At 46.8% G+C, this 60,948-nt stretch overlaps 2 protein-coding genes across 7 annotated transcripts in view; one reads left to right on the top strand and one right to left on the bottom strand.

The window, feature by feature from the left end:
* The window catches only part of SERHL2 (serine hydrolase like 2), a 12,045-nt gene extending 6,561 nt beyond the window's left edge, over positions 1–5,484 (bottom strand). For 2 of the 6 annotated variants that reach the window (XM_034774920.1, XM_034774894.1), the window contains exons 1-6: positions 5,343–5,480; positions 3,446–3,549; positions 3,080–3,141; positions 2,230–2,379; positions 2,023–2,136; positions 518–559 (exon numbers count right to left, since the gene is read on the bottom strand). In XM_034774920.1, coding sequence (XP_034630811.1) covers positions 518–559; positions 2,023–2,136; positions 2,230–2,379; positions 3,080–3,141; positions 3,446–3,477 — 400 coding nt within the window. In that variant the 5' untranslated portion in view covers positions 3,478–3,549; positions 5,343–5,480. Of the gene's footprint in view, positions 1–517; positions 560–2,022; positions 2,137–2,229; positions 2,380–3,079; positions 3,142–3,445; positions 3,550–5,342 lie in introns of all 6 variants that reach the window. The other 4 variants (XM_034774906.1, XM_034774900.1, XM_034774914.1 and 1 more) reach the window with 4 other exon arrangements.
* A 20,990-nt stretch (positions 5,485–26,474) lies between these two features.
* Positions 26,475–56,040, top strand: LOC117879662 (suppressor of cytokine signaling 1-like). The gene is made up of 3 exons (XM_034774938.1): positions 26,475–26,763; positions 46,733–46,857; positions 49,564–56,040. Exon 3 carries the CDS (start codon positions 49,630–49,632, stop codon positions 50,140–50,142), a length of 513 nt encoding a protein of 170 aa, XP_034630829.1. The 5' UTR covers positions 26,475–26,763; positions 46,733–46,857; positions 49,564–49,629; the 3' UTR covers positions 50,143–56,040.
* Positions 56,041–60,948: the final 4,908 nt, after the last annotated feature.

Here is a 60,948-nt window from a genome sequence, read left to right on the forward strand (position 1 = left end):
AGCGAGAAGGAGGGAGGACAGGGAGCCATTCCTTTCCTGCAGCATGTCTCAATTCCCCCATGGACTTCATACCCACCCCATTTCCCATCTCATCTGACAAAGTAATGAACATCTAAAGAGTTCGTGATATGTAAAGTGTCATCCTTAGGATTTAAAGTTAATGTCCTGACGAGATCAGTAAGAGGGTTCTGGGAGGTTACATCTTACAGAGCCATTGTTTCAGGCTCTCTGCCAACTCAGGAAGATAGCACTGCGTTGATTGAAACCCACTTTGCATTTGGACTGTTTTTCTTGTACTCAAGAGGCCGAGACATTTAGTTCTTTTTAAAGGAGTGCTTAGATGATTGTGTGTAATTCGAATGGGGTGTGGGCCACATAATTGCATCAAGTGGGTGGGGTACTTGGCAGTTTAAGAGAACATACTGCAGTCTATTCTCTCCCAAAAGAAAATGATGCAAGTTAATCATTCACCAATGTTTGCTGGCGTCAAACTGCCATTGGGACAAGTGTCACTTACCCAAACTGTGGCCCATTAGAGTAAATCGACTCCACTTCAAGGCTAAAAAGCAACAGATAAAACACTGGATTAAATACACAGCAGTGATGTGTTGCCACTCATCCCTTCCCTACACACAGGGACCTAAAGAGCCTTCACTGATGTTTTGCTTCCTAGTCAGGAAATAGGATGGATTAGTAGGCCAGATTTACAGGGACCAACCTCCTCCTGCCTCAGCTTCTCACTGCCTGTGAGCTGGTACCAGGCAGTTCCCTCTGGCTCATAGATCTCACCTGCCACAGCTGTTCCCATTCAGGGCAAGTCCTTGGGCCCATCAGTCAGACAAAGGAGCCTGGCTGCATTCTGCACTGTAGGAAAGACGAGCCTCTGAATGCTCTGCTGTGGAGCATTCATAGGGAACGACAGGCATTCATAGGGAATTCATAGGGCAGACGGAGACATGGTCCTGGGGAAGGACTGTTATTACTCTTAGTGAAAACGCGTGGCATAATGCAGCATGCCAGGCTCCTAAATCACATGATGCATTTTCATAACAGCCCTTTAGGTTTGTGGAAATCAGCCTGGAAGTTACAGCCCCGTTCATCCTGCTCCTATAAATGTGCCCTGGCATCTTCAAGACAGGGTTTGCACTGCAGCACTTCAAAAGAAAGGGGAGTGTGTTCCTTCGGCTCTGGGGAGATGGATGGTGGTACTGAGCAGCAGACAGCTGCTTTTCCAGTTTCACTACCAGGCAGGAAATCAGACCAGGTGGTGTGGAGGATTTGCAGAGTCCTGGTCACGTCTGCTTTTGTTTATGGCTGACCCTGTTGTCAAACACAAAAACTAACTCCATGCACCCACTGGCGAGTCACAGAGAAAGGTTTGACAGGAAGAATTTAGAGACTCTTCTAACACTGGTCTGAGTGGGGGAGCAGAGCGCAGACCGTTGAAGTCTGGGGGCTGGTTGGTAAGAAGGAGCGAGCCTGGCAGCACACAGATCCATTGGACACATCAGCAGGTCAGTAACTGCTGCTCTTACGGGGTTTTATTTCTATCACATGGTTTCATGTTTCTCGCTCTGGAAAAAGTGTCAGAAACTGGGCTCTTCATCCAGGCTGTGGGTGCAGAGCGCTGTTCCTGGGTGCTGGTGGAGCTGCAGCTTTGGAGAAGGGACCTCTTGTGCTTGCACCTGGGTTCCTGAGGGGTCTGGCTCCTGCTGTGGTCAAGGCTCAGCTCCTGACTGGGGTCCCATGGTGCCTGGAGCCCAGGTAAGCAGCATTATCCCCCCTCTGCACCTAGCGCACTTTCTGGATGAAGGGCTCTTTGAAGGGGCTCAGTCTGGCTAAAGCCAAAGTCAAGGAGGAGTCTGGCCTAGAGGGCTATCCAGAGGATGGATCACGGTGAGGCCAGGAGGAAGCAGAGGATAACTGGTCATGGGGAAGGCAGGGGTGTGAGAGGAGTCCTGTCTGGCTGTGGAGTCAGGAACACAAAGCTCCCTGCCTTGCGAGTCCTCCCAGCCTACTCACCTGCTGTCACCCTGCGGATCTCACTCACGTAGTCCAGGAAGTGGTAAGGAAAGCCCGCGGGCCGGTGGGATGACAGGCCGTGGCCCCCAAAATCCATTGCCATGTAATAGTAATCTGAAAGAGAGGCAGGGGCGACAGTAAGTCACAGAGCAGCCTCTCTCCCCGCAGCAGCAAACCAGAGGCTCTACCATAACAGATCTGCCCCACCTTTAGGGAGCAATGGGATGAGTCTGTTGAAGGTGTTGGCATTGTCCAGCCAGCCATGCAAGCAGAGCACAGGACGGCCTTGCGGGGATCCCCAGGCCTTGGCTGCAATGTGGCCCCAAGGAACTGGGAACTTTAACTCCGAGACCATGCCTGAAATACAACATACATCAGCAAATTACCTCACCCGAACACTGCAGCCTCATTGCTCAGTTTGGGTGCTGTGAGAGTCATCACATAGTGCTCAGAACAGGTAGAGGGCTACACAGGTGCCAGCTGTGAGTCACCTAGCAAACTCCAGCCTGTGCTTATGTAGTAACTGTTTGCCACCCCCAACCCTGGGCCTGACCCACCTCCTCCTGGCCTCTCACTAGTCCTTGCCCATGTACAGCCTTGCAATCACGTCCCTCCTCTTCCTCCCACATCCCATCTCCCCCAGTTTCACCAGCTGTCTAGTGAGTCATGAGCTGGACCCAGGATCTTACCCCCTTTAATCACAGAGGTTATTTGTTGAGATGTTTTGGGGTTTCTTTCTGGTAAGTTCTGACCCCCAGAGACCTTTCCTTTGGGATTTCCCCACCCCTAGGTCACTAGCAGCTGCCCTCTCTGGTAGCTAGCACCATCAGCACGACTGACTGCACCTTCCAGGACAACATGCCAGTGATGCTCCTTAACTGCCAGGAAGGGGAGGGCTTTCACAATAAAGCAACAGAAGGAATTCCCCTCGCTCAATCCTCTCCTGGCTCCGCAGCACCTGCTAACCCAGCTGGCCACAGGCACAGAAGATCCAGAGTGGGACTCAAACCTGGATCTCAGCAGCAGATTCCCCTTGGTTAACAACACAGACACCAACCTGCCACTGGCAGAGAAGACCATTTCAGCAGCGAGGGCATCTCGTTTTCTATCTCCTGGAGCCTTAGAAGAAAAGCGGAACACAGTCTACTAGAAACAGTAAGCAAGGGGAGGCAGACCCTGACCTTTCTCCTTCAGCACTATAGTCACTCTGTAACTTGATGCCAGATTGCCAGAGTCTGGTCCACCTCTCTCATGGACCTTGTCACAGAAGACACTCCTCCTCTCACACAGTGTTTATTAGCATCTCCAAGGAAACAGCTCCCTATTCATCATCCACCAGGGGCTCCTCTACCATAGATCCTCCCTCCCCCCACATGGCAAAATTATCACACCCCTGGGCACAATGGAGGATGCTTGGCAATACCTGTATAGCTTGGCATGCCGATGAAGTCTCATCTAATTGAATTCAATCAGCTGCTTCTGCAGAATGGCAGGAGATGCTGCAGATCATGAGAGATGTCAGAGCTGCTGCATGAAAAAATCCCACAAATAGAATAACAGGGAGTAGCGCCTGTAAGGATCGAGGGGTATTGACAGAGCCAAGGCTGGTATTGGCCAGTCAAAGATAGGATATGGGACCAGATTACCTGACTCAGCATGGTAATCTCCATTAATTTCAGAGGTTCTATTACCTCTGCTCTCAGGATCCCACAATCATTGTTGCTCCCCCCATTGCTGCCACCTCATCCTGGCTCTATGCATGGGCTGGGAAGACAGAGGCTTTCTGCTCTTTCCACCCATTCAAGAGCATATCGGAGCAGAGGTTGCTCTTGCATGAGGAGCCCAGGACTTTTAGGCTTAGCTCAGGCCCCACACAAAAAAGTTATATTGGCATAGCTACACTGGTCAGGGGGTATGGAAAAACCGCAGCCCGACCAACATAGCTATATCGACAACACCCCCAGGACAGACGCAGCTACGCTGACAGAGGATGGCCTCTGTCAATGGAGCGAATGTCATCCAGGGAGGTGGTGTTCCTACAGTGATGGAAAAACTCTTTCTGTCGGTGTAGGCTGCGTCTGCGCTAGTAGGCTATGCCGACGTAGTTACATTGGCATAGTCTCCATAGTTTAGACATATCTTCAGTCTGAGAAGTCAGAGAATGGTTCAGCCCCACTTACCAGCAAAAAAAAAGTTCTATAATATTCTTGCGAGGAGAAGGAAAGCTTACTGATATAGGGTTACCGACACACTGTACCAGCAAAGCGCTTCTAGTGTGGGAGTAGCTATACTGGCAAGGCTGTTACCGGTATAATAAAATTACCCCTATGAGCAAAACGAGCTATACTGGGAAAGGCACAGCTTTGCTGGCATAGCTGCACCTACCCTAGGGATTTCGCCCAACCCAGCTATGTCAGATCACAACTCTTCACACCCCTGACTAACAGCTGTGCTGACAGAAGTCCCTAGTGTAGAACTGCCCCTAGAGTAAGACACTTAAGGCCGGAACTTTTGCTGGTATAAAGCAAATATGCCAGTTTACCCTCACTGTGGACATGGCCCTTAAGTTTCAAGAAGCCAGGCAGCTTGAGACAAGGGACACAGACTCTCTGCACTAGGGTGTTGGTCCAATTCCAGCCCCTGGTTGGATGTGTCCTTGACCAGGCTGTACTAGAAACTTTTGCCAGTCTAGCAATGTCAGTTAGAGGTGGGATTTTTTTCACAACATTTCTATTCCCCCAAAAGCCAGAATCAGTGATAGTGGCAGAAAGTGACTTTACCGGAGAGCTGATTTCATTAGTGCCATACACTCTCCTGGCAAAAGAACTCTCATCAATACTAAGCTAGGGCTGTGGGAGGAGGGTTTGCTGGCATAGCTATAGTAGCGGCAAACCTTTTCTAATGCAGATTAGGCCAAAGTCATCCTAACTTGCTTCACAAAAGCTCTTTGGTAGGTCTGGTCTGATTCCCAGCAGGACGAGTCCAAATACCAAAACTCAGCATCCTGCCCACCTGGCCCCTGCCTTTGCAGCCTCAGCAAACAGGCCAAGGACTGAGAGCACCAAGGAGAATGAACTGACCCCTTAGCTGTGGTCCCCCTGGGCTGAGGCACAGTGGGAAACACCATTGCTACCTACCCAGCCCGTACTTATCCCAGAAACTACAAGCCAGGATTTCGCTCTGACACCCTCCCCAGCACTAGCCTCACTCAGTCAGTACAAAGGGGAGATTTCTAAAAGGAGGAAGCTAGGTAAGAACCACACCAAGGGGAAAGGAGATCAAAAGGCAGGAGGGCACCTGTGCAGCGGCTGTTCACATACCTCCAGGAGTCCACACGGCTGCGTCTAGCCACAAGCAGCTGCACAGACTCAGCCCTGAGTCGGCTCAACGCAGAGAGCAGGAGGGGAGGACTCGGACAGCCACTTCCTAGTAGCTGCAGCCGGAACTACAGAGAAGGTCCTCCCCCTGTGGCTGCAACGCTTAAAGGGACCTAATACTGCCCCTTCTCCAGCTCTCCTCTGTAGCCTCATTCCTGTACACAACTTAAGGATGGTGGTGGGGTGGTGCCCTTTTAAAACTGTTATCCAGCAGTAGTGATGATAACCGTACCTTACACTTCTGTAGCACTGTCCGTGCTGAAGGGAGCCTGCTTATCTGTGCACTGCCTAGAAAGGGAGTGTTTCTTCCACTGCTGAAATGCAGGCACTGCTGCTCTGGTGTATTCAGCTGCTCTTTAACAGCACGCAGCAAAGACTAGGCCAGTGATTCCCAATCGTGTTCCACCGCTTATGCAGGGAAAGCCCCTGGCGGGCTGAGCCGGTTTGTTTACCTGCCGCATCCGCAGGTTCGGCCGATCGTGGCTCCCACTGGCCGTGGTTCGCTGCTCCAGGCCAACGGGAGCTGCTGGAAGCAGCGCGGGCCAAGGGATGTGCTGGCTGCCGCTTCCAGCAGCTCCCATTAGCCTGGAGCAGCGAACCACGGCCACTGGGAGCCGCGATCGGCCGAACCTGCAGACGCGGCAGGTAAACAAACCGGCCCGCAAGGGGCTTTCCCTGCACAAGTGTCAGAACAAGTTTGGAAACCACTGCACTAGGCAACAGTGTAAAATAGGACATGAAGAAGAATGCTGTAGCCAGTGTCAGCTTCAGGGGAGACAATCATCACCCAAACAAGAATTTAACCCCGGGCACCAGTAATAAGACCCCCTTGCATTTGCAAAAGTAATATGATCCCTTTTATTCAGTGTTGTTGCAGCTGTGTCAGCTCCATGATATTAGAGAGACACGGGGGTGAGGTAATATCTTTTATTAGACCAACTTTTGTTGATGAATAAGAGCTCTGTGTAAGCTTGGAAGCTTGTCCCTCTCACCAACAGAAGTTAGTCCAGTAAAGGATATTACCTCATCCACCTTTTCTCTGTAATTATCCCTCTTGTGAATACACGGGCTTAGTATCTTTGCTTCCTGTGCTGTGCAAAAGGCAGCACCACTGTATGTGTATGGGTGTGTTCTGATTTTAAACTCTTTCCAGGAGAGTTCCCCTCCCCATCTCCAAGGAGCAGCAACCGCTGGTGACTATAAGCACAATTACAGCCAAAGGACTGCCTAGCCTGCAGCACCCCCTCCTGGACACAGATGAGACCTGCAGCTTCACCACTCAGAAATTTCTGCACTTTGACAGCAGGAGACTGTGGGATGGTCTACGCTACACGGTTAGGTTGACATAAGCTTCCTTAGGGTGACCAGGCCCTAGGGCGACCAGATGTCCCGATTTTATAGGGACAGTCCCGATATTTGGGGCTTTTTTTTATATGGGCTCCTATTCTCCCCCTCCCGTCCCCTCCTGTCCCGATTTTCCACATTTGCTATCTGGTCACCCTACCAGGCCTTGGTCTACACTACGAGTTTAGGTCGAATTTAGCAGCGTTAGATCAATTTAACCCTGCACCTATCCACACGACGAAGCCATTTTTGTCGACTTAAAGGACTCTTAAAATGGATTTCTGTAATCCTTCCCTGACAAGGGGATTAGCGCTGAAATCGACATCGCCGGGTCAAATTTGGGGTAATGTGGACGCAATTCGATGGTATTGGCCTCCAGGAGCTATTTCAGAGTGCTCCACTGTGACCGCTCTAGACAGCACTTCCAACTCAGATGCACTAGCCAGGTACACAGCAAAAGCCCTGGGAACTTTTGAATTTCATTTCCTATTTGGCCAGCGTGGCGAGTTCATCAGCACAGGTGATCATGCAGTCCCAGAATCGCAAAAGAGCTCCAGGATGGACTGAACGTGAGATACTGGATCTGATCGCTGTCTGGGGAGACGAATCCTTGCTATCCGAACTCCGTTCCAAAAGTCAAAATGCCAAAATATTTGAAAAAATCTCCAAGGGCATGATGGACAGAGGCTACAACAGGGACCCGCAGCAGTGTCGCGTGAAAATTAAGGAGTTCAGGCAAGCCTACCAAAAAAACAAAGAGGCAAAGCCCCAGACATGCCCTACCACTACCCCACCCCTGTCCGTGGACACCTGCAAGGGGGGAGTCTCATGCAACAGGGATGAGGATATTGGGGACGAGGAAGATAAGAAAGTGGAGGAGGATGAGGATAGTGCACAGCACGCAAGCGGAGAAACCATTCTCCCCGACAGCCAGGAACTGTTTATCACCCTGGAGCCAATACCCTTCTAACCCTCCCAAGGCAGGTTCACGGACCATGAAGCCAGTGAAGGTACCTCTGGTGAGTGTACCTTTGTAAATATAATACATGGTTTAAAAGCAAGAGTGTTTAATGATTAATTTGCCCTGAAGACTTGGGATGCATTCGCAGCCAGTACAGCCCCTCCTTTTAAATGGCTAACCCAACGGGTGCTTGGTATGGGAAAGGAGGCGCTGCTGTTTGAAACCATTACCACATGTTATGAAGGTTGAAGAAGCTGAAAGACTGTGGCTTACCATGGCTGCCTGCAAGCCGAATTCTGTTGCCCGGCCCTGCGTGTATGATCTCCCACACCAAACTGCCAGGCCCTCAATATAAGAGGCAAAATGCGACCTTGTACCGAAAGCACAAGTGCTATGTAATGTTAACAGCTTGGTTCACCGTGAAAGAGTCTACCTATTGTTCTCTAAAATGTGTCTTTTAAAATACTACTCTTCCTTTTTTTCCTCCCACAGCTGCAAATGTTTCAATGCTCCCCTTATCATCTCCGTCCCAGAGGCTAGCGCAGATGAGAAGGCAAAAAAAAACCACACTCACAATGAAATGTTCTCTGAGCTCATGCAGTCTCCCACACTGAAAGAGCTCAGCAGAATGCAGAGTCCAGGAAAGCAGAAAATGAATGTGAGGGCAGGAGGGACGAGCGAGATAAGAGGTGGCGGGAGCAAGATGAGAGGTGGAGGGAGCAAGATGAGAGGTGGCGGCAGCGTGATGAGAGGAGGCAGGATGTAATGCTGAGGCTACTGGGTGGATCAAACTGATATGCTCCGGCATCTGGTGGAGCTGCAGGAAAGGCAGCAGGAGCACAGACCATTGCTGCTGCCCCTGTGTAACCGCCCGCCCTCCTCCCCAAGTTCCATAGCCTCCTCACCCAGATGCCCAAGAACGGGGGGCGGGGGCGCTCCGGGCACCCAACCACTCCAGCCCAGAGGACTGCCCAAGCAATGGAAGGATGGCATTCAATAAGTTTTGAAGTGCAGTGTGGCCTTGTCCTTCCCTCCTCCCCTCATCCACCACCCCACCTGGTGCTTCCCTCCTCCACCACCCCTCCCGGGCTACCTTGGCAGTTATCCCCCTATTTGTGTGATGAATTAATAAAGAATGTATGATTTTGAAACAATAATGACTTTATTGCCTCTGCAAGCGGTGATCGAAGCGGGGAGGGCGGTTGGCTTACAGGGAAGTAGAGTGAAGCAAGGGTGCGGTTTTCATCAAGGAGAAACAAACAGAACTTTCACACCATAGCCTGGCCAGTCATGAAACTGGTTTTCAAAGCTTCTCTGATGCGCAGCGCGCCCTGGTGTGTCTTCTAACCACCCTGGTGTCTGGCTGCGCGTAATCAGCGACCAGGCGATTTGCCTCGACCTCCCACCCTGCCATAAATGTCTCCCCCTTACTCTCACAGATATTGTGGAGCGCACAGCAAGCGGCAATAACAATTGGAATATTGGTTTCACCGAGGTCTAACCGAGTCAGTAAACTGCGCCAGCTTTTAAATGTCCAAATGCACATTCTACCAGCATTCCGCACTTGCTCAGCCTATAGTTGCTCCTTACTACTGTCCAGGCTGCCTGTGTATGGCTTCATGAGCCATGGCATTAAGGAGTAGGCTGGGTCCCCAAGGATAACTATAGGCATTTCAACATCCCCAACGGTTATTTTCTGGTCTGGGAAGTAAGTCCCTTCCTGCAGCTGTTCAAACAGACCAAAGTTCCTGAAGATGCGAGCGTCATGTACCTTTCCCGGCCATCCCACGTTGATGTCGGTGAAACGTCCTGTGTGATCCACCAGTGCTTGTAGCACTATTGAAAAGTACCCCTTGCGGTTTATGTACTGGCTGCCAAGGTGGTCCGGTGCCAAGATAGAGATATGCGTTCCGTTTATCGCGCCACCACAGTTAGGGAATCCCATTGCAGCAAAGCCATCCACTCTGACCTGCACATTTCCCAGAGTCACTACTACCCTTGATAGCAGCAGCTCAGTGATTGCGTTGGCTACTTGGATCACGCAGCCCCCACAGTAGATTTGCCCACTCCAAATTGATTCCCAACTGACTGGTAGCTGTCTGGCGTTGCAAGCTTCCACAGGGCTATCACCACTCGCTTCTCAACTGTGACAGCTGCTCTCATCTTGGTATTCTTGCGCTTCAGGGCAGGGGAAAGCAAGTCACAAAGTTCCATGAAAGTGCCCTTACGCATGCGAAAGTTTCACAACCACTGGGAATCATCCCAGACCTGCAACACTATGCGGTCCCACCAGTCTGTGCTTGTTTCCTGGGCCCAGAATCGGCGTTCCATGGCATGAACCTGCCCCATTACCACCATGATGTCCAAATTGCCGGGGCCTGTGCTTTGAGAGAAGTCTGTGTCCATGTCCTCATCACTCTCATCACCGCGCTGGCGTCGCCTCCTCATCTGCTTTTGCAGGTTCGGGTTCTGCACATACTGTAGGATAATGCGCGAGGTGTTTACAATGCTCACAACAGCAGCAGTGAGCTGAGTGGGCTCCATGTTTGCCGTGGCATGGCGTCTGCAGGAGAGCAGAGTTGCAGCGGAAGCGGTGGATGACGACGGATGCCACGAGAATAGATATTTATACCGAACAATGAGAGGACTTGCGAGATGGATTCATGGCACCAGGAGAGCAGGAGAGCAGAGTTGCAGAGGAAGCGGTGGTTGGATGATGACCGTTAGCAGTCCTACTGCACCGTCTGTTGAAAGCAGTATGGCGTCTGCACGGAAAAAAGGCGCGAAACGATTGTCTGCGGTTGTTTTCATGGACGGAGGGGCAACTGACGACATGTACCCAAAACCACCTGTGACAATGTTTTTGCCCCATCAGGCATTGGGAGCTCAATCCAGAATTCCAATGGGCAGCAGAGACTGCAGAAACTGTGGTATAACTACCCACAGTGTAACGCTCCGAAAGTCGATGCTAGCCACGGTACTGTGGACGCACTCCGCCAACTTAATGCGCTTAGTGGGGACACACACAGTCGACTGTATAAAATCGCTTCCTAAAAATCGACTTCTATAAATTCGACCTAACTTCATAGTGTAGACATACCCCAGGTGTCCGGTTTTCAACCGGAACACCTGGTCAAAAAGGGACCCTGGCAGCTCCGGTCAGCACCGCCAACTGTGCCCTTAAAAGTCCGGTCGGTGGTGCTGTGGAACTAAGGCAGGCTAGTCCCTACCTGTCCTGGATCCGCACTGCGCCCCAGAAGTGGCCAGCAGGTCCGGCTCCTAGGCAGCGGGGGAGGGGGCATGGGGCTCCGCATGCTGCCCCCACCACTGGCTCTGCACTCCCAGTGGCTGGGAACTGCGGCCAATGGGAACTGCGGGGGCAGTGCCCATGGGTAAGAGCAGTGTGCAGAGCCACCTGCCACGCCTCCCCCTAGGAGCCAGACCTGCTGGCCACTTCCAGGGCGCAGCACAGAGCCAGGACATGCAGGGGGCCTGCCTTAGCCCTGCCGCACCGCTGACTGGGAGCTGCCCGAGGTAAGCCCATGCCCCAACCCTCTTCCATAGCCCTGAACCTCCCCTAACCCAGAGCCTCCTCCTGCACCCCAAGCCCCTCATCCCTGGCCCCACCTCAGAGCCTGCACCCCCAGATGGAGCCCTCACCCTGCTGCACCCCAACCTCCTGCCCCAGCTTACACCCCCTCTCACACCGTGAACCCCTCTGCCCCACCCTCCAGCCTGGAGCCCCATCCTGCAGCCCAAACCCCTCATCCCCAGCCCCTCCCCACAGCCTGCACCCCCAGATGGAGCCCTCACCCCCTGCACTCCAACCCCTTGCCACAGCCCAGAGCCCCCTCCCGCACCCTCAACCCCTCATTTATGGCCCTACCCTGAGTCCTCACCCCCAGCCAGAGCCCTCACCCCCTCCCGCACCTCAACCCCCTGCCCCAGCCCAGTGAAAGTGAGTGAGGGTGTGGGAGAGCAAACAACTGAGGGAGGGGGAATGTTGTGAGTGGGGGGCAGGTCTTCGTGGAAGGGATGTGGCTATGGTGTTTGGTTTTGAATTAAGATGGCATTCTGCTTGTTTGCTAACCTTTGTTATAAAGGAATAATAAACCCCGTGAGACTGGGCCTGGCAGTGCATGCTTGGAGTTGGGCAGTGGTGGCCGCCTGTGACCCATGGTACTAGAAGTGGGATCCCAGCCCACGCCTAGACTAAGGGGAAAGATGGAGGAGGTGATCTTTCTGTTAGTGGCAGGGCAGCAGCAGCAGCTGACCCAGGCCCTGCTGATGCAGTTGAAGGAGAATCAACAGAAACAGCAGGGGGCCCACTGGCAAGAAGTCCACTCCAAACAGCAGGTGTGGATACAGAAGCGGTTGGGCCATGTCACACCTGGTAATGCAGTTGGTGATGGGACTGGGGGCCAGTTGGCTCTGGGCCTGGCAAAGCTCAGACCAGAGAATGACCCCAGGGCTTTCCTGGTGGTAAAGGCAGCAGACTGAGAGGATTCGACTTGGGGTTGGGTGGCCGGCGTAGCACCGCTCCTGACAGGCAAGGCATAGGTAGCTTACCAGGCAGTGAGCGACGAGCAGGCGGGCTCCTACCCAGTGGTGAAGGTAGCCATCTTAGACCGTTTAGGGCCGACTCCGAGGGCTTATAGCCACAGGATCCAGATAGAACCGTTCCTGCAAGGGGCACGACCGCGGGTAGTAGCCCAAAAACCACAGGACCTCACGACGTGGGGGCTCTGCCCAGAGACCAGTTCAATGGAGAAAGTTCTGGATCAGATTGTCCTGGAACAGTTCCTAAAGATTCTAACCGGGGGGTGCAGAGCTGGGTGGGGCACTTCCAGCCGGCCTTGGGGAGGAAGCCATGGAGCGAGCTGAAGCCTTCTTTGAGGCCGAAGAAGACGAGCGGCCAGGGCAGTATGGTAAACCAAGGGGAGTTCACCAGGGGTGACCCAGGGAAGTCCTGAAGGGGGAAAGACCCCGAGTGTCCTAAACATGGGGGTGGGGGGTGCACAGCACCTACAAAGGATCCAGGGAGCTCTGCGGTCTACTGGAAATACTAGTGGGAGCAGATCATGGGGCCCTGTGGTTTGCTCCAGGTGTGGTCAGTCTGGGCATATTAATCAAAAATTGCCCGATTATGGAATGTTACTACCTCAACTGTTACTACAGTGGGCCCAAGCAGTGGGCATCTGCTCCAAGAATCAGAGGGCTCTGCTTTGTGTAGTAGCAGTTAGGGTGAGAGGAACGGTAGTTAAGGGACTCATAGACTCAGGTTGCAGGTGTACTCTGGTTCAGGAAGACCAGGGGAGGTTGAATAGTCTGCACTGACACCTCCCAGTACATATCTCTGTATTTATATTGAGACCCGCATCTATCCGACTGCAGAAGTTGAGCCGGAGGTGTGGGGTTGGAAAGCTCGACTGCATGTTGTGGTGGACAAGGGCCTGCCTTGGCCCACAGTTCTGGGGAGACTGAGTGGGTTTCTCAGCCCTCGTGCAAGATGGGCTAGGACACCAGCCCTGGACCAGGAGGTAGGGGGTCTGGGGCAGACTAGGAATGGAATTAATGGGGCTGGGAGATTGAGTAAGGATGACAAAGAGGGAGCAAGAGGTAGAATGTGATTTTTTTTTTCCCCTGACCAGCCCAGGAAGTGCCAGCAGGAGTTGGACAATGTAAGCCATAAATTTGATGGTCAAAATCCCTTTCCTAATCCTATCTGGCCAAATGATGGGGTTGCCTGATATACAGAATTTCAAGTTATCCCTAGATAGAGGCTTTGATATGTAGAAGGGGGGTGGTCTTTAAATTTAGTAGTCATTGTACCACAAATATTTTTGGCTGTCACAATAACTGGAAATTGTTCTTTAGGGAATCTGTAGTAATCTGAGTGCAGCGTTTGGGAGAGGGGTAAAGGAGCAACCAATTCTGCTTCCAGCTGGATTCAATCCATGGCTCCAGCATGAGGGAACAAGCCACTGTGCCGCTTGGTTAAAAATTATAGCCTGGTGGTAAAGTTTGAAGTTGGGAACTTTTAACCCACCTGTATTGACAGAGAGCTGTAATTTTTGTAAGGATGTTCTGGGCTTGTTACCAGCACCCCACAAGAAAGACCTGAACATGTTGTTGATTTCAGTAAAATAAAAGGGAGGAATATGGATGGGAAGGGAATTTAGAATACAAAAGATCATGGGAAGGGCATTCATTTTGTTTTTCCCCGAAGGGAGAGGGGTAGTGCCTTCCATCTGTTTAAATCATTTTCTGATTAATGGGGCTAAGTTAACCTTGACTAAGTTCTTAATTTCCTTAAGGAACAAGATGCCAAGATATCTGAGATTTGTCTGTTACCATCTAAATATCCCTATAGGAAAGCCATTTCCAACTAGATCCAATGAGATCTTCATTGCTTCTGACGTATCACAATTTATCTTGTAGCCAGAGAATTTACCAAAGTTATCCATTGTTGGGAGGATATTCAGAATAGATTGATCTGGATTTTTATTAAATAGGAGGATGTCATCTGCATGTAGAAGGATTTTTGTCTCCTGACTCCCTGATTTGATCCCTTGAATATCTTTGTGTTCTCTAATTAGTAGTGCAAGTGGTTCTAATGCTAGATTGAACAGGAATGGGGAGAGGGCATTCCTATCTAGTTCTACAAAACAGATCAAAGATGGGAGATATTGTACTATTTGTTAGGATAGGGGAGGTGGGATTGGATGTTAACACCTGAGTCCATGAAATAAAGGATTTCCTCAACCCAAATTTATCCAGGGTAAGAAACAGATATTGTTAGATAAGGCTTTCTTTGCATTGAGTGAAATTATTGCATGGAAATTTCTAGAATGTTGGTGGAATGCCATAACATTAAACAACTGACGTGTTATCTGAACCATGCCTTTCTTTTAATAAATGACACTTGACTGGCAGGGCCGGTGGTACCATTTAGGCCAACTAGGCGGTTGCCTAGGGCGCCAAGATTTGGGGGCGCCAAAAAGCAGTGCCCCCATTTTTTTTTTTTTTTAACAGCGGCCACTGCGCTGGGAGGGAGAGGGAGTCGGAGTCTGAGCTGCCGCTGGCAGCCCAGGTGTTTCCCTGGTCAGCGCGCCGCCGGCAGCCCAGGGGAACCCCTGGGTCAGCACGCCGCCGGCAGCCCAGGGGAACCCCTGGGTCCGTGCGCCGCCGGCAGCCCAGGAGTTCCCCGGGTCAGTGTGCCGCCAGCAGCCCAGGAGTTCCCCGGGTCAGCGTGCCGCCGGCAGCCCAGGGGTTCCCTGGGTCAGCGCGCCGCTGGCAGCCCAGGGGAACCCCTGGGTCAGAGCTGCCGCACAGATCCCCAGGCCTGGGTGTGGGGAGCTGCCGCGGAGGGGGTGCCTCGGGGGGGGAGGGGGAGCTGCCACAGGGGGGGCGCCTCAGGGCGGGGGGGGGAGCTGCCACAGGGGAGGGGGGCACCTCAGGGTGGAGCAGGGGTGGGGAGCTGCCGCAGGGCTGGGTGGGCGCAAGGTGGAAGTTTCGCCTAGGGCGCGAAACTTCCTTGCACCGGCCCTGTTGACTGGGGTGAACCGCATAACTTGTTACCTTTTCAAGCCTCTGAGCCAATATTTTTGAAAATGTTTTTATATCAGTATTGACTAAAGAGATCAGTCTGTAGCTATTACCCAGTTTAAGTAGCACAGTAATTTAAGGCTTCCCTCATAATTGGAGGTAACATCCATTTCTTTAAGGCATCTTTGTAAATGTAGAACAGCTTAGGGACCAGAATTTCTTTGAGACTTTGATTGAAGTCTATCAATAGGCCATCAGGGCTCAGGGTCTTGCCTGGACTCATTTTCTCCATGGCCTTGATTATTCCCTCTGATTGCAAGGGAAAGGCCAGACTGGCCTGCTGTTCTTCTGAGATTTGTGGGAGGTTAAGAGTTTTAACAAAATTTTTCAGTTCTTCTGGGTAAGGTGGTAAATCATTATTGTAAAGAGCCTGGTACAATTTCAAAAACTGATCATTGATCTCTTTGTGGGTTAGTAATAACCTGCCCTTGTTCTGATTTGATTGATACTATTCGGAACCTTTGACCTCTCACTTTTAATCTGTGTGCGAGAATTTTCCCTGCTCTCTCCCCCGAGTCCCGGTATGTTTGAGTATAAAAAGAGCAAATTTGGCTTGTGCTGAAGTCAATCTATTTACTTCATGTTGAAGATTGAGTGTGATGGTAGGCTTATTGCTATATACTTATGGTGTACAATGCCTATGCAACTCGCATGGAAAACTGATCTGTACTGTATTCCACTTAAAACTTGTGAATATTTTTTGAAGCCTGCATGCAATTCCTTTGTCTGCCACTTAAGAAACTCGAGTGCCTGTCCACATATTTTGTTTCCCTCTATCAACCAGCTATTTTAGCATAAACCAAAATGTAGAAACAGTTTTCAGAAATTTTGCTGTAGAACAGAAGCAGTTAGGGAAGAGTGGAATTACCTGGTTTTATATAGTCTTTAACATGTAAGAACATTTTGGTGACACTATTTTCCTTTAGTATATTTTGTTAATTAATTTGGGTTAAGATACATTAATAAATATAAAATGCATGTTGTGAATTTTTTGGTGGTTTTCTTCTGTGATTCTTCTGGGAGAATTATTAGGGCTGCATGATTCTCTTTGTGTAAAGCACTTTGGGTCTAATTCAGTCTGGAACTTAAACCAAAAAAATAAGGCCCCAATTTTGCATTCTAATCAAGCTCCACTCAGCACAGAAATGAAGGTGGAGGCAAAGGTGTCTTTATGCCAGCTTTGTGCCTCCTTTGTTTTGTGGTTGTCTGGGAGCCTGCCTGGCCCCAATATAAATAATAATAATAAAAACCTCAGGGTGTCACACTGTGCCCTCCCCAAATATCTGTCACTACCTCCAGTAACAACAACTAAGCATATTAGTCTGACATTTCTGCTAAAACGATCAGAAGTGAAATAGTTAACAATATTGACATTTAAATAGTTATCACTAGGTTTTAAAATTAACAGCTTGTTTATGGAGCTGGAGCAGTTAACATTTCTGAGCTAGTGTTTCAGGCTGTTTGCAAACTCAGACATATATCACTAGATCATCTTAGTTTCATTTTTTTGCAATTAACAGCTTGGCTAAACAGTGAAATCCTTGCTGATCTTAAATGCAAAAAAGAGGCTTATAAGAAGTGGAAGATTGGACAAATGACCAGGGAGGAGTATAAAAATATTGCTCAGGCGTGCAGGAGTGAAATCAGGAAGGCCAAATCACACTTGGAGTTGCAGTTAGCAAGAGATGTTAAGAGTAACAAGAAAGGTTTCTTCAGGTATGTTAGCAACAAGAAGAAAATCAAGGAAAGTGTGGGCCCCTTACTGAATGAGGGAGGCAACCTAGTGACCGACGATGTGGAAAAAGCTAATGTACTCAATGATTTTTTTGCCTCTGTCTTCACGCACAAGGTCAGCTCCCAGATTGCTGCACTGGGCAGTACAGCATGGGGAGAAGGTGACCAGCCCTCTGTGGAGAAAGAAGTGGTTCGGGACTATTTAGAAAAACTGGACGTGCACAAGTCCATGGGGCCGGATGCGCTGCATCCGAGGGTGCTAAAGGAGTTGGCGGGTGAGATTGCAGAGCCATTAGCCATTATTTTTGAAAACTCATGGCGATCGGGGGAGGTCCCAGATGACTGGAAAAAGGCTAATGTAGTGCCCATCTTTAAAAAAGGGAAGAAGGAGGATCCGGGGAACTACAGGCCAGTCAGCCTCACCTCAGTCCCTGGAAAAATTATGGAGCAGGTCCTCAAGGAATCAATTATGAAACATTTAGAGGAGAGGAAAGTGATCAGGAACAGTCAGCATGGATTCACGAAGGGGAAGTCGTGCCTGACTAACCTAATTGCCTTCTATGATGAGATAACTGGCTCTGTGGATGAGGGGAAAGCAGTGGATGTGTTATTTCTTGACTTTAGCAAAGCTTTTGATACGGTCTCCCACAGTATTCTTGCCACCAAGTTAAAGAAGTATGGGCTGGATGAATGGACTGTAAGGTGGATAGAAAGCTGGCTAGATCGTCGGGCTCAACGGGTAGTGATCAATGGCTCCATGTCTAGTTGGCAGCCGGTTTCAAGCGGAGTGCCCCAAGGGTCGGTCCTGGGGCCGGTTTTGTTTAATATCTTTATTAATGATCTGGAGGATGGTGTGGACTGCACTCTCAGCAAGTTTGCAGATGACACTAAACTAGGAGGCGTGGTAGATACACTAGAGGGTAGGGATCGGATACAGAGGGACCTAGACAAATTAGAGGATTGGGCAGAAAAAAACCTGATGAGGTTCAACAAGGACAAGTGCAGAGTCCTGCACTTAGGACGGAAGAATCCCATGCACTGCTACAGACTAGGGACCGAATGGCTAGGTAGCAGTTCTGCTGAAAAGGACCTAGGGGTCACAGTGGACGAGAAGCTGGATATGAGTCAACAGTGTGCTCTTGTTGCCAAGAAGGCTAACGGCATTTTGGGCTGTATAAGTAGGGGCATTGCCAGCAGATCGAGGAACGTGATCGTTCCCCTTTATTCGACATTGGTGAGGCCTCATCTGGAATACTGTGTCCAGTTTTGGGCCCCACACTACAAGAAGGATGTGGAAAAATTGGAAAGAGTCCAGCGGAGGGCAACAAAAATGATTAGGGGTCTGGAGCACATGACTTATGAGGAGAGGCTGAGAGAACTGGGATTGTTTAGTCTCCAGAAGAGAAGAATGAGGGGGGATTTGATAGCAGCCTTCAACTACCTGAAGGGGGGTTCCAAAGAGGATGGAGCTCGGCTGTTCTCAGTGGTGGCAGATGACAGAACAAGGAGCAATGGTCTCAAGTTGCAGTGGGGGAGGTCCAGGTTGGATATCAGGAAAAACTATTTCACTAGGAGGGTGGTGAAACACTGGAATGCGTTACCTAGGGAGGTGGTGGAGTCTCCTTCCTTGGAGGTTTTTAAGGCCTGGCTTGACAAAGCCCTGGCTGGGATGATTTAGCTGGGAATTGGTCCTGCTTTGAGCAGGGGGTTGGACTAGATGACCTCTTGAGGTCCCTTCCAACTCTGATATTCTATGATTCTATGATTCTATGAACAGGGAAAGGGACTTAACTGTGCTCCAGAATCTAAACTTTCATTTTAAAAAAATCATGTGGGTATATTTCAAAAATGAGGAATTATGTCACATTATATAAAAGGCCCTGATTAGACTTGCGTAGCACTCCTCTGAGTGACTGTGTCTGTATGTCATGTAAAAGTCCTTAAATGGAAGACCACATAGATTCCCAGGCCAGAAGGGACCAGATCATTTATCTGACCTGTATAACATAGGACTGAGAACCTCCCCACAGATTTTAATCCTCTCTTGTTTAAAACTATATCTCTAAAAGGGGCATTGATTCCTGGGTGACTGTCTGATGAGGGGTGTGTGACGGGTTGGATCACAGAAACCCCCTTGGGAGCTGCCACCCGATGTGCAAAGACTACCCCTGCTTCTGTTTTCCCTGCCAGCTCAGGACTCCAGCACCCTGTCTTGCTGAGCCAGACACTCCTGTTTGGCTCCAGACACAGATCCAGGGTCTGAATCACTTGTCCCAAAGCTGCAAGTTTACCTGAAAACAGCTCGCAGTAGCGTGCTTGTCTTTAGCACTCAGATGCCCAACTCCCAATGGGGTCTAAACCCAGATAAATCCGTTTTACCCTGTATAAAGCTTATGCAGGGCAAACTCATAAATTGTTCGCCCTCTATAACACTGATAGAGAGATATGCACAGTTGTTTGCTCCCCCAGGTATTAATACATACTCTGAGTAAATTACTAAATAAAAAGTGATTTTATTAAATACAGACAGTAGGATTTAAGTGGTTCAAAGTAGTAACAGACAGAACAAAGTAAGTCACCAAGCAAAATAAAATAAAATGCGCAAATCTATGCCTAATCAAACTAAATACAGATAATCTCACCCTCAGAGATGTTTCAGTAAGTTTTTCTCAGACTGGACACCTTCCAGGCCTGGGCACAATTCTTTCCCCCTTTATATATCTTTTGCATAAGGCGGGAACTCTTTGTCTCTCTGGGTTTCCACCCCCCCTCACTGGAAAAGCACCAGGTTAAAGATGGATTCCAGTTCAGGTGACATGATCACATGTCACTGCAAGACTTCATTACTCACTTGCCAGCACACACATATACAGGAAGACTCACAGCTAAATACAGCCATCTGCAGACAATGGGAGTCATCAAGATTCCAAACCATCATTAATGGTCCACACTTTACACAATTACAATAGGCCCTCAGAGTTACATTTTATATTTCTAGTTTTAGATACAAGAGTGGTACATTTATACAAATCAGATGATCACACTCAGTAGTTTATAAGCTTTGTAATGATACCTTACAAGAGACCTTTTGCATGAGGCATATCCCAGTTACGTTACATTCACTTATTACCGTATTTTCTCTAAAACCAGCTCAGTTACATTATATTGACTTATTATCAAGTTTTTATAAAACCATATAGACTGCACAACGTCACAGGGTGTGAGGCTTAGATAATCCAGTTCACACGAGAAAATCTATTCATTGAAATTCATGTGAACTGCAGTCCACAAGATGTACACAGCTCCAGCCAGTACCCACTTTGGTAGCTCTCTCAGGCTATGTCTTCACTGCAGAGTCAGCTCGAGTTACCCACACTCAAGTTACCCTATCTTGAAAATGGCCATAGTGCAAAATAACACCCGGCAGCACAGAGCAATTGGATTAGCAGCACAGATTGGCTGAGTCCTACTACTGCATCACTAGTTTGGGTGTCAGGAACACTTGAGCTTCAAAATATATCCCCTGGCAAGCCAGCTAGTTTGAGTTTAAAGCACCATTTAACCAGTGGCGTAGCCAGGTTCTAAGAGCAGGGGGAGCAAACATTAAAAAGGCGCCCCCCCCTTTGGCTCCTCCTCTGGCCACACCCCCTTGGCTCCTCCTCCGGTCGCGCCACGTCGCGCCCCCCCCCCATGGCTCCTCTAGCCATGCCGTGCCGCCCCCCCGGCCGTGCTGCCCCCCCCATGGCTCCTCCGGCCACGCTGCGGCCATGCTGTGCCCCCCTTCAAGCCTGGGGTGCGGCAGCCCCCCCCCAGTTCCAGCCCCGTGTTTGTGCAGGGAACAGAGGGGGTTACAGCCTGGATCGGGGTTACAGGGCCCGGCTCTGCTCAGGGGTTCTGACCCCTCATGGCTGGCCAGGAACACAGCTCTTAGCGGGTCCGAGCCTTTGGGCAGCAGGGCAGTTTGGGGGAGTCTCTGCGCTCCAGGCTGAGCGCCGGCTGCCCCTAGGCTGACATCCCTGCATGCCTCTGTTCTTCCCCAGGGCCCGCCCGCTTTCCCTCACTCATGGTAACCCCTAACTAAGGCGCCACTTTTGGAAAATGTGCACCCCCACAGCTACGCTACTGCATTTAACTCGAGCTAGACAATGTGTGTGTGGATGGGAGTCCGGTTAGGGGCAACACGTGAGTTCTACTTCGAGCTCACCCTTCAGTGAAGACAAGTCCTCACTGTCTGCCATTCCATATGGAAGGGGGTGCTGCAGATCAGGACTGAGATCCATTAAAGGAGCCCCATATACATGCATGGGGCCCAGACTGGAAAAGCAGGGGGTGTTCTAGGAAAGTGTTGAGATGCCTTGGCAGAGCTGTGTGCTGGGACTAGCAGGAAGAGTGGACTAGCAGGGGTTATTGCAAGACAGAAGTGAAGTGAATTGGTAGTGCTTGCCATGTGGGAGCCTTTAGAAGAGCAGCCTCCCCCATTACCTGTTGTACAGCCCCTTAATGTTTCTCCTTCTTCCTAACCCCCCTTATACGTGATCCTGGATGCCCTATGATGCTTTTCAGCACTGTCTTACATTCATAGACAGACTCAGCCTCTTGCCCAATGCTTGCAGTGTGAGAATGGAAGTGCACAACATGTTTCTTGCGTCCCTCCCTGGGTCACTGCACTGTGGGCGGCATGCAAGCAGCGTTCACTTTCCTGGAAAGCATGTCTCTTTTTGTTACTGAGAAGTGACCTACTCCTGGAGTGGGAGGGGTGGGGCCAGACTGCAGCTTCACTGAAAGGGGCCAATGAAATGTGCCAGCGTTTCCTGCAAGAGTAGAACTAATTCAGCCTCAATTTGCTTGCAGCCACAAAGATTTGTCTTCTTGTTTTCCTGATGCTTCATTCTTTGAACTGTGAGCATCCCTCAAAGGAGGTTGTGCAAGGCAGCATTAGAGAGGGGACCCTGTAGGGACGGGTATCTTACTGGAAAAAGGACCTAAGCTGTCTTCTTCACACTGGGGTTTGTGGGGGGCAGTCACACATTTCCTAGTTTGGATAGGCCGAGCTCATTGCATTCACCAGGGGCTCCTTGTATCCCTCCATTCCACCTCCTGCAAGCTGCCTGTGCCACTCTTCCATCCCTGTCTATTTCAGTGACTCCCTGCAACTCCCCATTCCCCTCCCCCATGGCAGTGGTTCTCTGTGCCTCCCTATTCCTCCATGTCCCCTTCTGCCACATGCCAGAGGCTCTGTGTATTCCCCACATCCCCCTGCATCCATTCCATTGTCCCACATTTTCCCTTCTCCGTGTCCGGGGCTCTGCGTGCCTCCCATTTCCCCCATTGCTTCCCCATTTCTTCTCCCATGACCCCCAGGTTCCCTTTATTCACCTCTGTGTGCCTCCCTATTCCCCACTTCCACCCCATTTCTCCCTTTACCACACATCAGGGGCTCTGTGACCCCCATTCCACCCTTCCCCCACATGCCCAGGTCTCTATGCAACTTGAATGTAGGACTTCACTTTGCTCAGCCAAAAACACAGTGCATTTAGAGCTATTGCAATCAGCAGTCTGATTTCAGATAAAACCCTTTGGACCTAAGACCTAAGGAATCTCCTGGGGAGGATATATTTTTCTTGTATTGTATTTTAGAATGTTTCAGGGATAGGGGGAATTAATTCCCCAAACCTGCAGCATGCAATGGAATGGTATGTTCTTGGTCTGGTGTCTTGGAGAAGCTATTTTATTATTGAAAATAAATGATGATGCAGGCCCAGTTTTTGTTGAACTAACCCTTTTGCATCAGCAGCTTTTCATCGCTACCCTGAACATCCCAGAATACCTTACTCTCAGGATGCATGTGCATTCTCCAGAGGTGCAGTGTTGGGCTGGAGTTAAAAGGGGTCACACATGGTGGAGACAAGGGCCTGTCTGCTTATCTATTTTATTTCCAAGGTGCCTTTCACCTTGGTACCTAAGCACTGAAAAGAGTTCTGTAAAAAGTACACGTCTCGAACATGGTCTCCTGGTTTCAGGGAGTGTTGTTTGGTTAGTGTCCCTCTTTTTCTTTTTCTTTTAAGTAAATTATTACTTGGGGAATACTTTAAAAGTGAATCTTACATTTCAGTCTGGACAGTCAGGCTTGGTCTCAGTCAACTCTCCTATGACAAGAAAGGGGTTCCATAACAGTGGATCAGTGCTAAGAATGCTCTGTCCCCTACACCTGAGAGTCTTATTCTGGGTCCCTCCAGCTGTAGCATCCCACTGGAGAGCATATAACGAGGTAATCTCTGAGGTACTCAGACCCCAACACATTATGGTCCTTGTAGATTATGGCCAGTTTTTCGAAATGTGTGGAGCAAATGGAGTCAGAACACAGATGTGATATGTCTGATGGGCCTTTATTGCTTACGAGGTAGGCTGCTGCAGGGTGTCCCAGTTGCAGCTTTTATGTGGTGGTGAGCTCAGTGCTAGAATGAGTGAGCTGCAGTAGTGGTAAGAAAGTGAGATTCACTGCTAGATGTTGCAAGTAAAGAAATAGAGGAAAACTTAAAGGAAGAATTAGAAGAATCATCATTAACGTTAATGCAGGGTGGCTAGTATAATATGAGAAATCACCAAGTAATGGCTACAACTATCCACAGAGGAAAAACTCTCCTCTTGACCACTCTTCAATTTTGCATTTGGAAAGCACAGAATACTGTGCCCAACTTTCTGAAGATACCACCCAAGAATGCAGAGAAAACTATGACAAGCAAGTCTCTCCTATTTGCGCAGACAAATAAAATTCACATGAAAAAGATGAGAACTTCTTAAGGTGCAGTCATCTTAAACTGCTAATGGCTGGTGTTCAGCACACTATTTCAACCTTGCTGAGACAGAAATAACGTGCCTTTTTATTTTTGAGGAATATACATTTATGAAATGAATCACATGGTATGCTGTTTATGTTTAATGTTATAAAATATTTGTGGGTTGTCTCTGGGTTTTTTCCCCACTCTTTTTAGTGTTTGTTTCTCTCCGGGGGGAAAAAAACAAACTTTGGGGGGGCTTGCTCTGTCAGTGCACTGTAACGGTTACCTACAGCACCCACTCTTATAATGGTCTAGATTCCACACAGCTCTGCCAATGGCCTCACTTCAGACCAAGAGCAAATTGTTAGTGAAATGCAACCATAGGACACCACAGTGACTGGCCAAAGGAAGAGCTGAATTTGGAGAAACCCAGAGAAGAAAGAGTGAAACCACAGGAGCTGTACAAGGTCTGCTTGTGAATCTTTGGATGGCAGAAGAGCAAATCAGCAATCACCATTAAACTGGCAGCTGCAAATTCGAGCAATTGCTGTCTGTTCCTGTTCTTCTGCCTGATATCAAACTTCCTAAGTGTCCATGCCCAGGTGTCATTATCCTTTCCTACCCAGTTGCTAGTAAAAATTAACTGCAGCTGCATCATTGATCATTGGCCTAGGTGTTGGTGTTACCATGTACTGTGATCATGGTAAGATGGCCATGGCTGATACAGAATTGGGCACTGATAAGTTGCTCATTAATCACCCACCAACCCTACAATGCCCATGGGGCACTGGGTGAAAGTACAATGGCCACCCCTTGCTGGAGCAATCCATTAGGGAAGCCCAAGAACAAGAATGTACAGGCCTCAATTGTCTTTTCACTGCTTCCTGGCTAGTGCACTTCAGATAAAGCAAAGGTCTCAATGTTCAGGCTTTTCAATCAGTTGATGAGAACAGCTTTAGCTCTTTAAGACAATACTCAAACGTTCCAGGTTCCAATCCTACATTTGCCACCAACATGCAGGAGACTGACTCATGTGGACACCAGATGTTCAGGGGTGCAATAAGTTTGCCAGTGATGGACATAAACTGAATAGCCATCTAGACCACCTTAAGGACATAGCTAGAGACCAATGGGGGAGGGGAATGGCACAGGACACAAAAGGAGGCCACATCCCTCTGGGATTTGCCATGATGGTGATGAAAGAGAAATGAAGGGACAGCCTCTCCCCAAACCCACCATTGTGCCTGGTATAGTTTGCCCTCATTTTCTTTCTGGAAAGGCAACAAGTATCATAGAATATCAGGGTTGGAAGGGACCTCAGGAGGTCATCTAGTCCAACCCCCTGCTCAAAGCAGGACCAATCCCCAGACAGATTTTTGTCCCATATCTCTAAATGGCCCACACAAGGATTGAACTCACAACCCTGGGTTTAGCAGGCCAATGCTCAAGTAGAGATGATATCACAGCAGCTCTGTGTGTAGGGGGCCACCAATATTTAACTGAAATAACTATGCAAAATAGAGGGCAAAGTTTATTGGCACTACCCCACAGTGTTATATTCAAAATCATACATCTGTATCACAGCACAGGACACTTTGCATGGACACTGTTGAGATAGAGGGCAGAGAGTGTCCTTTGTTGAGTTGGGGTATGTCTACACTAAAAGCAATACAGTGGCACAGCTGTAGCGCTGCAGTGTAGATGCTTACTACAGCGACAGATGCGGTTTTTTCATCGCTGTACTAAATCCACCCCCTCGACAGGCCATACGGAATAATTCTTCCATCGACCTGGCTGCCGGGGTTGGGTCGACGGAACTACGGTGCTGAGGGTGTGAAATGTTCCGCAGCCCTGAGCAGTGGCGTAGGGCAGCCCAAGTTTGGGTGTAGAGCAGGCCTGGGATCAGGATGCCGGGCTACCAAGCATGAGGTGGTCAGGGGTCACCATTCCCTCTGTGTGCTCCTGAGCCCCCACTGTCTGCAACCACAAGGCACCCACTAATTGCCCCGCGGTTAAATGCTGTAGGATAGCTGGGTCTCGGTGAAAGGAGGATGGCTGGAGGGTGCTGGGCTCCCGGCCACGGCAGGTGGCATCTATTTTGGCCCCCTCCTAGGAGTCTCTGGAGGGGGGATAACTGTCTGCGATCCTAGCAGCGGGGCCAGCGTCTGTCCAGGGCTTGGCCTCTGCAGCGAGCCCCGGCTCACCCCACTGAGCAGGAAGGGCAGGGGTCAGTCACCCCGCAGCCTCCCCCTCGCTCCTGCCTTTCCCCCGCTGCGGCCGTGCTGCTTGGCGCGGGCGGGCAGCAGAGCCGAAAGGGGTTCCCCTCTCCCCAGCGCAGGGGGGCTTTTTCGTTTGTGAGCGGGGCTGGCACTTGCCGGCGGTCCCTTAGTGCGCGCGGCCTCCTTGGAACCAACGAAAGCGAAGGGCTGCGCGCCAGGCGCTGCAGGCGCGCGACCCAGCTGCCGGTACCCGAGGCAGGCGCGCGTGCGGGGGAGGCTGGCGCGCGCCGGCCGGCAGCCCTAGGAGGCTGCTGCAGCTGTTGGGAGTCTCGCTCTGCGCCCCCCCCCCCCCCACAGCAGGCGGGACGCGCCAAGCAGCTGCCGCCGCCGCCTTCCAGTGACTCAGCCCCGCGTTCCTGCCTCTCTCCCCTCTGCGCTCAGAGCAACTTTGCTAGAAGGGCTCGGCTCTGAGGTGCTCCTTGGGGGGGGTTTCCAGCCGCACTTTTGCACCTGAGCAACTATTTGGGACCTACTTAGGAAACGGGGGCGGGAGAGAGGGCCGGACCCCCTCCGCCTCTTGTCCTGGAGAGAGCATCTTCTTCCCTTGTTTGCAAACCCGAAGTGCCCTAGCCCCCATCCCTCCTCCCGGCCCGGGCGAGCTAGCAGGAGGACTTGGCGTGCATCCCTGGCCCAAGTGCACGGGCTGGCCCCCGCCTCCAGTAAGTAACGCAAAGCCTCCTTTGTTACTTTCAAGTGGCTCGAAGGGGGGTTCTCTTCGAGAGGGGGAGGAGAGAGGAGTTTTGGGAGGTGGGCGCTTCATTGAGTTAGCGGGAGATTGTGGAGGAAACCCGGCTCCTTGGGGTGGAGAGACAAACTCTGGGCTGAACTCCAGGGTCCAGTGCTGCTTCTCCGCCTGGAAAGTTGCACCGATTGTCCTAAAGTTAAAGTCAGTTAGCAGCCGCCTTCAGCCTTGATCCCCCAGCAAACAAAACTCCTTCTCCAGCCTGCAAATCCATCTAGGAGCAGAGCCCCACGCTGCAGCGGACGGCGTCCGAAGTAGCTAATCACAAAGAGCGTAGATCGCTGGCAGGTCCTAGCCTCCGCGGCCGGATCAGCATCGGGGCTAGTCCTCAGAGGTTCGCTCCTTTGAGTCCATCTGGACTGCGGCAACCTGGAAAGTGGAAGGGTTCCCCCCTTCTTCCCCGGGAAAGATGTGCTCTCTGCTGTTATCCCTTCTTGATTTAAACAGGCTTGAGTCACTGAGGTCGCCAACCTGACAAAAGATGGATGCCACACAATGGGCTTCCCCCCAGCTTCTCTGCTGAAACAATTTAGCGCTAGTTGTTAGATGGGCAGCCCTGGAGAGCAAGTTAGCACAGGCACTGGCAATGCCAGCTGCAGCCACTCAACCATCCTGATGCTGCAGCTTTGGTCTGAAGGTACCAGCGCTGGTGGAGACATAAGAATCCAATCCATCATCTTTAACCAGCACTGAATTTTCTTAAAAAAAAAAGAAAAGAAAAGAAAAGAAAGGGGAAGATAAAGGCAGCCTCTTAAAAGCTGTTTTATTATCTTATGTCACCACTTGCTCTGTCCCAAATTCTAGCTGTCAGTTTTGTTAGCTCACTTGGAGAGTCCTCTTGTTTGTTGCTACATGGCTAGAACACAGGTGGTAGGTGCTGCTACGGTTACTGCTACTATAGGTGGCTACTGATTTTGGTTTGGTTTATTTTTTGTTTCTCAGTAAAGCAGCAGTTGATTTTATTCTAAACTAAAGATATTTAAAATTGGTGTGAATTTGTTGATTGGAACTAGATTTGAAAATTAGAAAATGCTTCAATTAATGCGTGTTTTTTGGTGTGGGTTGGTAGAGAACCAGAATAATTGGTATAACAGCATTGCCAACACCACGCATTCAAGAAATCATGAGTCAGACCTCTAAAAATAATGAGATTTTTCAAACAATAATGGGCACATTTAATAATAATAATAATTAATAATCAGGTCACATTTTCAAGCTTCCTCCAGAACCACAAGGGCTAGAAATTTAATTAAGAAAAAAGAAAACTGAGAAAATCATTCAAATGCCGGAGCTGTGCCTATAAGAAAAATATCAAATATCAGAAGACTCAGAAATAAAATATTGAGAATTGGCTTTCATCCAAAGAATATAAAATATTTTACCAACTTTACAAATTTTAAATAGCAGGATCATTTTTGTTGGCATGGAGATGCATTCACCTCTGGAACAGCAAGTGTAATATAACAATACACAATGTTGTAGGACTTGAATAATTTGCCAACTGGAAATTCTTCCTATATAAAGGCAGATTGTAATTTTAAATTGGAATTTGCTTAGAACACCAGGGCTGATGATGTTGCAAAAAGGTGTCATAACCAATACCTTGTTTCTATAGTTTATATGAAAAGTGGCACTTATAAGCAATACCGGGTTCCTTACTCTATTGTCACCCTCCTTGCACTTTTATTGTGAATTTCACTATATTTATTTTTTACTTAATCAAATGTTTCCAAGAACTCAGACTTGAGAATCTCAGCTTTTATCTAAAAATAAATACATAAATAAAAAAGCCCTGGTTCAAAGAAAAGCTTGAAAACAGGACCTGGATGCACCCTGAAAACAAATGAAAAGAATCCAACATTTATTATTTTTTATAAATAAAAACTCATGATTTAAAAGCCAGTCTCATGATTTTTGGAGGGTGTTTGACTTGTGATTTTTGAATTTTTATGGTTGCCAATTCAGCCCACTACCATTCTGGGATTATTAGTTCATTACTAATTTAAAGGGAACAGCATAATTTATTGCATTGCCAATTTCACTCCTTGCAGCACTCTGGGGAATTTAAAGGAAAACCTAATCACATATTGACCATGTCCAACCCTGTTTAGCTCCTGAGATGTGATGAGATCAAATATAACTACAGTTTTCTGACACTTCCCCTTTAATGCCAGTCTGTCAGAAGAGAGGACACAGTCCTGTCTACATTACCAAAACAATTCTGGCTGTAGCCTGGATCCTGCAAACACTTAGCACGCATGCTTTAAGCATGTTTAATCTTTTTGAGGTCAAAGGGACTGTATGTATGTTTAAAGTTAAGCATGTGTGTTAAATGTTTTGTGGGGCAAACATTAAAGTATAAACTTGGTCTGGGTTGAACTAAGTTCTAATAAGATTTGGCTAGCCCAGGGGTCGGCAACGTTTGGCATGCAGCTCGCCAGGGTAAGTACCCTGGCGGGCCGGGCCAGTTTATTTACCTGCTGACGCGGCAGGTTCGGCCGATCACGGCCCCCGTTCGCCGTCCTGGGCCAATGGGGGCGGCGAGAAGCAGCACAGGTGAGGGATGTGCTGGCTGCGGCTTCCCGCCACCCCATTGGCCTGAGACGGCGAACCGCGGCCAGTGGGGGCCGCGATCAGCCGAACCTGCCGCGTCAGCAGGTAAATAAACTGGCCCGGCCCGCCAGGGTGCTTACCCTGGCGAGCCACGTGCCAAATGTTGCCAACCCCTGGGATAGCCATTGTGGATTAAGCCAAACTGTATTTATAAGTAAAAAGAAGAACAGGAGTACTTGTGGCACCTTAGAGACTAACAAATTTATTAGATCATAAGCTTTCGTGGACTACCATTCTATATGCATCCGAAGAAGTGGGCTGTAGTCCACGAAAGCTTATGCTCTAATAAATTTGTTAGTCTCTAAGGTGCCACAAGTACTCCTGTTCTTTTTGCGGATACAGACTAACACGGCTGTTACTCTGAAACCTGTATTTATAAGTGTTTCTGTTTTTGTTAATTGTCTTCATCAATTGGATATTTGGCTTCAGGAATAATTTTTAAGTATTGTTTTGGCCTTCTCCAGATCAATAGGCACTGATTCATTTTTATGTTGCTCGTCACTGTGCTAGCGATATGATTATATAACCTGGCTCATCCATAACTGACCTTAAATATTGTTGATTTGAATATATATGCAATCTTTCATGTAATACTCCTGAGGGCATTCTGCACCAAAAAATTAAAAAGTCTGCGCCTAAGAATTCTGCGCACAATATTTTAAAATTCTGCAAGTTTTATATGTGAATAAATAAATGTAGAGGATCCAGCATGGCAGTGGGGAGCATAGGCCACTGGCTGCACGAAGGTGGGAGATCACTCTGAGCCCCCCTTCCCCCCCCTCCCCCGCAGCCCTGGGACACCTGAGTGAGGCTGCACCTGACCCTGACACAAGGCCTGGACCTGTCCCTCTGCGCCAGGTGCACCAGATGTGGGGCAGACAGGCTCAACCAGGCAGGATCCAAGTGTGGAGGAGCTCAGGGTGGGGGGATCCAGGTGTGGGGGTGAGAGGATTCTGTGTGGGAAAATCTGGGTGCAGGCAGCTTGGTGGGGGGTGTAGGTGTGGGGGGATCTGGATGCACAGAGGCTCATGGGGGGGGGGGGTTCCAGGTGCAGGGGCAATGGGACTCTGCAGAGGCTTCCAGGTGAAGGTGGTTGGGGCTCAGCAGAGGGGTCTGGGCATGGGGGAGTCAGTGGGGGGGTCTGGGTGCTGGAGGAGTGGGGCTTGATGGGGTGGGAGTCTGGATGCAGCTAGTTGGGAGTCAGTGGTGTGGGGGTCTGGATGTGGGGATTCAGGGTGGTGCAGAGGGTGGGGCATCAGGGTGGGGGTTTGAGTGCAGGGAGCTCAGTGGGGGGTGGTCTGGGTGCAGGGGTGGGGGTCCAGAGGCAGGGGGCTGAGTGCAGGGGGGCTCCAGATGCAGGAGTTGAGGTTCAGTGGGGTGGGATTTGGGTATGGAGGGTTAGGAGGTTTCTGGGTGTACGGGGTGAGGCTTAGCGGGAGTGTCTGAGGGCAGGTCTTCACTACGGGGGGGGGTCGATTTAAGATACGCAAATTCAGCTACGCGAATAGCGTAGCTGAATTCGACCTATCGGAGCCGACTTACCCCGCTGTGAGGACGGTGGCAAAATCGACCTCCGCGGCTCCCCGTTGACAGCGCTTACTCCCACCTCCGCTGGTGGAGTAAGAGCGTCGGTTCGGGGATCGATTGTCGCGTCCCGATGAGACGCAATAATTCGATCCCCGAGAGATTGATTTCTACCCGCCGATTCAGGCGGGTAGTGTAGACCTAGCCTATGTATGGGAGGTCCAGATGCACGGGGGTTGGATGAATGGGGGAGCAGCTCCTCATACAGTGACCCCTTGCCCCACAGCTGAGGAGCGATGGGGGCAGGAAGCACGGGAGGGTGCTGAACTTCCTGGGGGAGGTTTCTGGGGGTGAGTCTGACACAGCCCCAGCTATTCCTTGAAGGGGAAGAGGAAGAGGAAGTCCTATCCTCTCCTGCCTCCAGCCCAGCTGGGACTAGCAGTTGATCTCAGCTTAGGGTAGGAGCCATTGGCTGGGTTGTCCCCAGCCTCGTGGTGATTTACCTCTCCACCGGCTGCTCCAGGTGCCTGAAGTGATGTACCTGCGCTGCTAAGGAGTAGTGTGTGACTGCTCTTGCAGCTTCCCTGTCAGAAAGTCATTTTTCTGCTGGGAAGCAAAGAAATCTGCAGGGGACATGAATTCTGCACACATGCAGTGATGCAGAATTCCCTCAAGAGTAATTTTAGGCTGTACTAAAAGCAATGCATAAACTGCAGCCTTCTCCCAAGGCACAGAAGCCTATGTCACAACTATTGAACCTTTGTGTCTTGAAAAGCAGACATGAAAGAACAACCGCGCCTCTGTCCCCACCAAAAAAAAAAGTTGATCTCATGCAAACCTCCAAATGTACATATCTATGCTTCTGTAACAGAGTTGTCAAACTCATTTTTGGAGAGAGCCAAATTCTATTTCTAAATTATGGATTGGAGCCTACATGTAGGAGTATGGACCATCCTTAATCCACTGGGAATTTCTTGCAGGTGTCAATGGGATTTTTGCACAAAGATCTAAGGTAGAATATAGCTTGTAACTGAAATGTTAGTTATCTCATTGATACTGAATGTGGCTGCAATATTACAGAAAATATTCCCACCTTTATGCCACTATTTCTGCCTTATGTTTCTCTCCTTTTCCATTTTTCTTTCTCTGTGTGTCTCCACCTTTCTTCTATCTGCATTTCTTTCCCACCAGTAACTCCCAGTTCCCCCACTACCACACACTCCCTCTCTCACCCATTCTTTTTTCTCACCCATTCCCATCTCATCTTGGTTAGCAATAAAATAGATATTGCTGATATTAAATGTAATCATTAGACTTCAAGATCATCACCTCAGTTGGATTAATTAAGGAGGTCACATTTTGTCAACCATTATTTCCGGAGCTCTGCAGACTTAACAGACAGCTTTGCTTCAGTTACACTTGGTTAGTGTTTGTAAACCATGAGGGCTGGAAATGTATTTTTTTAAATGAAAGCTTAGATTGTGTGGAATCTGAATATGTCATGCGAGCCACAAATATCAGATGTTAGACACTTCTGCTGTATAAGAAGTATTTTTATAAATGAATATTTACTTACAAGACCATGCTGAAATTATATATTCATTTGATACATGAATGCATGTGACTAAAGGCATAAGTTAAAGCTAGAATATTGGTTCCTACTACCAATCTGCCCATGTACATCACTGCTGACATGCAGCATCCCTACTATTGCTACTACTGTACTACTAAGGAGTAAAGGAGAATTGGCAGTGTCTCAAGGAGGCAATATTAAAGGCACTACAGCAAATTATCTCAATGCAAAGGAAAGACAGGAAGAATAGAAAGAAGCCAATATGGCTCCATCAGGAACTCTTTAATTGCCTGGAAATCAAAAATGTATCCTACAAAAAATAGAAACACGGACAGATTGCTACGGATGAGTTCAAAAGAATAGCACAAGCATGTTGAGACAAAATCGGAAAGACTAAGGCCATGTCTACACTACAAAATTATGTCGATTTAACTTACATCAGCATACACCTACCACAGTTATTAAATCGCTTGTGTATGTGCACGCTTGGCTCCTTCTGTCAGCGGTGTGTGTCCTCACCAGGAGCGCGTGTGTTGATTGTATTGTCAGTGTGGGGCATTGTGGGATAGCTCCTGAAAGCCAGTAACAGTTGATGTAAGCAGCACAGTGTCTACACTGACACAGCATCGACATAATTACATCTACCATGACTCTACGCCACTTGGGAAGATGGTGTTACTAAATCAGTGCAGAGAGGTGATTATGTCTGTGGGAGCCAAATTTATGTGAAGACATTTCCACAGCTAGGTTGATGCAAGGCAACTTATGTCGACCTAACCCCGTAGTGTAGACCAGACCTAAGGAACAAACCGCAAGGGACATAAAGGACATTCAGAGGAGGTTCTACAAATACATTAGGAGTGAAAGAAAGACAAAGGAAAGGTTAAGGCCAGGTCTACACTACACACTTCAATATAACTATGTTGCTCAGGGATGTGAAAAATCCACACCCCTGAGCGATAGGTATACTGACCTTAACCCTCCCATGTAGACAGCGTGTCTCAGTGGAAGAAGCTACCGCCTTTCACGGAAGTGGATTTATTAATCCAATGGGAGAGCTCTCTCCTGTCGGCTTAAAGTGTCTTCACCAGGAGTGCTACAGCAGCTGCGTCGATGCAAGTTTGTAGTATAGACCTGTCCTAAGTCCACTAGTTAGCAGGGAAGAAGAGCTAATAACTCATGACATCAAGAAGTCTGAGGTATTTAATTCCTATTTTGCTTCCGTTTTCACTAAAAAGGTTAATTGTGACCAGATGCTTAGCACAATTAATATTAACAAGGGGGAAGGAACACAAGCCAGAATAGGAAAAGAACAAGTTAAAGAATATTTAGATAAGTTAGATGTATTCAAGTCAGCAGGGCCTGATGAAATTCATGCTAGGGTACTTAAGGACCTCGCTGAAGCAATCTCGGAACCATTAGCAATTATTTTTGAGAATTCAGGGAGGACAGGGGAGGTCCCAGAGGAGGGAGAAGGGCAAACATAGTACTGATCTTTAAAAAAGGGAACTAAGAGGACCTAAGGAATTATAGACCAGTCAGCCTAACTTTGATACCTGGAAATATAATGGAACAAATTATTAACCAATCAACTTGTAAGCACCTAGGCCCAGATTTTTAAAGGTATTTAGGCATTGTTGTATTCAGCATTGCAATGCCTAACTGATTTAGGAGCCTAAATTTAATTTTCAAAAAGGATTTCAACTGTCAATGGGATTTAAGTGCCTACGTCCCTTTTAAAATGATATTGAGGATCCTAAATCAGATAGGTGTTGCAATGCCTAAATGTCTTAAAAAATCTGAGCCTTAGAAGATAATAGGGTGATAAATAATAGCCAATAGTCAAGAACAAATCATGCCAAACCAACCTCATTTCCTCCTTTGATGGGGTTACTGGCCTAGTGGATAGTGAGGAAGCAGTAGACATGATGTATCTTGATTTTAGTAAGGCTTTTGACACAGTCCCACATGATATTGCCCTAGTTTGCTTATGAGAATGTGGTCTAGATGAAAGTACTATAAGGTGGGTACACAGATGGTTGAAAGACCATACTCAAATAGTAGTTATCAGTGGTTCACTGTTGAACTGGGAGGGCATATCTAGTGTGGTCCCACGGGAGTCAGTCTTGGGTCTGGTACTTTTCAATGTTTTCATTAATGACTTGGATAATGGAATGGAAAGTATGCTTATAAAATTTGCAGATGACACCAAGCACTTTGGAGGACAGATTAGAATTCAAAATGACCTTGACAAATTAGAGCAGGAGTTATCAAACTTCATTGCACCGCAAGTCCCTTCTGACAACAAAAATTACTACACGACTCCAGGAAGGAAGACCGAAGCCTGACCCACCCAAGCCCCACCGCTGCAGGCAGTGGGGGCCAAATCCAAATCCCAAGGGCTTCAGCCCCGGGCGGGAGGCCTGTAACCTGAGCCTTGCTGCCCAGGGCTGAAGCCCTTGGGCTTCAGCTTTGGCCCCACACGGTGGAGTTCAGGCTTCAGCCCCAGGCCCCAGCAAGTCTAAGCCAGCCTTGGTGACCCCATTAAAACAGGGACCTGACCCACTGTGGGGTCCCGACCCATAGTTTGAGAACCGCTGAATTAGAGAATTGGTCTGAAATTAACAAGTGGAAAAAGTTGAAGGTAGCACACTTAGACAGAAAAAATAAAATACACAACTACAAAATGGGGAATAACTGGCTAGGTGGTAGTACTGCTGCAAAGGACTAGGGGTTATAGTGGATCACAAATTGAACATGATCCACAATGTGATGCAGGTGCAAAAATGGCTAATATGATTCTGGGGTGTATTAACAGGAGTGTCAGATGTAACATTCGGGTGGCATTTGTTCTGCTCTATTCAGCACCGATGAGATCACAGGTGGAGTGTGTGTCCAGTTTTGGTCATGATCCTTTAAGAAAGATGTGGACAAACTGGAAAGAGTCCAGAGGAGAGCAACAAAAATGATAAAAGGTTTAGAAAATCTGACCTATGAGCAAAGATTTAAAAAAAAGCCAGTATGTTTGGTCTTGAGAAAGAAGACCCCAGGGGGACCTGATAACAGCCCTTAATGTGGTTGCAGAGTGTTGTCGAGGATGGTGGTCAATTGTTCTTCATGTCCATGAAAGGTAGGATAAGAAGTAATCTGCTTCATTTGCAACAAAAGAAATTTAGGTTAGATGTTAGGAAAAACTTGCTTAACTATCCTTATTGTTAGAACTGGAACCAAGGGAGGATGTGGAATCCCTGTAATTGGAGGTATTTAAGCACAGATTAGACAAACAGCTGTCAAGGATGGTCTAGGACGGTTTACTTGCCCCAGCCTTGGCGTGGGGGCTGGACTAGATTATCTCTCGAGCTCCCTTCCAGCCCTACATTTGTATGATTCTGCCTTATTTCTGATCAGACCCATCTATTAATTCAGTTTTGGGCCTTTCTTAAAGCAAAGATGTCTGGCACAACTGGTCCCTGTTTATTTTGTATTGTGAATAAGTGTCCAAAAATAAGTGACATCCATGACCAAACTCAGGATTTGAACCCAAGTCTCCAGAAGGGAAAGGTTTAAGAAGGTATAATCAATACTACTTTGAATCTTAGGTTATATCCAGTTGTTCTGTATCAGAATCATAATAGTTCAGTTCTTGTAAACTAGCTTAAATGAGCAAAAGATGTCAATTTTTGGGTGTGTTATTTAATGGCAAAATTTGCTGTGTTATCTTTGGAGAGTGCACAGCAGCCCCTTTAAAGCGTGTTCATTTTCCTTTCCTTTGGTGGAGAGATGAAAAAGTCAGTGTGCACTTCACAGGAAATGAAGTCTGATACAAATTTGCAGACTGCACATTTCCAAGAACTACTCTCAAGGTATTTTGGTAACGCTCATTTTCTGTTTTCCCCCTTCCTGCCCTCCCCCGAACAGTTCTCTTATGCTCTCTCATACTCAAAAACATATGTAATGTACTATATAGAGGATCAACTTTCCATGGTTAAGGTTGCAACCAGGTTCCGTTAGCTTTGTATTAGCTCTCCTAGAATTTTTGTTAGCAAAATTGAGTTAGATCAAAAATTACCAGGTTTACTCTGAAGGCTTTTCTGCAAACCTGATCTCAAATTTTGACTTGTCCAACACTTTGTGATCCTCTAACTCAAAAACAGCTTGTTACTACTCTGTCATACTTTCCACATAATTAAATTATATTGAAAACTTATGTCCCACCTATAGTTGAAGAAAATAGATTATAATTAAGCAAACGTACTCAAATTATATTTAATTGTAATTGTTCTTGCAGTTTGAACTGCATAGGGGGATGCTTCCACGTGCATGGAGTCTCACTGAAGTCAGTGGGGTTCAACACGGGTGCATGGATCTGCCCTTGAGGATGCAGTTGCAGGACTGGACCATAGTGTGTATGTGTGCTCTTACACTTTTGGAGAGAGCAGTAATGCTTCTCCTATTCATCAGTGTAACAGAGATTTTTCCCTTACTCTCAAATGGTAGAAGTCTGTGTTTTTGGCACTAAAGGAACAGTGTTCTAGCTCCAGCTTTGGACTAAGTCACTTATCTAGTAATTTTGTGCATATTTCTCAGCCTTCCAAGGCCCACATACAGGAGACAATGTGTGACCCAGAACCAAAGTGAGGAGGACACAAATATATAAATGCAAGAAACTGAAAGTACTGTGGGATTTATCCTTTTAATGTAAATGACATCAATAACATCTGCGCCATGATTATTTTTGTTGTAAGCAACTTTTGAAAGTAAGTGATGAGACACAAGATTTGTGTGGAATGTAATGTACAACAGGACCAAAGTAAGTGCTGCCCCTCAAAATGTTGGAGAGGTATGATTGTCTTTTTGTTTGTAACAATTGATTCACTGTAGAATGGTACATAACTTTTCTTTTGCGATAGTATGAAGAAAAGTAGTCTAAGTTATTGATATAGAGCTATTCAGTAGCAACTCCGTAATTGAGATTGACATAACGGATCCTTTATAAGTCCTGTAGTCACTTTCTTAACTTTGCACAGGAAACGTATGTTTGTGATCATTATCAGAGCACATTGGAATTCTTATGGGAAGTTGAATGTTTACGTGATGGTTGCTTAAAAGTGACACTTAAAAATGACTCACTGTGGAGTCTCTAGTCCGCTCTACTTTAAAATCACTTGATTTTAAAACTTCTGAACTTACATACAGCTAAATACTATTAAACCAGGGCATAAACTGACCAATAAAATATTTGTTACCCTCATATTGGCCTTATGGATTGGTATAGTGAGGTGTGCTTTATGAAGTCTTCACAGACTGATGGGTATTGAATAGAGTTTGTGCAGGACAGGCAATGACAAAATGAGAATGTTGGGGACTGCATCAAAAATAAAGTATGCATGGGGAGAGTAGTTCTGTCAATTTTAAGTTTACCTTTCAACTTCATTGACTGTCCTCTTCTTGTTGTATTATGAGAGCGTATACAAAGAACTGTCTGATTTTATACCTTCATTGTCTTGATATTTCCTTCATGCCTCTTCTCACCTATCTCTTCTAAACAGTGCTAGTCTTTTCTGTCCCTCTTCTTATAGAAGTTTTTCTGTGCCCCTTCATCCCTGGTCTCTGAAACCCCCTCCACCCTTCTGTATCCATTTTTTACCAGAACTGAACATAGTATTCCAGGTGAGAGGTGAGAGCATATTATTGACTTTCTTAATGTCATTACGTCCTCATTTTTATTTTCCATTCCATTTATTATGCATCCTAGCATTTTTGTTTGCTTTTCTGATTGCCTCTGCACATCAAGCAGACGCTTTTTTCATTGAGCTGTCTACAGCAGGGATGGGCAAACTACGGCCCAGAAGCCACATCTAGCCCTTCAGACGTTTTAATCCAGCCCTCAGGCTCCCACTGAGGAGCGGGGTGGGGGCTTGCTCTGCTCCGCCTGTGCTGGGGCTCCCAGAAGCAGCGACATATCCCCCCTCTGGCTCCTAAGCGTAGGGGTAGCCAGGGGGCTCTGCACACTGCCTCCACCCCAAGTGCCACCCCCGCAGCTCCCATTGGCCGGGAACCACAACCAATGGGAGCTGCAGGGGTGGCACCTGCAGACAGGGCAGTGCACAGAGCCGCCTGTCAGAGCCTGCACCTCTGACCCCCTCCAGCGCCCCAACCCCCTGCCCCAGCCCTAATCCCCCTCCTGCCCTCCGAACCCCTCGGTCCCAGCCAAGAGCACTTTCCTGCACCCCCAACCCCTCATCCCCTGTCCCATCCCAGAGCCCACATCCCCAGCCGGAGCCCTCACCCTCCCACCCCTCCATCCCAACCCCCTACCCCAGCCCGCAGCCTCCTCCCACATCCTGAACTCCTCATTTCTGGCCCCAGAGCCCACATCCCCAGCTGGAGCCTTCATCCCCTCCCGCACCCCAACCCCCAATTTTGTGAGCATTCCTGGCCTGCCATACAATTTCCATACCCAGATGTGGCCCTCAGGCCCAAAAGTTTGCCCATCCCATGTCTACAGAGTTGTCCAGATCTTTCCTGAGTTAGTACAATTAATTTAGAATCTTATAAGTTGTATGAGTAGTTCAAAGTTTTCCTACAAACATGCATTACCTTGTATTTATCAACACTGAATTTAATCTGATCTTGTGTCGCCAATTTATCTAGCTTTGCTTGATCCTTCTGAAGTTCTTCTCGTCTATGGTTTTAACTAACCTAAGTAATTTTGTCATCTGCACTGTTTGCCACCTCACTGTTCACCTGCTTTTCCAGATAATTAATAAATATATTAAACAATATGGAACCTTGTGGCATGAGGCTAACTGCCGTAGACCATCTGGTCCTCATGACTTGTTTTTTTTATCCGTTTGTCTCAGCATCTCCTCTCTTGATACCTTAATGTCTGATAGTGCCTAATCTTAATAACTGGAAAATAATAGATCTGGAGGAGGTATCTCTTTTACGTCCTTGATAGTGAAGACTGATGCATTTAGCTTTTCAGCAATGTCCTTATTCTCCTTAATTGTGCCTTTTACTTACTAGTAGTCTACTAGTCCTGATTATTTTCTCACAAGTTTCCTGCTTCTGATCTATGGAAAACACTCTTGTTTTTATATACATCTTTGCTATTTGCTGACCCAACCTCATCATAGCCACCCTAACCTCAATTTACATATTGGCTTCTGTAGTTTATTTGCTTTACTAGGGTTAGATGCCATCTTCTTAAAGATTACTTACATTGTGAGCACATTCGGGTAGGAGCCATCTTTTTGTTGCATGTTTAGTACATTGCCTAACATTGTGGGGTCCTGATCAGTGACTGGGGCTCTTAGGTGCTACCACAATACAAATAATACCTGTTTGGCTTGAATGGCCTCTTGAACCTTGCCTGTTAGCCATTTTGGTTCCCTTCTTGCTTCCTTGTTTGTTTAGGGGATTGCATACTTTTGTGACTGTATTAGGGTTGCTTAAGTAACCTCAGTGGTGACTTTCACTTTCAGGGCTTTTTTTCTAGCTTCCGTTTCATGGAGAGGGCAGGTGGGCAGGAATCCCCCTTTCTAATGCTTAGTGTGTCAATGCAATTTTTTTATACGATTCCTCCTTTGAGGATATTGACCTTAATTATATTGTGATCACTGTTACTTAGGGGCCTAACTAATGTTTCCTCTTCAATCAACTCCTGTGGGTTACTTAGGAGTACGTTAAGGATATCCTCTCTTCCTGTGTGCTTGTAGGACTAACTGTTCCAAGAAGCAACCATTTCAGTGTCAAGAAAATTTCTCTAAACCTTTCCCATTGTAACACTTGACCAGTTTTGTACCTGGGTAGTTGAAACTATCCGTTATGACTGGTTACCTTCAGCACCATTCCCTCAATATCCTTTTTCTGATCAGTGGGCCAGTTGTCTCACCACGCTGAAACCACTGACAGCCTGTTACTTCTCCAGAAGTTATTTCTGTGGTCTCAACCTGGCACAGCAGCAACTGAGCCCCAGTGAGATGGGGACGGTGCCTGTGTGGGGTTGGAGCAAAGAGGATTGAGCTGCATCAGGGAAAAGGGAAGGAGAAGGGGCTGAGGAGAGTGTGGCAGTCAGAAGGCAGGTGAATGGACGTAAATGATGTTATTCATAAAAGTACTGCACTGGGGATGGGATGAGACCAAGGAAAAATGCACTGCTGAACATGTCTCAGACTCAGTCTGAGTGTGTCGTCTGTTAGTGTTCTCATCTGGTCTGTGGTGGCTGTAAATATGACAGACAGACACACACAATTGGCAACTCTTCCAGATTTATAAAGTGTTTTTGTGCCGTGCTATGAGAGGTCTACTGTAAACTCTGTATCAGGAGGCAGCCAACTTCTCCCCAAAATGTTAATTAATTCTGTGCCCTCCCACCCTGCATCTATCCATCCTCCAGCTCATCAATTAATGACAAACCACCCCGTCCCACATCTGAACCTTACCCTCAGTGCACCTCTGCTTCTCCTGCATCTCCAGTGGCTCTTCACCCCCTCTACCAGGCTTGGGGGGCGGGAGAGGCTACAATGGAATCCCGGGGGGGGGGGCTTATTCTCCCCCCCACCTTCCCAGGCCTGATATTGCAGAGGGAGATGGGAAGAGGAAGAAGCTGACACATTTTTCAATGGAGAGAGGGGGAGCCAAGTCACCCTGAGCTTCTGGGTTGTTTCTGCTTCCTCCTTCTCCTCCCTTCTCTCCAGTGAGAATGGTGTCAGCTGCTTCGCCCCCCCCCCACCCAAAAACGTCCCTGTGCTCCCAAGAGGAGAGGGAAGAGCTATTTTCTTCCTGCAGCATCTCTACCAGTTTCTCTTCCCCCGGAGGTGGGAAAGACAGCCAGTCAGAGGGATTTTCCTCCAGGCAGGGCTGAGATTTGTGTGAAGGTTGGAGCTTCTTGCATCACAAGATAAAATCATGATTTTGACAATACTACAGCTGGCCAACGACCAGCAAAGGCAGGCATGTTAGCCAGAAAGGCAAGCAACAATTCAGTTTTTTAGTCAGGCTCGAGTAGGCTAAATAGCAGCTGTTAAAGTCTCCTAAACTTAGCATCAGCCAATATGGCTGCTGCAAAACTGTTTAATTTTTTAAGAGGGAGAAAAATAATTCCAAGCTGTAGGCCAGAGTTCAGTAGTCCAAAGGAAATTATTTTTGCCAGAAAGGCAAGTGATAATTAAATTAGACAACCAAACCAGAGCAGGTTTGTACTAAACTGCAACTGGTTACTTACAGCTCTTGCAAAACATGTTTTGGCTTTTAGGCGAGCGATGGCCTCTCTGATATTTTGCAGTTGCAGGGCTGTAACGAACCTGGCTGTTGCTGCTAGAGCCAAGCAGCTTAACGAAAAGCTTTCTGATAAGAGCAATCCTTTTGCAAGGCCTGTAGAATTGATTCCTTCCCAGTACATGATTGTTCTGCTGCTGATATACAATGCATGGAAGCAGGAAATGTCGCTCTCTCTACATGTGGCTTCTGTTACTAGATTGCAATATAAGGAGAGCTATACATTTGCTTCCTTGCTGAACACTGGTTTGTACAGTCAGTAGATGCAATTTCAGTTTTGAGTTTTTCCAAATACCCTGTAACTTGCCAATCATAATGGCCTTAATCAACAAACAATAAATAAATCGCCTCATTCTTGAATCAACCTATGTTTATATCCACAGAGTGAACAATAAAGAAAGGACAGGCCTAAGAATTTGCAACTGTCTTAAAGAAATGGATGGCAGTTAATACTAGAGTGACCAGACAGCAAGTGTGAAAAATTGGGACCGGGGTGGAGGGTAATAGGAGCCTATATAAGAAAAAGACCCCAAAATCGGGACTGTACCTATGTACCTATGCAGTCGGGACATCTGGTCACTCTAGTTAACCCTTTCAGAGTAGCAGCCGTGTTAGTCTGTATCACAAAAAGAACAGGAGTACTTGTGGCACCTTAGAGACTAACAAATTTATTTGAGGATAAGCTTTCGTGGGCTACTGCCCACTTCTTCGGATGCATGTAGTGAAAAATACAGTAGGAAGATATATATATATACACAGAGAACATGAAACAATGGGTGTTACTATACACACTATAAGGAGAGTGATCAGTTAAGGTGAGCTTTTATCAGCAGGAGAGAAAAAAAAACTGTAGTGGTAATGAAAATGGCCCATTTCCAGTAATTGACAAGGAGATATGAGGAACTGTAGGGGGACGGGGGGGGGGGGGAATAAGCATGGGGAAATAGTTTTACTTTGTGTAATGGCCCATCCACTCCCAGTCTTTGTTCAAGCCTAATTTAATGGTGTCCAATTTGCAAATTAATTCCAATTCAGCAGTCTCTAGTTGGAGTCTGTTTTTGAAGTTTTTGTTGTTGTAATATTGCAACTTTTAGGTCTGTAATCGAGTGGCCAGGGAGATTGAAGTGTTCTCCAACTGGTTTTTGAATGTTATAATTCTTGATGTCTGATTTGTGTCCATTTATTCTTTTTCGTAGAGACTGTCCGGTTTGGCCAATGTATATGGCAGAGGGGCATTGCTGGCATAACAGTAACACCTTCATTTATATGCAAACCTCTCTGTGTGCTATTCAGCCTAGGTTTGTTTGTTCCCCCCAGAACCAACCTTGATTGAGTCTCAAGTGTGTTAGTGCTGGTGTGGACAAAGGAGATACTACAGTATTGTGGTAACAGCTTAAATAAGGTTAGCATTAATGTGGATAGAGTATGTGGTAACCATTAAAGTATACACAGCTTCACTCTTGGGCTCTCTATTTGAACACTCCTCACCCTCTCACTGCCGCCATCTTACATGACTCATGATACACTTTTATGGGATCCATTTATAACCTTTGCTGCTGATACAAAAGTGCAAGCTCAGCATTCTGACTGGACTCTAGATTGCATGAAATACTTTGTAATAGGTTGCTGTGCTCCAGGGGACTTATGGGATACCTCATGGGAAGCAGAGAATTTCCCCAGTGGGTTGTGGGAGTGTGACCCCTCCTCCCACAAATATATTTAGGCCTTTCAGAATTGCCCAGAGTTCAGCCTGGAGCTGCTCTGGGAACTCCGGAATAGATACCCAGAAATCATTGCAGCTACACCGATTGTGTAGCACTAGTGCGGACATGTGGCAGAACTACAAATCAGCTAAATACACCTTCCGTCTATGGGTGCACTTCATGGCGTGGACTATAAACATTGCAAAGCAGTCCAGTTAAATAGAAATAATGAAACTCTGTAGTGTAGACAAGGTCTTAGGGAAGTGCCCCCGAAATATGTATAGAAAGCTAGGTTTATTTTTCTGCCTATTGATGAATCCACTAACAGGTCTGTAGCTGAACAAGTCATTGTACATTGTATTTTTGGGACGTGTGCTCTCTTTGCTGACATAGCAGCCTTGGTAACTGGGCCAGCAGAAGGAATAAAAGACCACTCTAGAGGTTGTTGGAATCAAGGCAGAAGAGCTCAAATCAAAATTGATTGGGGCTGCATTCAGATGGTTCAATAGTGAATATGGGCTGTTCAAATGACATACAGAACAAATGTAGACAAGATGCTTCTCATGTTAGACACTGTATCAACCACCGCCTTGAGCTTGTTGTTGTGGGAAGCATAATCTTTGAGATCCTGAGCAATTTTTAAAATTAGTTTTGAAGACACTTTCAGTTTTCACTATTTAAATTCCAAAAGACAATGACAATTTCAAAGCTCTTCCTGATGCCTCTGGGGTGACTGAGAGCTATTTTGGAGGTATCCACCATGTACGCGGGGTTGCTAGTCAGGCCAGAGCATTGAAGGCAGTGATAATAAAACTATCATTGACTGTCGCCAAGTGACATACCCAGGGTACGATCCAGACTAATGAGTAGTTGTGTCACCCCTGCCTTCTAACCTGGGGTGCCCTTTACAGTGCTTTGCTGCTGTTGCCTCCAGTTTGGACTGCTCACAAACACTCTCAAGCAGACAAGTCACTCCCAGCTGTGTCTGTGTGTGCAGCAGGCAGCCAGCCACAGCTGGGCTCTTGCCAGCCTTGGTTATGCAAGGTGACCCCACCCCCACAGGTCCTAGACATCCTCCTGGAAATATATGTCCTGTACTGTCTAGCCTTCTGGACAATACAAATTATATAAAGTCAGTTATTCCTTTAATAGAAATAATATACACATAGCTTGCTACCCCAAATGGAGTTTCCCAGACACTTCAATTCAAACACACTGGATTAGATAAAACAGTAAAACAAGTTAATTAGCTACGAAGAGATTTTAAGTGAGTACAAGCAATAGGGCATAAAAGTCAGAAATGGTTGCAAGAAAAATTAAGATAAAATGCAACCGGTGCCTAACTTAACAAATTATGTTAAATTCAAAGCATTTCCAGCTGGGAGCAAGGTGACAGGCAGTCTGTGTGGAAGGGAACTTCATATTGTTTCTTTGCCAAGACGTAGATATTTTTGCCCCTGCACCCTTTTTTCCTGCCAAAGGGCATGGCTACACTTGCAGATGTAGAGCGTTTTGAGTTAAACCAGCCTTCGTAGAGTGCAGTAGGGAAAGCGCTACAATCTGTCCACACTGACAGCTGCTAGCGCACTGGCGTGGCCACATTAGCAGCTCTTGCAACAGCCACAGAGAGCAGTGCATTGTGGTAGCTATCCCAGCATGCAAGTGGCTGCAATGTGCTTTTCAAATGTGGGGTGGGGTGGAGTGTGACAGGGAGTGTGTTGTGGGTATGTGGGGGGAAAGAGAGTGGGTTTGGGGGGGGCTGAGAGCATGTCAGCATGCTGTCTTGTAAGTTCAGACAGCAACAGACCCCCCTCTCCCCTCCGCCTCTCTCTCTCTCACACAGCATTCCACAGTAATGGTTGCTTTGTCTCGGAACGGAGCTTTCAAAGGGCATATCCGCATTCCTGCAGTGATTACAAAACAATGGCAAGAGTGGCCACTTGACTTAAGGGAATTATGGGACGTTTCCGGAGGCTGATCAGAGCACAGTAATGCAACACCTCGTCCACACTGGCGCCGCAGCGCTCCAGCAGGGGTGCAGCAAACATTATTTCACTCGCTGAGGTAGAGTACCAGCAGCGCTGTAGCCGCGGAGTCAGAGCGCTCTATGTGCCTTGCTAATGTGAACAGGTAGTAAGCTAGGGCGCCCGGGGCTTCGTTATTGCATTGTAACTCGCAAGTGTAGCCAAGCCCAAAGAATGGCCACTTCACAGGTAATGGTCTGTCAGCCTTGTTCACACCTGGCTGAGGCATCAGCTTGCCCTTTGCCTCTGAGGAATTGGTTTGGCCATTCCCAAGTCTTCTCTGGAAAACATACTTTTAGGCTATGTCTACACCAGAGACCTTACAGCAGCACAGCGGTACCGAGGCAGCTGCACTGCTGTAAGCTCTCCTATCTAGCCGCTCTATGCCAGTGGGAGAGAGCTCTCCCGTTGACATAACTAAACCACCCCCAACAAGCGGCAGTAGCTATGTTGTCAAGAGAGCGTCTCCTGCCGCATAGCGATGGCCGCACTGGAGCTTCTGTAGGTGTAATTTATGTCGCTGAGAGGGGTGTTGTTTTTTTCACACCCCTGAGTGACATAAGTTATACTGACAAAAGTGCTAGTTTAGTCATAGTCTTAGGGTATGTCTACACTACCTGCCGGATCAGCGGGCAGTGATTGATCCAGCAGGGATCAATTTATCACGTCTAGTCTAGACGGGATAAATCGACCCCTGAGCGCTCTGCCGTCGACTCCCGTACTCCAGCTCGGCGAGAGGCGCAGGCAGAGTCGATGGGGAAGCGGCAGCAGTCGACTCACCGCGATGAAGACACCACAGTAAGTCGATCTAAGTACGTCGACTTCAGCGACGTTATTCACGTAGACCAGTGTAGACCAGGCCTAAGTAATGATCTCCGCTTATGTTTATAACTTCACATATAACACTGCTATGTGCATTTTGCCATGATGTTATTTATCAGAAAATTGAATTTTTAAATGATATCTCACAAAGTATACTTTGTACAAAGATTATTACAATCGTGTGTAAGGTGTGGACACGGGTACATTCCATCACACACCATCTGAAATGTACTGCGGAGCATGAGTCTGGGCTGATATAGATCAAGGTGGGCAAACTTGGGGCCCACTGTATTTCACTGATGGACTTGCTCACCAGTTTGACTGACGTCTCTCTTACTTTTCAAGGTGAGAAGCTATTCTTGCTTGAGGCTTTGCAAAAGTTAGGAAGTACTGTGCTGGAACTCTTGGAAATGGATATTCCTGGGCCTTATGTCCAAAAGCTTATCCCGATGGATGGCAAATTAAAAGAGGTAAGCCTTTTGGGGAGTTTGGATGCAAAAATGCAGAAAAATCAGATCTATATGCCTGAAGCTGCAATTTTCTTTGCTTTACAACCTATACCCTTGAGGTCACATGTCATAGCTGAGCTGACTTGGCTAAACTGCTATTTGGAGGTCTTGATTTGGGCACAATTGAAAGAAGTGAGGTTTTGGCCCTGCCTCCTCAACTCAGTGCTGTAGCTACATCCTGCGAAGCAAATTGTGGTAGTAATACATTTCTATAGTACCTTCGATCTCAAAGCACTTTACAGACTGGGTATATCCATTTAACTGTGTGTGTGTATTTACTTTGTCTCATCTGTGGTGGTGAGTTCTGTGATAAATTGCATTTATAATGCAATTTCGACTGTATTATTTGCTTTCTGCCCACTGATCAATCTCCCCTGGGATTTACTCTGACATTCCAAATCTCCGGAGCAGCTTCCAGCAGCTGGCTTTATTTAATAAATAAATAAATAAAAATCAACCTGCCAGTGGCTGACTTCTCCTTATCCTCCCTCTCCCCCACCAATGAAAGTGGAATTTCCTTCCCAAAATGACAGAGCTGAGGTACAGGATAGAGAATATTCAGTCCTATACCAGTGATGGGTTAAAGGTTCTGTATCTCACAAGCTTTCATGACTAGAAAGTGAAGCTTTCTGCCACTGTAAAAGTTTCCCAATGAGAGATCAGATGGTATAGTCACAGTTCTATGTCTAGAAAAGTTCCCTTTGTTAAGTACCACTGGTGGTGCTGCTGTGTCATTGTTAACCACAGTGAGAAACATTAGTGGGGAAAAGGCTAGCAAAGATGGGGCCTTAGTGGGCCAGTGTCCACATCCCTAAAACCACCATGACAACTGGCCTTAGTCCTTTGTTGGTAGATTCAGCAGAAGGACAATAGATGATGGAGACTGAACTCCTGTACCCTCCTCCAAAGCCCACTCTTAGGTAAGGGGTAAGACCTGTTAGCAGGGCCATGTGAAAGAATGGCTCCTGCTGCCTGTGTTATACCTTTCCCCCCCCACTGGAGGACTTCAGGCTACAGAGCAGTCAATCTGGTACAAGTACCCAACTAAATAAATTAAAGGAGGCTTCAAAATAATCAGCAAATTGAGTGATGTGATTAGCTGAGCTTTAGAACAGTGACTGCTGTAGCAGGCTTCACGGGGGTTCTGTTGGGGTTTGGTTTGGCTTGCCTGACCAGTCTGAGGGAATGGAAAATCCCTGTCTTTTGACTGAAGGAACGTGGACATTGGTTTGTGTTGCTGTAGTACTGTGGTATGCCTGAGATAAGTAGGTGAAGTGAGAGGAAACTGAAGCATGTCTCTTCCCCAGTCTATAGCCTGCTTGGGGGCAGTTCAGTCTGCTCGCATGCTTGCCTTCTCCCCCTCATTTTCTGTCAGAAAAAGGGAGAGTGACTGGGTTAATGGAGCACGTCAGAGGATTGAGGGCAAGGTTTTGGCGGTGAGTTACTGACTCGTACGCCTGGGGAAGTGGTATGTAACAGCTCAGACTTCTCATACAGAAGAAGTCTCTGGCTCGGGCTGTGGTTTTTATGTTTATATATGTGTATGTATGTGTATATATATACACACTCACATATACACACACAGTGTATATATAATATTAAAAAATATATAATTATAATAACTTTGGATTGATGTCTGCAGCAGCGGGTCCGGGTGCAGGAATCAACACTGCTAAATATAGGGAACCTGGTAGGAACACAGAAACAGAGAAAGAGACCATGACAGTGAGAAAGAGGAGTATTCTTATTCCAGCATGTGAACAGAGGCAGAAGGCGTAACAAGCAGACAATTAGCAATAGATTGTCAGGATATAACTTGTTAGGGAAGAAGCATATGGTCTGGAATTATTCAACAGGATTCATGGAGCACAGGGGAGAAACATCCAGGAGGCTATGATACAGGAGACTCTCCGTGGTAAGGGGCTGAGGTTAGGGAGAGGATCACTACTTGGTCTTCAGCAGTACCTAGCTGTATAAATAGGATTAAAATCTAACTCATGGTGATTCTGACCCACATGCTCAGTGTTAAACAGATCATCAGATATGGGAGATATTGTTGGGGACTGGGGCAGAGAGCTTCACCTTCTTCTGTCGCATTGAGGAGAGCAATTCTATAATTGAATCACTGATTACAGGGGCTTGTGGATATTGGTGGGAATCAGTCCTTCCCAGCTCCTGTTTCTTCATACCCATATTTGTCCTCGAAGAAGAGAGTGGAGGCAGATATGAGAAATCCTTTGATCAGCCATTGAATGATAATGAACAAGATGATTTCCTGGCAAGAAAAGATCCCATCTTCAGGCCTATGATTATTCTCTAACTTGTGGGAATGTGTTGGGAAATTCCCAGCACTGTGCTTTATTAGATTAAGGTAGTCTGCTGAAGGATGTGGTGAAAGCTCCTTTGCTGGAGTCATTTAAGGCTAGAGTAAGCAGACTGTTATAAGGAATAATCCTGCATTGGCTGAGGTGAGAGCCAGGGTGGAGAGAATATGAGTTACTAAACAATTTTTTTATCACTGATTTGTGCAGCTGTATAAATTCTGTGTACATTTTCCTCCCGGTAGTGTTCTTGCTTCCCAGCTTTCTTTGTGTGAAACTTCGTTTATCCAATTAGAAAGACACTAAAACTCCTATCTGCCTGCCTCACTTTCATTCTCTTCCCCAGGCTGGATGCGAAGAAGAAAGTGTATTAAAGATCACATCTTTCTGGGATCCATGGGCCCTTTGAGAGATGATCAGAGGGAGGCCGGATGATCTACTGAACGCACACAAGAACCTTTCTCCTCCACAAAGGCAGCATCGGAGAACTCCCCACACTCCTGCTCCATCCAGTTTACCCACTCATTACCGGGCCTTCCGCAGCTGTGAGTGGGAGGTAGTGGAGCGATCGCTCAATATCCTGCAGGCCAGTGGCTTCTACTGGGGTCCCTTATCTGTGAGTGAAGCACACGCCAAGCTACAGCAGGAGCCGGTGGGGACCTATCTGGTGCGGGACAGCTCTCAGGGGAACTGCCTCTTCAGTGTGAGTGTTCGGATGCCAGCAGGCCCAGTCAGCCTCCGGATCTCCTTCCGGGAGGGCTACTTCTGGCTGAAGGACTGGTTCTCGGACTGTGTAGTTAGGCTGCTGGAGATGGTGGTAGCAGGAACCCAGGCCAACCCCATCCACTGTGATGAAATGGGGGGAACCCCCCTGGTGTTCTCTGAACCCCTCTGCAGGAACCGCAGGGTTGTGCCCAAGTTGTAGGAACTTTGCATCAAAGCCTGGGAGCTTACAATGGGACAAGGGAGGAAGGTTAGAGATTGGAAGAGATACATGGGAGGGGCAGTTACTTTTCAGTGTGGAAAGGAACAAGGCATAATATCACCTGGAATCCACTGCCTATACAGAGAGGGAGACAGCTGCATACATGTGGCAGACAAAACTGAGCGAGTGTGACACGCTAACTGAATGTGCCACTGCCGTTGGATTGTACTTTTCCTTGGGGTAGGGGTGGGGAATAGCTTAAACCTGCTGACTACGGGAGCATATCCTCCTGAGGTAAAGGTGTGTAGCTTCTCCCTGTGGCAGAGTAGAACTGTCCCAATCCAGCACTTTTTATTCCAGTTGTGATGCATAAGCTTCAGAAACATGGGCATTGCCTGTCCTGCCAGCACACCCCTGTTCTCCCTGTATTCCAAAGTGCCTAAGCTATTTCTTGCTGAAAAATCTCTCCTCGTGGAAAGGTCCAGTTGAATTTCCAAGAGTTTGACAAGCTGTTATCAGGAATTGTACACTGATCTCTGATACCAAAGCAATGCGTGTGTGTGTGTGTGTGTGTGTTGAGAGAGAGAAAGATTTCACAACCAGCAGCCTTCACTTCCCTGCAGCATGGAAATACATAACATGCCACTTCAGAAATACAAGAAATGACTGTCTAATATTTGCACTGTAGGAAACAGTTGCAGGCATGTGTAATAATACAGTTCCACCAGCTTCTGCATTGCTTGTATTGGAAGCTGGACTGCATAGCTTCATTTTTTATGGGCAGCTGGGCTTTACTGTAGTGGGATAATATTATATTTCAGCCAACCAAGTCTTGGTTTGGAGAGTCCATTCTGCTATTGATTGTATCAGCGGATGTGTCTAAAGCACCAGCATGTATGGTCATCTGGCAGTATGCTGCTGCCCCCTGCAGACCATCACTAAAGGAACACTCTAAAAAGTTAGGTTTTTGTCTAAAAGGGACGGAGAAGTGCATTATAAAAGTTACTACTAATAAAAATGTTTTCAAAATGTCTTTGAAAGGAGCTTGCAAAAAAAGTAATAATTCTCCTGCAGTGCTGGAAAACCAAACAAACTAGCTTTGGGCCAGTACATGAAAATCAAAGGTTCACTGGCCATGCTGAGTGAAGTGAAAAACGAAAAAAGGATTAGTTAGGAACAGTAAATTTCACTTCTCTCTCTTTTTTTTTTTTTTAGTGTATTAATCTAAAAATATAGGTACCACAAGGAGGACACTGTCTCAATATATAAGGTCTAGATTTTAAATATTGTATTTGTATGGCATTGAATAGTATGCTAGGTGCCTCAAAGAACAGCTAGTTATACAAGGCCCTGATGCAAAGAATACACATTATAGATGTCACAGCTGGTGAGGGTGGGAATGGACATGGGGATTAGACAGAATTATGAAAACAAGGTCCTATAAAGATTGGGTTCATCTGAGTGACATCAGCATTTAAGCAGTGTCCCTAAAAATGTACCTATGAAAACAGATGCTTCTGTGCCCAGATGGCACTGTGAGTGTGTAACTTCAGAGCAAATGTTTGAAAATTTGGTCCATAACTTGTATCGGAACAGTTTCCTTTTAAAAGAGAAACCAACTTAAATTGCCTCATTAGCACAGATACAAAGTTAAATAACCAAGTCTGTGCAGACAAGTAGACTGTATGTTCTTGGTACCTTTTGAGGCACATCTCTTTTCTTTTTAGTGTCTCAGGCAGCAGAGAGGCAAGGTGTTCCTCTGATTAATAGCTCGCCATTTTTTTTTTCTGGCACTAGCTCTAAATGGCGAAAGTCCTGGGCTGCTGCCCACTTCGAAGTGAAAAGAAGAAATAGGCCTTGCCTCAGGCCCTACAAGGATTTTTTTTAAAGAAACTTACTCAATGAAATTGGCATGACAAGCTCCTCAACAGCACAACCAAAGTTCTCCGTCATACCGCCTAGGTGGGACTGACGGCAAAGTAGATGGAGAGGCAGGTGGGTCAACAGGAGGCAGTCAGTGACAGCAAGGTGCCACAGGACTCTCTGCTGCTTTTTACAGATCCAGACTAACACTGCTACTCCTCTGATACTTATGCTATTTTGAACTTCATCAGTGTCCCCAGCCTGTAGGCGAAGCCTCAGACACTCTTTATTTCTGTGCATTGCTGCAGAACCACTGCCTCTGAGCTCCTTCCTCAACCATGAATGCCACCTGCCTGCTCTGCCCTGTGCTGTGCATTCCCTTACTCATCCCATCTCTGGAAGACAGGTGGGACATAGTCCTCTCTACCTACGTGGCCTTTCACTCCCCCTCCTTTGCCCCACTGCAAATGCAACACCTGAAGTATGCTCGCTACCTTCCTCTATTTACTCCATGCACTAGCAAAAGGAACTGACTTATTTCTTCCAAGTTCACAGCTGTCCTCAGGAATGGCTCTGTTTTACCATGGTTGTGTAACACAGAGGGAAGAGTCATCTCATTCCATTGCTTTGACCCAGCTTTGAACTGTTCTTATCTAATTATTTGGCCTAAAAATAAGCACCTTGGGTTGTGTAGCTAACAGCTCTTGAATCATTCCATTGTTAATGGTCACGATTACTCTATTTGAAAATTACATTAAAGGATAAATAAAATACTCTAGCTCCTAATAGGGGGATCTTTTAGTTAGTTTTAATGTTCGTGCTTTATACGTAAACCACACAGCACATGCTTAACACCCTCTATTATAAATAGCTTAATTAGTGCGCACCCCATAGGAAATTGGTTTGAACTCTATGATTGACAACTAATATATAAGTGCTAAGTATTGTTTTATTAATTTCTAAAACAAGGATGATATGCATGTTTGTCCCAATTAATACAAAGACAAAGGTCTCTCAGAAAACAGGGTGGGACAAAGAAACCAATTTTGGGAGAATTATGGTGTGGAAAAGTATTGTGGCAATTTGGATGTAAAGGGTTTTGGAGATGGTGCTTTCCCTCCCCCCACCTGCCCAGGACTATGGAAAAACTTTTTAAAACTTCTGGAAAAATATGGACTAAGTAAGTAAAACCATAATTGTTTGCTTGTGGGAGTGTTTAAATGTGTGTCTCTCTCTCTGTAAAATATGTTCTGTTAAGAAGGATTTTGCTGCTGACACTCAGTGGGAGATATTTCTGTAAGACACCTTGAATGTAGATTTGTCCATCCCCACCTCAAGAAGGAGAAAACATCTCCTGACATGTACCCTAGTGCCTCTTTGGATGTCTGCAGGTCTGTAATTTCTTTATAGTATTCTCGTTATCTACTGCCCTCAAAACCCTGTTCAGGGAATAGGAAAACGAGGTTGGTTCAGGTCTCTGACTGGCACACCTCGGTTTGCTGAGGAAATTATACAAGCGCACATATGGATTTTTAATGTATTCTTGCTAATGGTAAAAGTTAAAAGTTGATTGGACTCATAAGAGGTTCTGTATATCAAGCCTTAAAGTGCTCGAGTTTTAATCCCAACAAGCAACAAGTGCAGCATAAGAAACTGAAAGTTCCTAACAGATGGGATTACTAACCTGACTCTCACCAGCTCTCTTCATAATGCTCTTGTGTCTTAACCAGTCATGTTGTATTTTTCCCAGAGTCCTTGGCTGAAATTTGTTAGTTGCTTCTCAGTGTGCACATGTGCAGCAGGGAGCCCCCAGCCAATGGCTTTTATGTTATCACTACCTCTGAGAAAAGGGTCTGTGTTCATTATGAACCTGCCTCACCAGATCAAACTCCACCTAGAAACATGGAGTGTGCACAAACCCCCACATCTCATATATTGCATAGCATTAGGGCATGATGAATGTTTGGATTCCTGAATGGCCCCCCTACTTTATCAGAATTCCAAATATAATTTTCCCTATACATGCAATAATGTCTCAGATTTGACCTCTGATGATGTTACCAAAACTGTATGTTTGCATCAGTATTGCCTTGTAATTTGCTAGAATTGATAATTTACCAGGATAAACTCAGGTACTAAACTGTACTGACTTCTTCAGTTTAGTTTAGTTTACACCAGATATACCAATTCCTTGGATGTATAACCCCATTAGTGTTGTATATTTGTATATGTAGACTGATGGAATCTTCTGGTTGTATCATGTAATTGCCTTACAGGAAGAGGGGACAGATTAGGGAGGATGTGGAAAGGAGAGAATACGTGTCCTAAAGAAAGACAAAAAAGGGAGATAAGAGAGCCATTCTGACTCACAATTCCTTTCTGGAGAGTTGTCTGAGCTTTTGGGCCACTACACCTAGTAGCACTATTGTCAGAAAAATCTGATTTTGATTCAAGCTAAGTAGTTTAGTTCCAAATGTGACTTCCCTTGAATTTGTTCAGACGGGAAGGAACTGGATGGCACAAAAGAACTGCAGATGTGACTCCTAGCCCTTTACCTCTGTCACTGATTTGATTCCAGCTCCAGGTCCGTAGTGACCAATAGTTGTTACCATCTGGTGTTCTGAACTGAGATGTGGGGGTTTCGGTCTAGTTCCTAGTAGACAAGCATGGACATAGGCTGGGGAAAAATCATATTGCCTGGGACAGAGTCAAGTTTCCTATATGTTAGACCAGGACAACAAGGGAGGCTGGTGGCAGGCTGAGTAACTTCAGGAGCAGTAGCTTTGATCTGTGCCAGTCAGAGGGGAGAAGAATGGGCCTAATTAATGTCAGCCACAGTAAAGCTGGACGGCTTTACAAAAGTGTGGAGGAGAAGGAAAATGCCTTGTTAGTGGTTTGCTCTCAAAATGCACTAATGCATCAGATCCAGAATAAATGACAGCACATGCATGTTTTAACAAAGCTTTTAACCGCCTGCCTTTCAGGATATTGTTCTTGGTGGCAATACTTTAGATTTTGGCTTGATCCAGATCTCACTGAAATCAATGGAAGGACTATCACTGATTTCAATTATCTTTGGATCAGGCCCACTTCACAATAAGACAGTGGTGGTAGAAAGTGGGTTTTCCATCATACATTTAATCAAAACAAGACCACACTCGCACTGTTATGAATAACAAATTGCACTTGTGGAATTGATGGATTTATACATGAATAGGTCTCATGTAGATGCTTTCCAATCCCCTCAGGCTATTCTCTTCTGGCTTTAAGGGTGGGAGAGGACCAGGAGCAAAACATGGACATGGTAACATTTTCAGAAATGCCCAAGTGACTTAGGCTCCAAAGTCCATTGGGATGTGTCTTTCCCAAGGAAAATGTAGGCTCTAAAAACTAGAGAATAGAAGTGGGAAACCTGGGCATAATATTCCAAAACAGAACAAGTGCAATACAGAGAAAAGCCTTTAGCCAATCACAGCAGGACCAGTATTTCAGCATAACTTACTCAAGAGAACAAGTCCACACCTTGGAAACTGGACAACCCCATTTTCTAGCCAGGCAACCAGCTTTTGAAATTTTATCTGCCTGTGTCCAAGTGAACAGAATTTTTTCCCCAGCCTATGTACACATCAGGCAACTCACAATCACAGATGGCAGTTAACGACCCCACTCCTGATAGTCCAGTAGAAAGGCCAACAATTGAATGAGACACTGAAACTTAGCTTCCCTAGAGGTGGCCCTTAACAGCAATGCTGAGGCATGGTGGTGCGGGGGTACAGTGTGCGGGATGGGGGAGGGGCTAGAACAGCTACTGGTTGAGCTATACCTGGTTGGGCATAGAGAAGATTCCTGCACCAATTCACTTAAAAGATAAGACCACTCTCTCTATCTCTTGTATGGATTAAATCTGAAAGGACACTTTCCTATGATGTAAGCTAATGAATGTGATGTTATGAACTCTGGGCTGAAAACAGTTCAGTTTGTATAAACTATATTTTGTATATTTTTAAAATTAATAAAAATCCTTTCATAAAAAAACCACTTAGTGTTTGCATTTGTCTCTTAAAATTCACAAGAATAAGTTAGAATTGAATCCATCTCATTATGGCCCTGATTCAGTAAGGTACATAAGCATACAAGGGGTTCCACTCAAATCAGTGACGCCATTGACTTTAATAAAACTCCCCATGTATTTCAGTATTTTGCTGAATTGGGGCCCATAGCAGGAACAAGCCAACATAACACTCTCAGATGAGAAATATAACTAAAATGTTCCTGTTTCATCCAGAAGGATCCCAAAGAGCTTTATGCATTCCTTCTCTCTGTCATCATATATTGTGTAAATCCACCCACACCAGATCCCTCATCTCTTTCTTTGAGTCCTGTTTCATACCTCTGAAATGATTAGTGCTGAATTCGTCTGCTAGAGCTTATCTACCAGTTGGGGATAGGGCTAAGGTGTTCTTGAATTAACTTCATTTTCTGCTTTTACTTTCTATGCAGCTATGCTGGTTACTTCTTTACAGTAAGTGCAGCATATGAACCTGTCTGTACAAGTCAATCTCTTTAAAGTTCCTTCAGCTGCAGATCCTCAAGGCAGAAGGCTTCCCAACAAATTTGATGATGCACAAAATTATTTCTAAATGGACAAGATGGTTCACTTTTTACTTCTACATTTAGATCAAAGACTGTATCCACCTAGAAAGGTGGTAGCTGTTTTGACAGCAGACTGTGAACCATACTACAGCTTAGTCCTAGGGATATGTCCCATCTCTGCTTAGATCTGTACATAAATCCAGTCATATTGTAAGTGTCCGGATTCTTGGACTCCCAAGCAAAAATAAATAATAGATCTGTGTGCTGGGAGGCGTGGGGGGGCACCATCCCTCTTGTCCCCACACCTTGTGAGGAGCTCTCTGCAGGCTTGGGATCATGCATGAGGAAGGGATGAACTGGAGATGGGGAAGTAAGGAAGCCCAGATGTTTTCCCACCACCACTGAACCTTGCAGGAATATGCCAAAAATTAATGCAGTCTCTGACTTTTATGTTGATATAGTTACCTTATTTAAAAATAAGCCACACAGACAAATAATTCATATGTTATCCATTAGGGCCAAAGCTAATAATAGCAGTAATGTGCTTTAAAATCCTGAGGCGAGGTGCTATAGATGCACTAAGTATAACTGCAGTGCATTATTATTACTGTTTCTTCTCTTTCTTTGTAACATTTTCCCAGTAGCATGAAAAACTTCTTACCAGAATTTTCTAATGTGTTTTCTGGGTATTCTGTCATTCACACTTCCTAGGCTGTATGAGCTAGGTCAATGTTGTTAATAAATATAATCCATGAGTGCATCATATTTCACACTCTAGTCTCTTAGTCTCTCCTTGGTCTTCACTACAATAGACCTTTTCCCCTGAAATTTACTATTGTTGCTACCAACTCTACCAGTGGGAGCACTAGTGTAAATACAATGCTGCTGCTGTTTTACTACTGGGTTGTCTAACCCTGCTCACAGGAGAGCCACACAACACTGTGCTTTAAGTGCAAGTGGCTGTTATCTTGTGTATGCTAGTATTCCCCCCACATTGCTACCACTGGTGGGGTTGAAAAGGTGAGAGAATTCAGCAAAGATTTCCTATCTTAGGCAAGGTCATAGACCCAGAGATGTGAAATCTCAGCTGTCCCTTACAGTTTCCAGAGGTGAAAGTCCTGGAAAAAAATACAATATTGAGGAGTTTAGCAACTGCACGTTCAAGTCTAGGGTCATATATATCTGGGTAGCATCCTTGCTGCTGAAACATGCAGATCCGTTCTAATCTGTGTGAGCCTATTCCATTCAGGGAAGTAAAAGGGTCTCCCACATTTATTTCAGTTATAATGATTTTTTGATCACTGCAAATTGTTGCTGTGTCATGCTATAAGGATGCAGCCATTGCAGTGTAGATGTACAATTACTTTGATGTTTTTAGGACAAACACGGCTACGTGCTACCTCTATAACTAAAGGCGGGCTTCCCATAGAGGGGTTTTGTCACAGCAAGGAAAGTCCAGGGCTCTTTCCTATCCCATTTCTCTGGACATGATCACTGACTAACTTAATATGATGAAAGACATCACTGGGTACATGGGTTAATATATTAAGCACTGTGGGAGGTACTCTGCCAATGCATCTCAGTCCTTATCTGCAGCACCTGCTATGTTCTATAATCATTCTGGCCTTGGAAGTTAGGTGCTTAAATACCTTCTAGGATCTGGGACTCTCTCTGACCCTGATGCAGAAAAGTACTTAAGTCTATCCTTGTTCAGAAAAGCACTTAAGTATGTGCTTAAGTGCTATGCTGAATCTGAGCCTCTGTCTCAGGTTTCACATCTGAAAAGCATTTTGTTCTATTCACATAAGGTCCAAAGCAGGACAGCAGGAAAGGGCTATGTGGTTTGAACAAATGCAGCTGTATTTCTCGAAGTGGGTTTCTTCTCTGTCTCTCCCCCCTCCCCCACCCCTCAAACAGAGCATTTTCATCTTAAGTCAATGAAAGTAGGGCAGAGCCTAACCACACTTTGAGCTGACTGTGTTTTTGTATTCTGGGTAATTGTGATCGTTATCTGTACCTAGAAAAGATTTAAACAATTTAAACCACAGCTGGGCAGAGATAATGAAGGACGTACTGACGGAGGTGAGGAGGGATGTCCCCAGAGAGCTATGAGCTGACAGGAGGGTTCTCATGGGGCTGTAGAAGGATGAGATGAGATGGGAGGAGGATCTGAATAGGGGGCTGTGAGGCTGGGGGAGAACGGTTAATGAAAGTGAAGTCTTACCAAAGTTTTATTGAGTCTGGTATGCATAAAAATATTGTGGCAGGGGTTTGAATCCTGGTAAGGAACAACAATCCTTCCATGCACCCATTCTTGGTGAGGCTATTTCTCTGTGTGAAAAAGCGCTCTGTCTCACTCACTACAACACTTATTTGCTATTTCAAAGACTATTGGATTTTATATCTAACAATAGCAGCCATTTAAAATTCAAGAGACTAATTTGATTGGATAAGCTCAGACATATTTGTTCACTGTATTCTGATACTTTTTTACTCCTAGACACCAGAAGATACTAAAAGCCAAAATCCCCTTTGCTAGCCTGATCTGCTTGCCTAGTGGTTAGTGCTTGGCACTGCCTTCTGGAAAACCTGGCTTCCATTCCCAGCCCTTGTCTCCTGCTTCCTGAAATGGGCACTCAGAGCCCAAAGTCCCACAGCTGGAGGACAGGGCCAGAGGATGAAGCCCGAAGCCAATGGGCTGGATTCTGGGGCCTGCCGCCAGGCAGCCAATGCCCAGGGCTGGAGGCCGAAGCCCTGCAGCCAAAGCCTGCTGCCCTGACACCCCTGAGCTGAAGCCCAAAGCCTGAGCCCTACCACCCCTGGGAAGATGGGGAACTCACCGGCCGCCTGCTCCTACAGCGTTGTGCCCCAGGTGACTCCAGAGGGTGGCCCCAGCAACCAACACCAAGGCAGTGCATCCAGGAGCACCAGGGAGGAGGAGGAGGCACTACTTTGCCCTCCCCACCCCTTCTAATCACAGCCCAGGAGGCTGTCATGGCTGCAAGAAAAGCCCCTGGTGACTGCATGTGGCCACATTTGAGAAATACTGATTTAGACACATAGCCCAGCTGTGAGGGCCCAGAGAGAGCTCTGAGTCAATGATGCCCAAGTTATGGGCCTGAGTGAAAGGTAGAGTTGCCAATTTTGGTTGGAGGTATTCCTGGAGCTTTCATCAGATGACAAAACCTTCAATTAAAGATTAATCTTTAATTCCTGGAGACTCCTGGGCAATCCTGGAGGGTTGCAACCCTACTGACAGGCAGGATGATGGTATTGTCCACAGTGATTGAGCAAGGAGGTAGTGGCTGGGGCGGAAGGTGCTTATGGGGCTTTTTTTTAGCCATGTTGAGGTTGAGCTGATGGCTAGACATCCATGAGGAGACGGCAGAGAGACAGGCTTAGGCCTGGTCTACACTACGAGTTTAGGTCAACTTTAGCAGCGTTAAATTGAATTAAGCCTGGACACGTCCACATGACGAAGCCCTTTTTTTCGACTTAAAGGGCCCTTTAAACCTGTTTCTTTACTCCACCTCCAACTAGGGGATTAGCGCTAAAATCGGCCTTTGCGGGTCAGATTTGGAGTAGTGTGGACAGAATTCGATGTTATTGGCCTCCGGGAGCTATCTCACAGTGCTTCATTGTGACCCCTCTGGACAGCACTCTCAACTCAGATGCACTGACCAGGTAGACAGGAAAAGACCCGCAAACATTTGAATTTCATTTCCTGTTTGCCCAGCGTGGAGAGCACAGATGACCACGCAGAGCTCATCAGCACAGGTAACCGTGATGGAGTCCCAGGATCGCAAAAGAGCTCCAGCATGGACCGAACGGGAGGTATGGGATCTGCTCGCCATATAGGGAGATGAATCAGTGCTAGCTGAACTCCGTAGCAGTAAACGAAATGGCAAAATATTAGAAAAGGTCTCAAAGGCCATGAAGGACAGAGGCCATAACAGGGACGCACAGCAGTGCCGCGTGAAAATTAAGGAGCTACGGCAAGCCTACCACAAAGCCAGAGAGGCAAACGGAAGGTCCGGGGCAGAGCCGGAAACATGCCGCTTCTACGCGGAGCTGCATGCAATGCTAGGGGGTGCAGCCACCACTACCCCAACCATGTGCTTTGACTCTGTCAATGGAGAGACACGCAACAGGGAAGCGGGTTCAGGGTATGAGGAAGATGATGATGAAGACAATGAAGAGAGCTCACAGCAAGGAAGCGGAGAAACCCAACAGCCAGGATATGTTTATCACCCTGGACCTGGAACCAGTAACCCCCGAACTCATCCAAGGCATGCTCCCAGACCCTGAGGGCACACAAGGGACCCCTGGTGAGTGTACCTTTGTAAATAT

This window comes from Trachemys scripta, chromosome 1 (genome assembly GCF_013100865.1).
Source record: "Trachemys scripta elegans isolate TJP31775 chromosome 1, CAS_Tse_1.0, whole genome shotgun sequence".
In the NCBI taxonomy this organism is placed as follows: Eukaryota; Metazoa; Chordata; order Testudines; family Emydidae; genus Trachemys; species Trachemys scripta.

Excerpts from the sequence above, each read along its gene's own strand:
- LOC117879662 (XM_034774938.1), top strand. The coding sequence starts at position 49,630 with ATGATCAGAGGGAGGCCGGATGATCTACTGAACGCACACAAGAACCTT.